This window comes from Carex rostrata, chromosome 23 (assembly GCF_964058835.1).
Source record: "Carex rostrata chromosome 23, lpCarRost1.2, whole genome shotgun sequence".
In the NCBI taxonomy this organism is placed as follows: Eukaryota; Viridiplantae; Streptophyta; class Magnoliopsida; order Poales; family Cyperaceae; genus Carex; species Carex rostrata.
In genome coordinates this window covers 3,413,558-3,485,646 of record NC_135940.1, presented here as the reverse complement: position 1 = coordinate 3,485,646, position 72,089 = coordinate 3,413,558, and the positions used below count along the sequence as shown (strand labels likewise).

General features: G+C 32.9%; 4 protein-coding genes across 5 annotated transcripts; 2 read left to right on the top strand and 2 right to left on the bottom strand.

Annotated features, from left to right (window-relative positions):
* Nucleotides 1–20,322: 20,322 nt before the first annotated feature.
* LOC144575027 (omega-3 fatty acid desaturase, endoplasmic reticulum-like) lies at nucleotides 20,323–24,660 on the top strand. Its single transcript, XM_078325141.1, has 8 exons — nucleotides 20,323–20,908; nucleotides 21,189–21,278; nucleotides 21,439–21,505; nucleotides 22,682–22,774; nucleotides 23,148–23,333; nucleotides 23,425–23,502; nucleotides 23,682–23,819; nucleotides 24,219–24,660. Exons 1-8 carry the CDS (start codon nucleotides 20,484–20,486, stop codon nucleotides 24,405–24,407), a joined length of 1,266 nt encoding a protein of 421 aa, XP_078181267.1. The 5' UTR covers nucleotides 20,323–20,483; the 3' UTR covers nucleotides 24,408–24,660.
* A 7,312-nt stretch (nucleotides 24,661–31,972) lies between these two features.
* Nucleotides 31,973–37,139, bottom strand: LOC144575026 (glucose-1-phosphate adenylyltransferase large subunit 3, chloroplastic/amyloplastic-like). The gene is made up of 15 exons (XM_078325140.1): nucleotides 36,759–37,139; nucleotides 36,439–36,552; nucleotides 36,171–36,344; nucleotides 35,878–35,970; nucleotides 35,499–35,582; nucleotides 35,356–35,411; nucleotides 34,946–35,039; nucleotides 34,717–34,829; nucleotides 34,363–34,435; nucleotides 34,097–34,177; nucleotides 33,607–33,693; nucleotides 33,267–33,371; nucleotides 32,819–32,925; nucleotides 32,481–32,541; nucleotides 31,973–32,266 (listed from the first exon to the last, which is right to left on the bottom strand). The coding sequence occupies exons 1-15, from the start codon at nucleotides 36,942–36,944 to the stop codon at nucleotides 32,165–32,167; spliced, it is 1,530 nt and encodes a 509-aa protein (XP_078181266.1). The 5' UTR covers nucleotides 36,945–37,139; the 3' UTR covers nucleotides 31,973–32,164.
* An 8,266-nt stretch (nucleotides 37,140–45,405) lies between these two features.
* Nucleotides 45,406–47,557, bottom strand: LOC144574940 (jasmonate-induced oxygenase 1-like). Of its 2 annotated transcripts, none has more exons than XM_078325044.1 (3): nucleotides 47,040–47,557; nucleotides 46,349–46,679; nucleotides 45,406–45,848 (listed from the first exon to the last, which is right to left on the bottom strand). In XM_078325044.1, the coding sequence occupies exons 1-3, from the start codon at nucleotides 47,543–47,545 to the stop codon at nucleotides 45,603–45,605; spliced, it is 1,083 nt and encodes a 360-aa protein (XP_078181170.1). In that variant the 5' UTR covers nucleotides 47,546–47,557; the 3' UTR covers nucleotides 45,406–45,602. The 2 variants fall into 2 exon arrangements, with proteins under 2 accessions (XP_078181170.1, XP_078181171.1); XM_078325045.1 differs by having other exon boundaries at nucleotides 45,406–45,824.
* Nucleotides 47,558–57,221: 9,664 nt separating this feature from the next.
* Nucleotides 57,222–58,985, top strand: LOC144575190 (serine/threonine-protein phosphatase 7 long form homolog). Its single transcript, XM_078325306.1, has 5 exons — nucleotides 57,222–57,326; nucleotides 57,413–57,614; nucleotides 57,716–57,956; nucleotides 58,051–58,540; nucleotides 58,980–58,985. The coding sequence occupies exons 1-5, from the start codon at nucleotides 57,222–57,224 to the stop codon at nucleotides 58,983–58,985; spliced, it is 1,044 nt and encodes a 347-aa protein (XP_078181432.1).
* Nucleotides 58,986–72,089: the final 13,104 nt, after the last annotated feature.

The following is a 72,089-nucleotide window of genomic DNA, read 5'->3' as shown; positions in this document are numbered from 1 at the left end:
TGGAATAAAGGAATAGTGAGGAAAAGTGGAATTTAGAATAGGCTTCAATTTTTCACTATTCCGGTCATGTTCGGTTAATGGTAGAAGAGTGAAAGAACATTGGTAAACAAGCTAAATCTCTCTCTTGAAAAAAGCTAATTCCTCCATTCCACCCTTCCCATGGAATAGGGAATTGGTTTATAGAAGGATAGAGGAGGGACCAAAATGCAAAAAACAGAGGTTTGAAAATAAAAGTTCAAACCCAATTCCACTATTCTTAATTCCCCAATTCCACTCACTTCCTCTCTTGTTCGGCGGGAATAGAACCTCTTTTCCACTATATTCCTCTATTCCACTCTTGGCGAACGGGTCCCTTGTGGATTACATGTCTCTTAGACAAAGATTAAGAAATGCTTTTGGAATTGTATTTGACAGCAATGCCACTTAAAGGTATGAGATTTGATATTATTTTATCTGACATGGTGCATACAGTACTTCTTTAGCATTATCTACTATATATGGTCATATGATTATTATAAATAAATTGGGATGTGGTGAAAATAATGGATGCTATTGGCAATGTATAAAAAAGATATATGCTTTATGTTACGTATATTGAATGATAAATATATGCAGTAAAACTGTAAAATTGTTGCCCCTCCGGATCGGCGGCCATTTTTATTAATATCCCTAAAAAAAATCAAAATTTTAAAAATGCCCTTGTTCCCCATTTTTTTTTTAAAATGCCCTGACCGCCTGGGCCCAGGGCGGCCCAAAATTCCCCATGGGGCGGCCCATAGCACAAGTGAGGCGCCAGCCCCTAGGGTGCCTCATGTGTGTGTGTGTGTGTTTTTTTTTTTTTTTTTTTAGAGAAATCTTAGTATTTTGATTTGAATAATTTTGTGAAAAAAGTTTAGGGTTTATGTATATGTGTATGTGTATGTCAAAAAATAAAATATTATGTGTATGGCTACCGGAAGCATTTCGGCCGAGGTGCTTCCGGAGTTATATTTTAGTGTGTATCAAACAACAAATCTAAACCGTTAGATGTTCAATCTATTATAAAATATGCTTGGAGACCAAATTTTACATTTTTTGGAATTTTTTTACTATTTATTAAGATGGTTTGAAAATCGCTGTTTTTATTAAAATTCTGCACCATTAAAGCTTATATTCAACATAATGCGCGCCAATGTAATACAGCAGTCCCATAGTAAAAATACTACAGTCAGAAATATATTACAATAAACAAAAAAGTTCACACAAGCAAAATAGCAAGTTTATCTGCCCCTACCACGACGTCTCAATAAACCTAACAAACGACTAGTTGTACTGGTATGAGCTGGAGGTGCGGCATTACTTGTAGAGGCTTGGCAACTAGATGATTGGCTCGGAGAATGGGGGGTTGTGTTCTACCAGTTGCTTCAGCAACAACTCTAGCATTTTCTCTTTCGTTGTGCGCGTTTATGACATCTGAAAATAAGAATACAATTCAGTTAGTAATATAATAAAATCATAAATGAATTTCGTACAATGCTACATACCTGTCGTGCGCCTGTCAGAAACAGAACGGCGAGCCCGATTTCCCGACGGTCGCCTACCACCCATCTCGTCCATGGTCATTACAATACGCTTGTGTCTCCTCCTCCCCTTTCTTATCCATCCTTCTGAAGGGAGTATTCTATCACCGACATATGCAGGTCACTCGTGCTGATCGGGATAAGAATGGAAAGATCCACCCCAAGTGGAAGCAAGGTAATCGGTACGGTACATGTCAGCAACATAGTGATCCTCGCAGTAGTTCCTCACTCGGCATACCGCCATCACGTGACTGCAGGGTATGTGACTTAGTTGGGGTCCCTGGCATGTACAGGTTACCGCCCTGGCATCTCCGAATTTAACCACGTACTTGCAAGCCCTCTTGACAAACGCCATAGTCCCATCTGGTTTACGGCTAGTAGGAACGTACTCATTTGGATTTTTCACTTCAAATTATGTTCCATCATTACCCATCGGGATAACGGTCATAGTTGCACCTTTGTCCCTGTGTCGTCTTAGTTTCTCCTCCACCTTTGTTGAAAATGACCGGTTCATCCTTATTAATTCTGCGGCCTTAGCACGCCGTTCCTGAAACCAGGCATTTAACTTGTAGAATGTGTCCTCTACAATTGCAGCCACAGGCAACATCCGGCTCTGCTTGAATACTGCATTCAGCGACTCGGACCCGTTGGTTGTCATAATTCCCCAACGCCAACCTCCATCACGGGATTGATATATTTTCTCGTATGCTGGATTTTCGTTGACATCTCGGGGATTATTTTTGCCCACCTTCATTAGGTAGAGATTTGCCTTTGGCATGTACTACACAAAAAATAAGGAAATAAAATAATGTAAGTAAACAATTGTACTGAAAAAATCGTTCTCTTAAAATACAATAATATATGTAAACAATTGAAATACATGTACCTTTGCAAAACTGCTAGTCATCTCTACCACCCTTCTCGGCTTTTTCTTTCTGCAATTCCATCTAAATGTTCGTTGAACCCACTCGTCGCCCCCGGTTGCCTTGGAAAGGTTCTCCGCAACGTGTTGCATACACAACCTGTGCACACACTGGCCAGTACGTGTTGACCAACCGTAATCTTCACGATCAAAAATATATTTTATTCCTTTGTGCTGGTCTGATATCACGCAGAAAAACTTCCCTTCCCCAATCACCCGTCTTCTTAAAAACTGCATAAAGAATCCCCAGTTCTCGCCGTCCTCTTTATGAACAATTGCAAACGCCAAAGGCAATAGCTGGTTCTCAGCATCATATGCGCATGCTATCAGTAGTCTCCCCTCGTAATGGCCAGACATGAAGCATGCATCAATGCTGATAACGGGTCTGATGTATGGCACAGCCTGGATACAAGCACCGAAAGCCCATGCTATGCCCTTGAATTGTTGAGCTCCCTCTATTAGCACTCCGTCTTTATCAAAAAAAGGGTCATGCCATCGCTCATATACGGTGCCGACATTTGTACTTGCCATGGCCTGGAGCAATGGTGCCAGATAGCCATACGAATCCTTCCAACTACCGAATATCCTGCAGATAGCAAGTTCACGACCTCTCCACAGCCTGTTGTATTTTGGGATTACATATTTGTATTTGTGTCTGACGGTCATAGCCACCGCCTTGATGCTCATCGATGGATCCAACTTAATGTCCTCCTCAATTGCATCGGCAATTAGTGATGTCGTCAACTGCGCATGGTCTGTCCTTGTGGACGCAGACTTGCATGTATGAGGTGGTTCACACTTCTTAATCATCCATGCTTCCCCTGAACCCGCAGGGGTTGCAAAAAGGCGGAACTCGCAGCGCGGGTGAGTTTTACACAACACAACTAACCTTGTTCGGTCCCTTTTGTGTATTATACATTCCCAGTTGTCGTGAACATGAGTCTCATTTATTTTCTTTACAAGTTCGTCTATGTTGGTATAAACTTGCCCTGCGGCAAGTTCTTTATTGTATTCAACACGAGGACCGAAGAAACTAATGTCTGCCTCTTCGAAAGCTGTGGTGTCGTTGAATGTAGTGACCGGATGCTTACTTCCCTGACCTGTAATCGGGAATTTTTCTGCCCTGGATAAACCTGGTATATTTGCATCACCATCTGATAAGTCATCAGCTTCCCAAACCCCTTGGTATTCGTCCCCCGTTTCCATTTCCCTTTCTGGTATGGCATCAATAGCATCAACATCAATATCAATATCATTTCGATTAACGGGTACCGGTCCTGACTCTGGCATAGTTGGAAATCTAGGGATTATGGGTGTCTGTCTGGGTGGTGGTGGCAACTCTTCAGTATTTTCTGGGGAGTTGTGGTACCCCTGGTTGTCATAACCGGGGCTGTGGTACCTCTGGCTGTCATAAGGGGACTGCTGGTGATATCCCTGGTTGTCATAAGGGGATTGCTGGTGGTACTCCTGGTGGTCATAAGGGGAGTGCTGGTGGTACCCTTGGTTGTCATAAGGGGAGTGCTGGTGGTACCCTTGGTTGTCATAACCCGAATTGTCATAATCTGAAGGTCCGGCCCTCGTTCGGGGAACCCTTTTCGAATATATGTCCATTACCGGGACCCCACAAGCTACAAATTGAGTATACACAACTCTCCACAAATTGGCATCTGTTATTGGAAACTTAACAAAGTAAGGTCTACCCCCCCCCCCCCCCCCCCCCGCGTGAGTTGTCAATCCGTGTAGCCAATTCTATTTCATACCTGTTGGGGTTTACAGATGTCTTTTCGTATATTAGCTGCTTCAGTACCTCAAATGTGGTATTTTCATTAATCTCGAAGCCAAATGCGACTTCTTTCGTGTAATGCACGCCATCTTCATCCCTTTCTAGCTTGCCGCCGACATACAGTGCAACTAACATCTCTTCTTTAACAAACTACATTTAAAAAAAAAATTACAAGTATTACATGACATAATAATGGGTACAGTAATAAATGACTAACTGAAAAATAATTAAAAAAATTACAATTTTGCTACAGTACGATACAGTAATTACAACAGTCAGATACAGTAAATGTACAGTGCGCTACAGTAAATGTACGGTACGCTACAGTAAATGTACAGTACACTACAGTAATTACAACAGTCAAAATTAACTACAGTAATGACTAATTATCAACAGTAATGACTAATTATTATAATTAAAAAACATACCTATTCACTCAGTTTCTCGCCTCGAGCGAAATTTTCAAATCGGGAAGTGACAGAGGTAGAAAACGAAGGGTTTAAATCAGATTAAATATGGGGCGCCCGGCTGTGTGGCGCCTCACTTGGCTTATGGGCCGCCCCAGGGGTTGGCGCCTCACATGGTTTTTGGGCTGCCCTGGGCCCAGGCGGTCAGGGCATTTTTTAAAAAAAATGAGGGACAGAGTTATTTTTAAAATTTCTATTTTTTTTAGGGATATTAATAAAAATGGCCGCCGGATCGGAGGTGTGACAGAAGCATCCTTAAAAGAAAGAAATGAAATATATAAGAAACCCCACCAATAAAAAAGAGAGATTGATATAAATCCATTTGCAAAACATTGTTTTTGTTTATTTGTTGCATGTTTCGGAGGAACGATTCTTGATCATTGACTCATGACCGATTAGCATCGCGTAACTCAAAAATTTTGAATTACTTCACAAAGAATTCGGATTGTGCAACTCAAATTAGGCCGCATTTTAATTCGGACGGTCTGGATTTTACATAAAAAAATATGAATCACAGTAATAAAATAAATTTTTTTTTTTTTTGGCTTTTACGGCACGGTAATAAAACAACAAAAAGTGGATAAATAAGTTAACAGATCTCCGTGCAGACAGAAGGTCAGACAAGATTTACTTTGGATCGCAAATCCCAACCCACCTTTTACTGACATTAATTAATATCTCTGAATAATTAAATGTGTGCTCAACGTTTCATGTTGTCCATTGCAATTGAAAATTGGGACATCTATTATTATTTTTCGTTTGTCAAGATGGTCTTAAATATCAATGGCATTCTCGAGTTATGATATATACGAGAAGAAGAAATAGATCTCTTTCTCTGTTATCACACCCTCTCATAGTGGGACTAACCCAAAAATAAGATCCGGACCGAATATCGTTTTCTTTTAGGACCTGTTCGGCCGACAAATGGGAATGAGCACAGGCACGGGAATTGAACTGAAAACACTGTTTCTGTGAGAAAAAAAAAATTCAGTTTTTTTTTTCCCACGTGAACAGTGAATCGGCCGAACACACCCTTATTCTTTCCTTTCTTCTCTATTTTTCAAACCAATAGATTGGACATCAATTGCTCATTTTTATTTTCTCACTCACGTGGCTTCTTATCTATCCACACCATCCGTAAAGATTTTCTATAGAAGAGCTTATGTGGTGTTTGGTTGTGAACTAAAGTTAATGAGGTCTAACTTGGTTATTCAAACTTAGGCCGGCCTAAATTATTTATATTTAGTTGATATTCAAAGTTATACTTTAAGTTATTTCTTATCTAGTAAGAATTTGATGGTGCTCATAACATGATTTGATATTACAATTTTTTTTTGTCTTACTAATTTTGTAATATTAATAATAAAATTGTTCTTCATATATTTTTTGATTGAAAGAAATTATACAAGAAAATAAGTTTTATATAAATTAATTATTTATCTTAGAGATGCACATTGCATTTAGCGAATCTTGTTCATTCAACTTATATGTATCGGTGTGTTAAAAATATATTGGGTTGCTAAATAGTTCATTTATGGTACATTTTCATAAAAAGATATTTAATTTTTTTTTTTAATTTAGGAAGTTATGCTCTTTTTAAATTTTTTCGTTGATTCTATAATTGATGAGGTTATAAATTTCTTTATGCTTAAATGGAAACAAAATTAATTGCTTACTTTATATTTCTTCAAAAGTAATTGAAAATAATAAAAACAATGAAAAGTTAAGTCACACATTCAAATAAAATTTAAGTCATCTGGAGGAATGAATTAGTTTAGGCCATAATTAATAATTAAATATCGGTTTATTCTATCTTAGTCGGACTAGCTTAAAGTTCTTATTTTACTGTTTAGTTCATAATCAAACCTCATCTTAATGCTTATTGTATCAGAACCTTTAAAAAAATGCTTATTGGATCAGTCCCATTTGTATTTTTAATGTAGCTTGGATTAAGGTAAATTACATATATATGTTGTGATTTAGATATTTAGTAGTAGTTTATGTCTGAACAGATTATTAAAATCTCATTTGATAATTAAGTTACGGACCGGGTATCCTTCTCTTTAATTTTTTTTTTTTATTTCTTTCTCTCTTCTTCGCTTCTTCATTTCGAAGTTCATGATACCTTCATTTTATTTTATTTTTTATTTTTTAATTTATTTATTTTTTAATTAATATTTGTATCTTAAAGTTCATATGATTCATTATTTGATAATTATTCGTTTTGTATTTGTATTCGAATCCATATTTGTAAATTATCCGCTCTTTATCTGTTTAATGCATATTTAATTTTAAATTTTGATATTCATTTACTTTCCGTATTTGTATTTGTATCCGCATGTTAAAAGACGGAAACTAATTTAGTATCAGCATTATCCGCTTCGAATTCACCCCGTTTATACTCTTATTTTTCAATTTATAGTCTGATTACATACTATGCATAAAGAGTCTGATTAAAGTGAATTAAAAGTGAATTAATATATCTATACAAATTAACAACCCTGTACATTCAATGACTAATCTATATACTCAACGACAATTGTAAATATTAAAATGAGGAGGGTTCCAATGCCTCATTTTTTCATACCTCATTATACCTTATATTTTATATTTTTGTTTTCAAAGTTCAAATTGTCGATCCGAACCGTTCAACAAAATATTTATACTAAAATATGCATGGAGATGAAATTTTATATTTTTTGGAATTTGTTTGCTATTTTTTAAGATAGGTACAAAATCACTGTTTTTGAACCGTTCAAAAAACAGTGATTTTCTACTCATCTTAAAAAATAGTAAAAAAATTTCAAAAATTATAAAATTTCATCCCTAACCATATTTTAGTATGGATATTATGTTGAACGGTTCGGATTGACAATTTAGACTTTGAATATGAAAAAAAACGAAGATATAAAATATGAGGTATGATGAGGTATAAAAAAAATGAGGCATTGGAACCCTCTATATCAACAACTAAAATTAAGGTGAACTGCAGAATTAAAAATGATATGACATTTTTTTAAGAAGACGTTATTAAAGTAGCTGTTGTGACAAAGAAAAAATCACCTCTGTAAAATTAATTAAAATAAGCTAAACTGATATTAAATAAATGTAAACATATATTACCTTCTTATTATTATTTTTTTACATGTCTCAGTCATGTACAGACATCCTAGAGCAATCAAATAAAGTCTCAGTATGACAGTATTATTATATATTATTAGAGTTTGTGAAATTGACATCATGGCATGACAGACAGCACACTGGGGACTTGGGGGTATATTAGAGGAATATTCCAGTTTTGGTAGTACTGGAGAGCAGTTGAAGTTGCAAAATCTTGTTTTGTGGTCCTGCGGTTGTTTTGTATGAGATATTAATTATTTTCTTTCCCCTGTTTTCAAATTTTGAGACATTTGCTGTCCTTGTGTCATGATTTTTTTTAAATACAATTTCTTTTAAATCTTTCAACTGAACAAGCTCGCTGTGCGGATTTTTTTAGAAAAATAACTTCCACCGATTCTAAAAATCGGTGGAGCAAAAAAATCAAAATCTACACCGATTCGAGGAATTGGTGAAGTAATTTTTCTAAAATATTAAAATATTGCATGTACACGCATCCCTGTAAAGTATATGCATTTCAATGATTTGAGCTTGTTGTTTCAAGCCAATTCAACAGATTTTGGAGCTGTGATTACCAATTCCTCTTGATGAGTTTTAACTCATGCTAGCTTTACTCTATGTAGTATATACTAGTGGGCATAAAAAGAGCATAAAGAATATTTATACGAGTGGGGATGCAGTATTTTGCAAAGTGCGGATCAATCTATGTTATGAATCCATATCTCTATTTTCAAAGTTCAAGCAGTCAATCCAAATCATTCAACATGATTTTCATTAATTGAATTTTTTTGAATTATTTTTAAATAGATAGAAAATCACTATTTCCGAATGATTCAAAATAATAGATCATATGATTTTCTATCTAAATAAAAAAAATCTATCTAAAAAGAGTAATTTTCTTTAAATATTTAAAATTTAATCTCTATGTATATATAAAACAATATTTTTTTAATATAAAGATTACATTAAATGATTTTTGATGAATTAATTGTTTGAACTTTATAAATAAAAATATTGATCCATAAGATTACTTTACGAGTGATGTGTCTAAAAATTTTAATTTTCCACTTAATGTTGTATGAAGTCAAGTGGCTGAATGTTCAAAAAATAAATGCATTAAAATTAATTTATAAACCTTCTAATTTTGACTACTTGACATTATACTAAATTAATTCTAAAATTTTAATTTTTTGTATGTAAACGCATCACTCATAAAATAGATCAATTTTAACAGTTTAGATTTATTATTTAAAAAATATGATAGACTTTAGAGTTAAATTCACATAAAAAATATTAATTTAAAAACATCATAGCTCTACTTGAAATTGAATATTATTTACAAATTATATTTTATTCTAATCACGAGTGCACCATGGTAATAAAAAATTAAAATTCAAACAAAGATAAAAGGAAGGCATGTGACAATTTTTTTAAATTCAGATTTTAATCTTGTAACAAAAGATAATATTTTTTTTCGTGTAGATTTGAAATTTAAATAATTTCTTTAATGTATTAAATTATTTAGTGACTTAATTCTAAACATATTTATATAAAAAAAAAAGGTTTTAGTTTTCGAAACATCCCACGATTCAATGAAACTGGTTCCTATCAATCATTATTAGAAAGTAAATTCTCATATGAGGCCACGTGTGTACGAATGCAGTCAGTATCAATAATTAAAGTCTTGCACTGGACGGTACAGTTCTTCCAAATTATAGTTAGAAGGATAAATAGTTATTGGTTTTCCAACTTATTTAGTATCAAGTCAAGCGGTGAAAATGTGTGAGTTTTTAAGTTAATTTTAGTGCATTTATTTTTTCAATATTTTTACTGCTTGACTTGATACAAAATAAGTTCGAAAATATAAAAAATTTGCATGTAAATGCATCACTCATAAAGTAATTGGTTTGAACAGTTTGGATTAGTTGTTTGAAGTTGATTCGATAGGTTTTGGAGTTGGTGTTATATATGCTAAAATAACACGGATATTATATTAGCCAAACTTCTTTATAAGTCATAACTACCGACATTTTTATTTATATCCATTTTTAATATATTTTACCACAAGGTTTTGAATTTTTGTTTTAAAATACTCAAATCGAAAAGAATTCTTGAGGTTTGAGATTTTTTTTTTTTTGCACAAAAATCCCATTACACTACATCTCTTTGAAATTTGAAAAAATAATAATAAGTATCGTGTAAAGGACATATATTGAACAATCATAGATAATTTTAATTATCTTTGAATAATAAATGAAACTGTATTCCATTAAAAAAAACAAACACACACAATAAATAGTAAATGTATTTTAAAATAATTATATGGATAATTCTTGAATAATCTCTTAGGTTTTTGAAAAAAAACTAAATTCGGTGGTTGTATGTCTACTGTTGATAGAAAACTTAAACTGGATTTTTGAAGCACTAAACGACGTTTTTTTACAATTCTGATTCTGTCAGATGACCAAGGGGATAAAATTGGGATCTGTCTCGTTCCTCCCTTTTCGAATTGTGTTTATACACGCAAATCCGACTTTCCTAGCCAAAGTTATGTTAGTTTGTAATAATCTAGAAGTCAATAATACGATAATTTATCATAAAGCTTTGTTCATGAATTGGATGATTAATATCATTTTGTTGTCTTGAGTATTATTGAATTTATGGATCATTTCGAGTTCATGACTGAAATTGTGAAACTCCATAATATAGATGATATATACTCTTAATCTTAAAAGGTCACTAACCAAGGTAATTAGCAGGAACACTAATTACCGCTATAAGGTTAGTATGTGGATTAAAAGATGGTTAAGTTTTACAAACCACCTGACACGAGATGTCATTTTAATCACATAGATACATGTTCTAGAAACATGGTATTTGACAGACCCCGAATGAAACATTAAATAGAATTGTGTTCGTGTCATTTATGTTTTCATTCAGTGTCACGTTCTAAAGTATGAGGTATTCATCTTTCCCACTAAGAAATGTATATGTGTGATTGTTATCAAACGCTGTCGGTAAAATGCAGTTATAACGGTAGCTCTTCGGTATACATGGCTTAGCTGAGGTAGTGATGGTTTACCAAGAATACTATTTGTCCCTCGTATCTCTATACGAGCTATAGCATCACTGGGCCCCTTGATAGAGTAAGATTATCAGCGCGCGGTATTATTACAAGAGTAATTATATTTGATAATCTGCTCAAGATCAAGAAAAGATTCAGTTAGCAAGGATGACACACATCTACCTTGAAACTAATCTGATAGCTATGAGACAGAAGAACAGACACAAGTAAATTGTTTACTGGATCGTGATATTGTACAGTACAGCATCATCTGTGTAATTGGATGGTCATGATGTGTTGCCAGATGCCGCTCATGATTATAGAAGTTAAAATGGTTTTAACTCTGTTTACCAACATAACACAGATCCTATTGGGTCACACCATATAGGAGTTAATCGGAGAATCTTATTTTGATTGATTATAAATTGGTTATGATCAATGATAAGATGGTTATAATTAATTATACGTGTTATAATTAAATTATAAATGTTATGTAAAAATAACAAGCAAAAACATTGGTTAATTTATAAACGTGTGTGACACGTTGTATAAAAGTTAACCGGTTAATTTATAAATGTGCAGGACACATTGTATAAATTATCGAAACAAAAACCGCAAGAAAAATATATATAATTATTCAGAATAATTATACGAATATTATTTGTGTTCGGGCCGAGGGCATTCGGATCTTTTCAGATTCGACCTTATCCGCATGACACGTCATCGATCCTATCCAGATGACATGTCATCGATACCGAAACAAATAACCGAAAGAAAAATATATATATAATTGTTCAGAATAATTATACGAATATTATTTGTGTTCGGGCCGAGGGCATTCGGGTCTTTTCAGATTCGACCTTATCTGCATGACACGTCATTGATCCTATCCAGATGACATGTCATCAATCCTATCCACAAGGGCAAAATGGTCATTTCACACCTATGCCACCTTGCATGTGTAGAAGCATGGAGAAGAATGTGGAAGGGTGTGGAAGGGGTATTTTGGTCATTTCACATATAAAAGGATGAGGTGTCAATGGCATATCTTGTAAATAGGCCGAACTTGGAGGGCATTTTGGTCTTTTGCAACCGAATCTAAACACTATAAATAGGGGTGGAGGGGTAGAGAGAGAGATATATATTCACATATATACATATGCACATTCACATGTATCTTTTCGTGCAGAAACGAATCGGTATTTTCTCTCTTTCTCGGTTTCTCTCCCAAATAGTGTTTCGGTTGAGAAAAGAAAGTTATACGTAGTTGACGTATAATCTTGCGGGTTGTTGTGGAGAATATTTACGGGATCGATGAATAGTATTTTACCGAATTTCGCGGTATGTCAGTTTTGCATATTGATGAAACTGAGCAACCGAAAATTCGTGTTTACGGGTTTTCGTCTTATTCCCGTGAATAGTGTTTTTGCATAATTCCGCGGTTTACGGTATTTATGGCAGAAGAAATAAACCGCTCTCCGGTTAGTCCTGGTGGATAACCGATAGAGGTATCACACGTGTGATACTCCGAGTCGACTCCTTCCCTGGTGAGGCTCTACTCGCTCGGTCTGCATTCCAACTGTGATTTGGAAACAAGGTATAAATATGTTATATTAATCTATTTAATTTGTAAGTAGATTAAAGTTTTAGAAATCAATCATGGAGTAGATCTGTAAAAAAGATTAAAAGGGTCCTTGCAATGAAAGACTTCAGAAGGAACTCTGCTTTGGTCTTTCCGGCATATCCCTTTTAATTCACGGCTTGAGTTAGAAGTAAAAATTTTTTGTTTTACGTTCTTTCCGCAGCTTAAGCCTAAAAGGGTTTTGGTTACCGCGAAACCCTAAAAGTGGTATCCGAAAACCCTACAAGTTAAGGCTATTTAAAGTTTTTTTTAAAACAATGCTTCCGTGCAAAAACACCGACAACGCACCGATGCTTTATGCCCGTCTTAACGACGGTAGAAGTGCATCGATGTTTCATTGCCAAAACATTGATGACGCACCCATGGTCTCTAAACGGTCATAACTTTATTATTGCAAAAACACCGATAATGCACCGATGCTTTATGCCCGGCTTAACGACGACAAAAGTGCATCGATGTTTCATTGTCAGAACATCGATGATGCACCCATTCTTTCTAAACGACTTTAACTTTATTATTGTCAAAACATTGATGACGCACCCATACAAATTGGCCATAACCAGTATTAGTTTTTTTCAAAAGCCTCAGAGATTATTCAAGAATTACCCATATAATTATTTTAAAACGCATTTATTATTTATTGTGTGTTTGCTTATTTTTTTTAATGCATTACAGTTTCATTTATTATTCAAAAATCATTAAAATTATAGATAACCAGTAAAGTGGAATTACATAAAGGACTGAATTTAGAAGAGTTACTCTTCCACCTAGTGATAAAAGTGAACCTTTCCAGGATTGTAATATTTTTTCTATTTTACTAATTAAGGGGTTCCAATCTGCAGTACTTAGGGTTTTCCAATGTAATAGGACACCAAGATAAGTAATGGTAAGGAGGTAATGCTACATCCTAATTGATTAGCTAAGGAGGAAGCAGAGTTGTAGATATATTTAGTGGAACCATTGAGCTTTTATCAAAGTTTATTTTTAAATCTGAGACTTCCTCAAACCCTAATAGCAAGAATTTTAGATTTTCAATCATCTTGGGATCAACTTCTAAAAACAATAAGGTATCATCTGCAAAATGCAAATCTAGAATTTTTGAGGGATTTGGAAATTGTCCTAATCCTTTAATCCTACCCATGAGTTGAGTATTAGAAAGTAGTTTATGAAAGGCATATGCAACTAGGTCAAAAATAAAAGGTGACATAGGGTCACCTTGTCTTAGGCCTCTTTTACAAGCAAAGTATGTTCCCGTTTCACTATTAAAGGAAACACAAGTCCTACCTCCTTTTAGGATATCACTAATCCATTATTTAAATAAAATACCAAACCCTCTAGCTTGGAGTTTTTCTAAAAGAAAATATCAATTAACCTTGTCAAAAGCCTTCTCAAAGTCTAATTTGAGAATGATACATTTTTGTTTTGTAATTCTAATTTGATGTAGAAGTTCATGGGCTGTGATTATATTATCACATATTAGTCTGCCTTTGATGTAGGCTTACTGTGAATCATCTATAAGAGGATCTATCACTTTGGAGAGTCTATTAGCTAATAGTTTTGTGATTAACTTAAAACTACAACTAATTAGACTAATAGGTCTAAAATTTTTAATTGTAAGGCAATCCTCTTTCTTGGAGATGAGGCATATGGATGCTAAATTAAGTTTTGATATATCTAAGGTTCTATTATAGAAGGACCGCTTATTCCATCCAAATCTATGTTGGGGATAACGGAAAACAAATATTGCACGCCATGCACAGTTGTACACACTATTTTTCGGTATAGTTAGGGGTGTCAATGGGTGCGATACGGGTAGGGTGAAACTATTTTCATACCCATACCTACTAAGAATTGACATTTCCCATACCTGTTAAGAATTTGTTTTACTCTACCCTACCCTTACCCGTTAAAATTAGCGGATAACGAAATGGTAGTGCATGAATAACGAATAATACGAATATAATAGTTTTATTATTTTTACAAATGAACTATCAAAATTTATCTTGTCATATGCAATCACAATTACTAATATATAAAATTTAATTACAAATATACAATCAATTCTAAATAATAATTTTTTATGAAGTAAAACAAATCAAAATCACAAATAACTCTTATAACAAATTCAATTCGTAACTAAATAACAAAACATTCAAATAAAAAAATAACATGTTTAGCATAATATTATTCTTACAATAACATACATACATTTTCTCATGATGTAATTTATTTTATATAATTACCTATTACTCAACGAATACAAAATAACATTTATCTGTATTCATATAAGTGATTAAGTTGAATGCACAAATTTGATTAAAAAGTTGCACCGTGTTAAACAAAAGATCAATTAACATAAATCCAGTCAATATTTCCAACTTAATCACTTAATATTACATATTTGGAGTTTGTGTTCCATGACAGATGACGCGTACATCGCCTTCCGATCTTATAAACAGGTTCGTTTAAATTTGTGACAGCATATTTTCAAACCGATTTTTATTTAACACGTTTGTCTTTTTTCTTTTCGGTGCAGGCTTCTATTACTTGTGATATTTTTTCTTTTGTTAAACAATTACTTATAAAATGAGAAAACTCAAAAAGTTTGAAATATAATAAATGTGCAAAATATAAAGGAGAAGGAAGAAGGCCCACGTGGCATTCTGGCAACGCAGCCCCATGCATGGTTGGAGTTCGTATCCTCTGAGGTATTGCAGAGGAGTATCCTCACTTTACGGTTTGAGATTCGGGTCATCATAGATGGCCGTATTATTGGACTTTGAGATTCGTGCCAAGTTAAAAAGAATGGTCCAAATCTAGTAATTGTAAAAGATTCACTTATCAGGTATTGGACATGGTTGTCCACCCCATTTCCCACTTTGCTTGTAACCTTATTAATCACATCTCTCTCTCTCTCTCTCTAAGCATTTCAAAAACAAAAAGAGAGAGAAATAAAGGAAAATGACGAAGAAATCCAAATAAAAGATAACATGAAAGAAAATTGAAAAAAAAGACACTTTGATATTGATTATTGTTTGATATATGTGTAAGTTTGAATTGTCGATAGTAATTTGATTTGAAATTTTGAATATCTCACTGTCACGTAAATAGACTTCTCTATAATTTGTATTTTCAATTTGTATAGTTAAACAGGATGTGTGAATTAAATATTAGTTTATAATGTATATATATTTAACGGAATAGTAGATCTCTGAGTTGAAATTTGAATTGTCAAATAATGAAATTGGATGTTATAGGATTTTAACTGTGTGAATAACGTGTAATTTATTTTAAGGATAATCTAAAATTAAGTTATATTACTAATGTCATAGTGAAGAAATGGAAACAAGGGACCATTTTCTATGGGACTACAACTTTGCATTAAGATTCTAGAGAGGGTTGTGTGCACAATTTAATATCAGGATGAGGGATGCCCGGGAGGTTCGCAACATGTGGCTAGGCTTACAGCATCTTTCTGGCCGAATGAGGAGATAACAACGAGTAGTCTAGGCGGCAGGAGCATGAATAATCTAGAAAGAAAGGGATAGAAGACTCTTTTCGGAATAAACCAGTGGATATTTTAATAAATGAAACATCAATTATCATCATGCAGTGATTGTGTAATATTCAAAGAAGAGCGAAGGAGTAAGGGTATAAGCCAGGTAGGTGCATACATAACACAACTGACGGTTTTATCTACGGTTTAAAAATTTGAACGAGCTCTTCTTTTTCCGTTTAACTATTTTTTTTTTGTGAATAATTATTGTACATAAACTTTTTTTTATCAATATATTTTATTAGGCAAATATTTGTGAGTTGCGAATAGTACGTATACTATTGTGTCTCCGATTTTTTTATTTATATCCAAAAACTAAATCAAATTACAAAAAATAACCGAAGTATCGTTGAATTTCGATTTCTACCCAATCCGGTTATCCAATAACCAGATTTGGGATAAATGTCCGGTTATCCAACAACCGAACTCAAGAAATATAACCGGTTATTGGATAACCGGAAAGTTTTTTTAATTTGATTTATTAGAAAGACTACAACAAATAACTCGGATTAATATTTTTCAGGCCGGATTTTTCGCGGCTGTAAGAAAAATTAATATATTTCTTTATGTGCTATTGGAAAAAAATAAAAATACTTAGATTCTGAGTTATTGATTCCGGTTCAAAAGTCACTTCTAGGTAATCTAGAAAATATTGTGATCTATCTAATAAATTTAATTAATAAAAAGTTGTTTCTATTTTGATAATTCTTTTTGAAAAACAATTATTAAATAAATTAAAGTTTTTATTTTTTTCAAAAATAGAAACAACTTTTTATTAATTAAATTTACTAGATGGATCACAATATTTTCTAGATTACCTAGAAGTGACTTTTGAACCGGAATCAATAACTCAGAATCTAAGCATTTTTATTTTTTTCCACTAGCACATAAAGAAATATATTAATTTTTCTTACAGCCGCGAAAAATCCGGCCTGAAAAATATTAATCCGGGTTATTTGTTGCAGTCTTTCTAATAAATCAAATTATATTGTATTTCATCTATTTTTAAAGAAATATAATCAACATTTCTAATATTTTAATATAAAAAATAAAAAAAATTCGAAATTTCTGGTTTTCAAAAAAAAAAAAAAAAAAAAAAAACTTACTTTCCGGTTAGTGATTAACCGGGTTTTCTTTAAAAAAAAAAAAAAAAAAAAAAAAACATAACTTTCCGGTTATCCAATAACCGGTTATATTTCTTGAGTTCGGTTGTTGGATAACCGGACATTTATCCCAAATCCGGTTATTGGATAACCGGATTGGGTAGAAATCAAAATTCAACGATACTTCGGTTATTTTTTGTAATTTGATTTAATTTTTAGATATAAATAAAAAAATCGGATTGTGTCTTGTATGTGACCGACAACTGTCAAATATATATATCGTGTTGTACAGACACGTGTAATGGATTACAACTTATAAGTGAACAACTAGAGGTTTGCTAAACCCCTAACGGGTTGAGCCCGTTTTGCCCGACCCGTACCCGTTGCCCGGGTACAGACGGGTAGACGGGTAGACGGGTAATAAACGGACCGGACACCCCTATTTTGAAAAAAACCCATTGTACCCGTACCCGTCTACCCGCCAACCCGTACCCGCCTACCCGTACCCCTATACCCGCCTACCCGTACCCGTCTACCCGTACCCGTTACAAAATTTGAATTTCAAAATTTTTTTGGCGGCACCCCTATAGAATTCAGATCCAGTGCAATACCTGACTTAGTAGAATGAGATCTGAGGCATCAATTTTAATTTGGCATGAATCTCAAAACGGACCCCTATATCTAAACTCCATCCATCCATGTCCTTTAACTTGGCACGAATCTCAAAGCATAAAAATTCAGAAAAAAACAGAAAAGAAAAAAAAAAAAAAAAAAACCCGCCCGTACCCGGGGTACCCGTACCCGTCAACCCGCAACGGGTACGGGTAATAAACGGGTAGGGTAGAGGTTTTGGGAAAACTACCCGTCTACCCGTTGCGGGTTGTACCCGTACCCGTCCTACCCGTCTACCCGCCCTACCCGTTACCCCTAACGGGTTACCCGGAACGGGTCACGGGTAACCCGTTAGCAAACCACTATGAACAACATATCATGCAATACTAAAAGAATGAATTAAAGCCAAACCCAATACTTCTGGAAAAACGATATGTGATGGCACATTTGAAATTATATATATATATACATCGTTACAATGTACAGACATAATACTAGTAATTAATTATAAAAACTATTTTTTCTTTTATAAAATTGCCCTTAGGCTTCATTAATTATCATCACAGTACATAGCATATACAACATATCATGATCACCACATCTTACTGAGCAAAATACATCTTACAACTTGGTAAATTAAATTTACCCCACAAAAAGGTGATGATCTGTAGAAAGCATATAAAATAACCTAACATCAGAAAGGCTGCCTAATCCAGCAAGATACGTGCACAGCACGTGAGTCCCCTGGTGGGGAAGAATTAAGTTTAAATAGCTTGTCTGGTTTAGAATTAAGTTCATGGTTTCTATTATAGTTAGTTTCTATCTCATACCTGATTAGTTAATGAATTTAAATTTAATTAGTTAATAGATTAAACAACTGTTAAATAGATACACATAAAACCCTAATCATCAAATTGTATAAATAGATACAAATAGTTAATGTATTAAAGGCAAGAATTAAGTTCAAATAGGTTAAAAATTGTTTGATGATAGACTAAGCAACTGTCAAATAGATACACATAAAAGTTAGGTGAAAAGTAATTCTATGTTGATTTCTAATAATGTAACCACGGTATATATTTATTGAAATTTTGTTATGATTTCCTTGGCAAATTTCCATTCTTATATTAAGCACGTAGATGTCCTGATTCGTCAACAGTTATGGTTAAAATATGAAATTTCAGATTAAATATCAACCCTCCAATTAAATAGTTTGCCTTCATTTGATTCTATAATTTTTTCATGTCTTTTTACGTGTAGAAATATAAATTTATTTAGATACGTACTCATCACAAGTTTATTTAATCTGTCTTCATTTGGTCCTAATTTATTTCTCTTTTTAAATATAATTTAAAGAATTTTTAGATTGATTGGTTAAGTCTTTATTTATTTTCATTTTTAATATCATATAATGAATATTATTTGTTATTTAATAATTTTATTAACATAAACATGACTATATTCTCCATCGAAGATACACAAATGCATATAAATCACAGGGAGAGCTATAATATGTTATAATATAACAACAACAAATAATACAACTTATTTTAATGATTTTTTTTCTTGTAATTGCTTTAAGCAACATAACAAAAAGTAAATCAATATGTACATCTAAAAATAAAGCTTTTAGATATGTCATTTAATAATGGGCTTTAAATTTATATGAGAATATGTTGGTCTATTATTTTATTATTGAATTTTTTTTATTGATCAATTTTTTTTTATAAAAATTTATTATTTTGTATGAAAATTTATTTTTGCTCTCTTATAATATATTCACATTGCAAGAACTAACATTTGGTCTAACGGTAAAGACACGATGACCATGAGTTCAATACTCAGATAAGGAAAATATTTTATTATAATAATAAAAGTATGAAATTTGAAAGTCAAATTGTCATCTTTCTTTAAAAAAATATATTTATATATGAGGAGGGATCAAGTTACAACAATTTTTGAGTTACAACAAGTTACAACAAGCATTTTCTACATTTTCAAAGTCCAAATCGTCGATCCAAACCGTTAGATGTGATCTCTACTATAAAATGTGCTTGGAGACCAAATTTTACATTTTTTAGAATTTTTTTACTATTTATTAAGATGAGTACAAAAACTAGTCAAATTCAAACCATTGAATTTTGTACTCATCTTAATAAATAGTAAAAAAATTCCAAAAAATGTAAAATTTGGTCTCCAAGCACATTTTATTGTAGAGATCACATCTAACGGTTTGGATCGACAATTTGGACTTTGAAAAATGTAGAAAATACTGGTTGTAACTTGATCCCTCATCTTTATATATATTCATATTACAATGTACGTACATGACAATAATAATTTTCTTATGATTGGAAAAAAAACTACAAAAAAGATCGGATATCGATGTAGAACAAATAAAAATATTTTGTCCAATGACCCTATAAATTTCGCCATTTAGCAGGACGGCCAGCTTATTAATTATCTAGCTTATAATAGCGCACATCATTAAATTATTATTCATCTTTGCATTTAATTTTTATCTAAACATAGATTCCCCGAGGATATTTCTTATGTTGTGAGAATTGTTTCAGTCCTCTCAATATATATATACCCTGGCAACCCAATACCATCCATTATCTTTCAATATATCTCTCACAAAAAAAAACCTAGAGAGATATGGAGAAAGAGAGAGAAAGAGATGGAGAGAAGGGTGCCATGACCAAGTTATGGACTCCCTTGTCAAGGGCTAAGGCACCATTTTTTCATTTCAGACAATGGCTTTGGGGCAGCTCAGCGCCGCAAAAGAAACACAACCACAGCCGTCACGGCGAGTCGTATCGAAAGGAGTTGGAGGAGAAGGCGAAATTCGACGCAGGCTCACCGCCTCCATTTAAAATCGGTGAGATACGCGCGGCCATACCACAGCATTGTTGGGTCAAGTCTCCATGGCGATCGATGAGTTACGTGCTCCGAGATTTCGTCGTCATTGCGGCTCTCGCGGCAATCGCACTGCGTTTCGACAATTCACTCTTTGTGTGGCCGTTTTACTGGTTTGCACAAGGCACCATGTTCTGGGCTCTCTTTGTTCTTGGCCATGATTGGTAATAAATTTAACTCCTAAAAAAATACAATTAATGAATTATTTAAGTTGTCATGCCCTTCAATTTTTCTACTATTAGATATATATATATTTGGGACTAATTGAGGCGATATATATGGGACATGAGATTGGTAATTAACCCATAAAATTGTACAATGAATTCACCTAGCTAGCTATGTGTATTAATTAAGCTCTCATGCTATTTCTTCAATTTTTTCTACACCACTAGAAATAATTAAATATCTCACATGAGATTTTTGAATTTTTGTACATATATGCAGTGGCCATGGGAGCTTCTCAGACAATGCAACCTTAAATAATTTTGTGGGCCACATGCTACACAGTGCTATCTTGGTGCCATATCATGGGTGGTGTGTATTACATCCTTCTAATTTTCATACATTTTAATTTTTTTAATTTTTTTTTGGGTTTCATGAATAAATTATTTTACTAGTTTTCTGTTAGATTTCATACATGTTGATTAACTAATTAATTAACAAACTATTTTGCTAAATTTGTGTTTAATTATAGGAGAATAAGTCATAGGACCCACCATCAAAATCATGGTCATGTGGAGAGAGATGAATCATGGCATCCGGTTAGACATCTTTTTGGGAATTATTTTCTATTTATATGTACTTTGCATATCTATGTATACTTTTTTGTCATTTTTCATGTGAATTATTCTATAACACCAACTAAAGTTAACCAAAGTCAAATAAACTTGAATTCAAAGAGAAGAATCTAATTTTACAGTTGTCAATTAATCTCTTTTTAAAGAAAAGCATTTTCCCACATATAGGTAAATTTTAGTACTTCTTATTATCAAATTTTAATATATACATATAAAGGACAAATCATATCAAATTTTGTGGTAACAAAACACTTTACTGGAAAAAAAAGTATCAAAAGAAAAAGCATTTGCCAAATATAGGTAAATTTTAGTACAAGATACAAACCGCATCAAAATTTAATAGCTACATATAATGGTCAAAGCATATCACACGGAAGTTCGAATAAAAAAATATATATATATATCACACAGAAGTATCTTTTGCAATTCAAAGAATCATATCTTTTATTTTAGTATAATTCTCAGCCATAGATCTGATAACCCTACTAGGCTACTAACATAAAGGGTAAAAAAAAGATTCTCTGAGCACAAATTACAAGAAAATAAATTCAAGTTAATATAGCAGTACAGTAGATATTTTTGGATCTCTGACAAATCACATGGAGTTCGATTTCATTCACGTGCAGCGCAGGCATTGATTCTCTTCAATTAAATTGTTTACAAAAAGTAATGGGAGGCATTATTATTAGTATTACTATATTTTGCTGTTGTTTTTTGTGAGTAATATGTTTGCTAAAATTAATATTTTCAGTTCATTTAGAATGAGACCAAGAATTTATTAAAATACAGAAATCAATTCTAGTGCTTTCAATTTTTAGCTCTTCATTTTATATAAGGTCTATAATTTTACACTAATGCTTTGATTGTGATGGAGAAAAGATGAACAGTGCAGATTTGAATCCTAGACTTTATTAATATCAGAAAATGGAACCTTTTTAAGTTTTAACAATGGTGTCTAAAGCTTGGGTCATCAAACTTTTCTGATTTGCAATTTAGATATATTATTAATGGGATAACAAATTAGAGCCTGTTACCATTATCCATTGGGCCTTGGGCCTTGGGCCATGAATTTGATTAATTCATGTGCAATTGAATTTGATTAATTGGTTTTCTTTTTTCTCTTACTATTTATTTGAACAGTTAACAGAGAAGACATATAAGAGTTTGGAGGATAAAACAAAGAGGCTACGGTTCACCTTTCCTTACCCTCTCTTTGCATATCCTATTTATCTGGTTAGTAAAATAATTTTAATCCAGAAACCCACAAAAACATTTTTATTCCCTATTTTTTTTTAATTTAATCAAGGATAGAGTGATGCTTCCATTTACATTAAGTTGGTCATTGGATTTTTTTTTTATAGAAGAAAATTAAATTCATCCTTGAATTTCTCTGAAATAATCCTTGAATTTCTCTCAAGGTGTCTCATTTAGTTTCTCTTTTTACATGTTCTTTTCAAAATTGAAGAAGTTATTAAAAACTAAATTAACTTTTGTAAAAAGTTCCAAGGACCAAAACGAAGATTTCACCAAGTAAAATGAGACACCTTGAGAGTAGTTTACAATTGATTGTGATTATGTGGTTTTGAATCCTGGTGTAATTTTGTAGTGGAATAGGAGCCCCGGAAAGAGTGGGTCCCACTTCAATCCAAGCAGTAATTTGTTTGGTCCAAATGAGAAGACAGAGGTTCTGACCTCAACCATTTGTTGGTCCATCATGGTAGCATTGCTTCTCGGTCTATCATGGACCGTAGGCCTCATTCCTGTGCTAAAGCTCTATGGTGTTCCCAACCTTGTAAGCACCAATATTCATTAATTTTTTTTTTTTGTTTACTATATGCCTAATTTTTTGTTTTGGTAAATCATCATTATATTTTAACATGTAGGTATTTATCATGTGGATTGATCTTGTGACCTACTTACATCATCACGGTCAACCTAATCTTCCTTGGTATCGTGGCAAGGTGAAACCTCTATTATTATTTCTTAATAAATCATAAATATTTTCAATCTTCTAATTTTTAATATATAAAAGTATAGTTTTCAGAATATTTTACATTTTTTAATATTTTGAAAAATAATCATTTTGTAAAGGAGATGAGGTGTATTAATTAATCAAATCTGTTGATTAATTATGGTGTAGGAATGGAGCTATCTAAGAGGGGGGCTAACCACGGTGGACCGGGACTATGGATGGATAAACAACATACACCATGACATTGGGACCCATGTCGTTCACCACCTCTTCCCTCAAATCCCCCATTATCACTTGGTTGAGGCTGTAAGTTTTTTTTTTCATAAAACCTCCCCAAATTTTCAATATTTCAAACCTAATATAGCATATGTATATAACAAATTTACTTTACAACCGTGAGCACCAATTAGATATTTATCAATATTAAAAAAAGGTAAAATCACATTTTTTTTTTTTAATTGAGAAGTATGTAAAATTAATGGTTCCGTATCTTTTCGGCACGTGATTAATGACCCAATGATTTCCAAATTGCATGAAATTTGATACACGATCTATTAAATTACATATAACATATTTACATTTTTGACCTTTTTTATTTTGATAATCATTTTGTCAGTTGACTTGATTGTCAATAGATTCCTTCCCTTAAAACATAGCCTTCAAAAGTAGAAACCCTAACAAATGTTCCATTGTTGAATTTGTCAGACAAGAGCAGCAAAACCAGTGCTTGGCAAATACTACAGAGAACCAGAGAAATCAGGCCCATTACCAGTACACCTATTTGGGATTTTTATGAGGAGTTTAAGAGTTGATCACTTTGTTAGTGATGTGGGAGAAGTTGTTTATTACCAATCTGACCCTGAAGTAACAAAAAAATGCAACCACCAAGGTTGAAATTCTAGTTAAACAAGATTGCCGACGAAATGCGTGGCATTTTAGCTCGCAATAAATGGTTGTAGTTGAAAATTGAAATTATTAAACAGGATAGGTTAAGTACTATATGCAAAGGGCTTTTTGTTAGAGCATGAATTAATTAATCCATGATTAGTTGGCTGCATATTGCAGATGGTCTTTTGTTGGTTTTGTAATTGAATAATTTAATCATTCTCCTATTATGGCAAGTTTTGCTAAATTACCATTTTATACATTCTCTTTTTTTTTGAAAACCGGATAGTAGCTATCAGGTAAAAAAATACAACCTAGTACCGGTACTGTACCTCCAAACGTACCAGTACCCGTACCGCCCTCAAAATTAAAACTGCCAACAAAAAAACAAAAAATTCAGAATAGCATCCCTAAACACACCTAATATTATATCTACCATATCTTGTATTGCTATTCTGGCCCACTCCATCCACCGTCAGCTCCAAAGGGAAAAATGCAGAAATTGCAAAAACCCCCCTAGAAACATCTAAAATTCATCAAACATATTTCAACCAAAATTTGTAGATATAATTGCTTCCTTTGAGTCAACAGTGCTTCGTCCACATCTGCACAGCATGCATGGCTTGATTTGCCAGTACTCTTGGGTCGACCTTGTCGTCATCAAAAATAAATCTGTTTCGATTCCTCCATATATGCCAGCATCTTGCAAAGAAGAAAGAACCCCACGTTTTGTAGGATACTCGGTTTCTGCATACTCTGCGTGAATTAGTGAGTGTATTATGAATCGTATCTCCACTATCCATAATTCTGAAACCGGCTTTGACAGAAAATATATGCCAGAATATCATTGCTTCATTACATTGCAAAAACAGATGTAGAGCCGTCTCCATGGCATCTGTTTGACAAAGTGCACATCTGAGATCACATTGAAATCCCCTTCTAGACATTTTCTCATGAGTCAATAGTTTGTCATGAATGCAAAGGAAAGCAAATACTCTCACTGTTGGGGGTATTTTGAGTTTCCAAACAAATCGGAACTGGCATGGTGACCTCCCTTCTGTAATCATCATATCATAGAATGATTTTGCAGAATACTCATGAGTACTATTCCAACGCCATAGAATCATGTCTTCTGCTTCACCATTTAGGATACTGCTATCTTGTAATCCTTGTTGAACGGCCATATGCAAAGACCATTTTCGGTTAGCTGGTACTGGATTGCCGCTTTCTTCCATGATTGAAGAAGACCATGAATCAAACCAGTATGAAATTTGGACCCCTGTACCAATTACCCAATGTGTACTCCTATCAAATAATGGCCTGATTTTGAGTAACTGCATCCAAAAGAAGGAACCATCTCGCATCCAAACTCTGTGTTTCTGTTGGATTGGTGTGATTGATCTGAGAGCTGTTGCTGTTTCAGACCAAAGTGAATTATGGCACCGGTACAGTCTCCACCACCACCGCATCAATAGAGATATATTCCGAATTGTCAAATTGGAGACCCCCATGCCTCCCATCTCCTTGGGTATGCATACCTCAGTCCATTTGAGTAAAGAAAACCCCTTTTTAGTCTCCGATTGACCCCATAAAAATTTTCGTCTGATTTTATCTAATCTATTAATCACCCATTTTGGTAATAGAAAGGATGACATAAAATAGATTGGTATAGAGCTTAATACTGAGTTTATTAATTGGAGCCGGCCTCCCCTTGAGATGAGCCGACCTTTCCATCCTTCAAATTTGGATTCCACTTTGTCAATTAGAGGCATATACAGTTCCTTGTTTGGCTTTTTAATGGTAAGTGGTAATCCCAAATAATTAATCGGAAATTGTGATTGAGCACAGCCCAATATAGCTGAAATGACAGGTATTCTGTCTTGCTCAATATTTATAGGTATCCAGGAGCTCTTTTCAAAATTAATGTCCAAACCAAAAATTGTCGTGAAGAGTCGCAATATAATCTTGAGAGAGATAACATAGGTATTATCTGCATTGGAGATGAATACCGTGTCATCCGCATATTGATGAATTATGACCGCCTTTCTCAATTTTGAAGAAATTTGAACACCACTCACTTTATTTATAACCTCTACCATTTTCTGCAACACATCTACTGCAATATCGAAAAGCATGGGGGATAAAGGATCTCCCTGCCTTAAACCCTTTTTGTGAGTGAAAAAATCAGAGACTTCACCATTCATGACAACACGAGACGATGCTGTGCTGAGTAGGGAATGTATCCACTTTATCCATCTTGCCGGGAATCCCCGAGCCGTCATGATATCTTTCAGAAAGGTCCAATTAACTGAATCGAATGCTTTAGAAAAATCTATTTTAATGAAGCAAGCAGATTTTCTAGAATTTGAGATGTGGTGGAGCATTTCTCTAGTGGCATTGAAATTTTCCGTGATTTGACGACCCTGAATGAAAGCCGTTTGGCTTGAGGATATCAAATCTGGTAAAACTGTTCTCAATCTGTTAGCTAAAAGCTTAGAGATCAGCTTAGGGATTACGTTCATGACGCTAATAGGTCGATAATCCCCCACTTGCTCAGATACCTCCTTTTTAGGAATCATAATGATGTTTGCCTTATTAACCTCTTCCATATTAAGTGAATGGTTATAAAAATCAGTAACAATAGTTATGAGTTCTTCTTTTACCAATTGCCAATGAGATTGAAGAAATTCATTGGGTATCCCATCTGGACCCGATGCCTTATTCTTGGCTAATTGGTTGACTGCACTCTCTATTTCCTGCAGACCCGATAAGGCCATGTTATGCGGGTATAGCTTGTCAGGAGCAAACCGCATGACCGAGTTTTCTCTTCCCAGGAGACTTTCCATTTGGGATTTGAAAGCATCTCGGATAAGGCCCTCATCAGTGATGATAGTCTCCTGTATTTTGAGAAAAGAAACCTTATTTCGCCTATGTCTTGCAGATGCAACCGCGTGAAAATATCGAGTATTCTTATCTCCAGATTTCAACCATTTACATCGAGACCTGTGTTGCCATCTTCCTTCTATAATTCCTGCCAACCATTTTATACATTCTCAGTCTGTTCTATTTGTCATTGCTTTTAGTAGGAATGAGATTCATTGCATAACCTAAAGTTATTAATATAAGGTATAACTATTAATCATATATGAAATGATTTATTGAAATTACTGACGGATGGGTTGATTGGACCCTTGACAGTGGATTTGTATATAGACTTGAAATCATTTATGAAAAAAATTAGAATAAAAATACAAACACCTTCGGTGCTATTTTAAGAGCAACTATTAGATTGTTGAGTACAAGAGAGAAAATTTTCTCTCTTGGTACCCAATCTATTATTGTACGAGGAAATTATTAAACGGTATTGAAAGAGAATGAAAGAATGACTTGATTTATTGTCTTTTTTTTTTTTCTTTTTTTTTCTATGGGCTGTTATTTAGAAAGTTAAATACTCAACGTATAGACATCAAGATTGCTCCAATTTATTTATGAGTGATGCTTCTATGGACCAAGGACCTATTTGTAAAATGAATACCTTTTTTATTTTCAAAGTTTAAAAAGTCGATCCGAACCGTTCATCTTGTTCTCCATATTAATATGTGCTTGGAGACCAAATTTTACATTTTTCTGAATTTTTTTACTATTTATTAAGATGGGTACAAAATTCAATGGTCTGAATTTTGTACCCATCTTAATAAATAGTAAAAAAATTCAGAAAAATGTAAAATTTGGTCTCCAAGCACATATTAATATGGAGAACAAGATGAACGGTTCGGATCGACTTTTTGAACTTTGAAAATAAAAAGGGTATTCATTTTACAAATAGGTCCTTGGTCCATAGAAGCCTTTGCCTTTATTATATTTATGCTATAAGATTTTAATAAAATTCATTATATGAGGCTAGAATTTGATATCAAAATTTTATAGATATAAATCATATTTTTCACATATTTTTTTTTCACTATTTGCAACAAAATTCATTTAATTTATTCTTTCTTTAAAGTTATATTATTTTTTGCTCAATTTATGTTTGATTATTCGTTTGCACAATTTAACAAAAGATACATTATGTTTTTTTATTATATAATTGATTCATATGCTCGAAACAAAACAAAAAAGAGGAAACAAATTAAAATTTTGCAAACGAAAAATCATACATTAATTAAAAATAAATTAAAATGTAACTTCAAATAAAGAATAAATTGAATGAATTTTGTTGCAAATTGTGAATAATTGTCTATGTTAAAAAATACAACTTTATGTCTAAAATGTAGATGTAAATTTCGAGCTGCACATGATGAATTTTTTCATCCTAGCGATACATTTTCATCTTGAACTTTAGTAATCGCCATCAATACTTTGATTTTTTTTTTTTTTCTTTTTTGCTTCCACAAAACAAAATATAATTTTTTTTGTTAATGTCAAAGGTACTTTATAACATCCATACTTTACTCTTTTTTTAAACGATGTGCTGATAACATATTAATTAAGGATAAATTTGATATATAAACATAAAAAAACTTGGAAATTGAGCATTCAATTCTCAAAATAACAGTGTGACAAAAAGTAAAAAAAGGCATTAAGCCAAGTCATTCTTTCATTCTTTTTCAAATAAAATTTAATAATTTTCTTGTACATATTTGATACAAGCTTAGTTAAGTTCTTATGATAATTAAAAGATTCTAAAATAAGTAAATTTAGTATGAAGATAGAAAATTTCTCTCTGCACTTAATAATAAATTGTTTAAATTGTTGCTCTCAAATTATAACATCTCCCATTTTGAAATCATTTATCCAATTTCAAAATTAAAACATATACGTTTTGTTTCTTGTTTGAGTTACAGTCGTTCCAGTTCCAGATTTGGATAATAATTAACTTTTTTTATTTTAACAAATCGAGTTCGATTAGTACTTGGGATTTATCAAACATAGGGGGTGTCAATGATACCCTTTATTTAGCCATTTACCCGACCCGTACCGTATTTGATAAGGCGGGTATGGGTAAGTATTTTTTTCGTTAGCTTATTGGGTATGGGTATGGATAATGATTTTTTTTTTGTTAGCTAAACGGGTAAGAGTACAAGTAAAGACTATTTTGTACCCGTTACCCTATAGAGTAATTATATAAAATATAATAATATGATAATGTTTGAGTAATAATTAGTGAGTACTTTAGTTATTGAGTGTATTGTTTTTGTTGTAAGAAAAATATTAAACATATTATTTTTATTTGTATGTCTTGTTCTTTAATTATATAATTAAATTTGTCGGAAGATATATTTTTGTTTTTGAATTCCCTTTTTTTTTTATAAAAAATACAATTTTGTTGAAATTGATTGCACATTTATTTTTATTTTTATTTTTTACTAGTAATATTATTGGATATATGAGAAATAAATGAGTTTTGATGTTCTATTTGTAAAATATAATAAAACTAATTATTATAGTAGTATTTTTCGTTATTCACCCACTACCGTTTCATTATCTGATAATTTTAATGGATAAGGACAGGATATGAATAAGATTATTCTTAGTGGGTATGAGTATGAAAATGCTTCCATCATATATGTATCATACTCATTTTAACACTCCTAATCAAACATGTATATATGAGTTTCCATATTATACTTCCAATCTGTCAGTCTTTCCTATTCTAAATTTCTATTTTATTTTTCCTTTTGATCGATTCCAACATTGAAAAAATGTGAATATTTATCACTCTTCATTATCGGTAAAACAAGAAATCTTTACCTTTAGATCATGTTAATCAAATAGGTTACAATAAAATATATCATGTTAATCAAATATGTAAAGATAGTTCAAATACTTTCATTTTTTGTCTCTCTATTGTATATGTCTCTATTTTTAAACTTTAGTAACTCAAAATTTAAAACATAAATGTTAAAACTAAAACTGTTAGATATGATCTTATTTTATCTATACACATGTAAAATATTGTGAAATTTCAACTTTGTTTTCTTTGTTGTCAAGAGCTTATAAAAATACACTGATGTGGATAATTTATGAACAATGATTTTTTTAACTGATTGATTTATATAAAATCAAAATTCAAAAGTAATAATTTGTATGTACATATTTTGACTTACGTTTAAGTTTTACATTTTAAATTAATAAAGTTTTAAAAATAAAGACATAACTGAGACACAAAAAATAGAGATATTTAAACTCGCTTTATTATAAACTAGTTTACAGCCAGAGAAGTGGCATGAAAATTGAAAACTAAAAAATCAATTCTATCTATAGTTGTAACAAATGTATTCGGATAACGGCGTAGTTCATTAATTAGGGTAAATATTATGGTATTGTAAAATTAATTTTTATTTTTTGTAGAAAAAAATCTATATAATTGATCTTCTATGTATATTTGAGTCTCATAGTTCAAAAGTCTGACGTATAAGAGATTTAGTTATGGCTCACGTAAACAGCGAGTTGAACATACAAAATTAGAGAAAGGAGAGAAAAACATTGTGTGGTGCGCACAAAATAAAAAAAAATAAAATACTGAATTTGAAACTGGTATTTTTTCTCATATCCAAAAGTTTGGATTGTTTCTACAAATTGTCTGTGGGCTGTGGCCAATGTATCTTTGGTTTTGGATCTGAATTTAATACTCAAGTCTAGTCGTCTCTTTTTGTCGTTTCCGAAAGATTTGTTCTTTGTCAGTTCCATGATGTCGGACAATTAATGTACCATGTGAGAAATAAGTAAAACCTTTGCATGTAAATGCACAGTAATATAAATTACTGTTTTATTCATGTGTTTTTATTTCAGTATTTTTTTAGGTAAAGTTAGAGATTAAGTTATTCAACTGTTTAATATCTTTATTATTATAACAAATGAAACTCATGACTTTTTAAGTAGAAAATAATGTACACTTGTTACTGGATAAAAAAAAAACCAAATCTCATATTTTTACGTAGAAATCATGTACACTTTTTACGTAGAAATCAGCTTTTACTGCATCTAAAAGCTGTTGACGGTGAAGCCAAATCTCATATTTGGTTTTGGCCCGCAATTCATTTTGCACGGAAATAATTTGCGAAGAGACCAAAAAAAAAGCGGAAACAGAGAGCTTCCAAAAGCAGAAAGCCTAACATGTTTTTCTTTTTCTTTTAAATTGTTAAATTTGTCAGACAGAGCAGCAAAACCAGTGCTTGACAAATACTACAGAGAACCAGAGAAATCAGGCCCTTTACCAGTTCACCTATTTGGTATTTTAATGAGTTTAAACTCTTCTTCTATCTCGCTTGGTATGTTCAAAGCAGGATCAATTTTCTCCATAACTCACTCCACCCCAGTCAGTTGATTTAGTGATGTTGGAGAAGTTGTTTATTACCAATCTGACCCTGAATTAACCGAAAAATACAACACGGTGATTGAAATTCTAGTTAAACAAGATTGACTACAAAATGATACAAAATTCTAGTTAAACAAAAATTGAATAATTTTTTTAAGGATTAACTATTAATCATATATGAAATTATTTATTAAAAACAGGTGTAATTCCCCTCAATAATTTAAGTACCCATCTGAAGAGAAGATCCAAATTGCAATTTGCAAAAAATGTCGGTAATGCGTTTTCCTTGCATGATTTATTCTCAACTTACAGAAATTTATGAAGATGTCCTTATTTACATATTACAGTAATGCTAGCATTTGTTTTTCATATCGATTTCTCGGAATTAATGGACATAAATATATATATTTATAACAGAGAAATGAAATTAATAAAACTATATATCTACTCAAATAACAAGCCCATCTACGATCGTCGAGTTTTTTAGTATGATTGTAATTCCCGATCGAATGTAGAACCCTTCAGTTGATCTATCTGCCTCTTGTACACCCTGAAAAATAAATAGAAAACAAATTAAATCACACATTTTATATCTTATCAACGACATTTTTCTTTACTGAGATAGATTTTTTTTTTTAACAAAAAAATTTCTCTCTTTCGGTCATGTCTAATTAGTACAATGTGCAATAAAACAGAGGCCATTTGCATCAAACAGAGGTGATATAAGAATCATGAAATTAAAAGGATAAGCAATGGATACATACATCTGCATTGGCGATTGTCACATTTTTCCCTATCCTTGCATTTTTGTCTATGATGCAATTCCTGTAATGAGAAAAAAGTTTAACCAAATTGTATGATTTGGTTTATTCAGCATTTTTACGGATTATATATGTAATATGAAGTAGAGATCTTGATAAAACATACCAGAGAAAAATTATCAAAATATTAAAACAGATAAACTAAGAGTCCCAAAAGATATATATTTTATCTGCATTTTCACCATTTTATGAAAATTTTCTTTATGTATGTGAAATATTTTCACTGTTGAATTATTAATAATTATAACATATATTTAAATTTATATATTAAAATATTTAACCTTAAATTTGTGTTCTCTCCAATTCCAACAGGAACCCGCCCTTCGGCTAGCATAGCCGCTCTTTCATCATCGGTTTCATAGAAATCTGCACCCAACATTACTACGTCCTGTATCGATTTCACCATAAAACAAAGTCTTATAACATCATTTTCTTACATAAACTAACATATCGATTTTATAGTTGAATTGGTAACAGAAAATTAAGTCTAATATTGAGCTATCAATTGCTGTTTCAAAAAAGTCACAAACCAACCAACACAAGCAACTAATACCAAAAATTTAGGACAAATTTGAGAATAAAAAATGTCAAAGAAGATATGACTGGTTGCGGCTAAACTGACAAGGTAATATATATATGATCATATTAGTAATTAATCAAATTGAGTTTGTGTTGAAATTGCCACTTAAAATGTCAAAGAAGATATGACTGTATCAAATAAATACTAACCTTCAAACTGACATTGGCACCTATTCGAGACCGAACTCCGACAACACTATGCTCTAAGGAGCAATTATCGAGGAAACATCCATGCGATAAAATCGAGTCCAAAACCTAAAATTACAGTGAACAGTTTATTATCATTAGTTTTATTAGTTTGAATGGTTATAAACATGAGTACCGGTACTTAAAAGGGATATATAACCAGTGTGCGCATTTTCAGAAAATTATGTCAGAGGGGAATACCGTTTTTTATTGTTTTTTTGAGGAAAAAAATGCTTTTCAATTTGGATATTGTACTGTTTTATAGGGTAAAAATCTAAATAATTTACAAAAGAATGTATTCTACCTTGCTATTGTTAACCATCGACGGCGGTAAGAGTCTTCTGGATGTGTACATTGGTTTATGCTCATCATAGAAGCTGAACTTTGGTGGCTAAAAGTTCATTAAAAAAAATAAATAAATATATAATAATTAAATATTGTATGATGCAAGGTTAATATTTCTCCCCAAGAGTAGTTGTACAAGCTTAATTTGTTTGGTAATTTTGCTACCCTGATAATTTTGAAAAGCAGTACCTAATTATGGTCAAAACTGGTACCAACAAATACAAGTATAAAGATCAATGAGTAGCAGCTCAGGTTTTGTACCATACCTACCAGTACCAATTGTCTACTTCTAAACCTGCTTATAACCGTTTGGACATGCGTTTCACTAATTCTTCTTTTGTTTGTGAGCGTACAAAAGCGCAAATGAATTGCTTTCAGGTGTAGGTTTTTCTTAAATGTAATCCAAAAACGGGTTAAACAATATGAACTGGTAAGTAGGGAACACACACCTGGTCTGTAAGTGCCAAATTTGCTTCGAAGAAAGATTTAATAGTACCAATGTCTTCCCAGTAATCATTAAAAAGGAATGCCTACAAAGATATGGTAAAATTAATTAACTTATGTTATGGTTTTAACCTGATTATAGTTCTTGATAGGGTAAATTTAATGTAAGAGAAAAAAAAAGTATATACGTCTCTTATTAACTTCTGCATTATTGTTTGAATGATGGAAAAGACCTTGATTTCTCTAAAAAAAATATTAAAATGGAACAGACCTTGCAAACGTATTCCTTTGCGGATGCGGGTATTATTTCCGATCCAAAATCGTTAGCAGTAGGAAACCGCCACCTGACCTAGCAAATTAATGTAGATCATTTGAGTACCAGTTTGACAATCATTCAAATTTATTTTCTTCTTTGGATTTCAGTTATAAAATGTACCCAATTCAATAAAAGATTAATTGATTCACAAAAGGTTTACATTAAGGTGAGACTTGATATTGGGCTATATTTGAGCTTCATTGACCAGGAAAGACAGTAACTGATCAGATCAACAATTGTAAACCGATACATACCGATGTTCCAATCATTGACAAAAAAAAAAAGAGGCAAATGCAAAGAATGATGTACCTGAGAAGGTTCAACAAGATATCTTTTTTGAACACATAAACCCCCATTGAAGCAATATACGGTTTCTTTTCTGCTGCTTCTCTTGAGAGCCCCAAAACAGTAGTATCAACTTGCTTTGGAAACAAAATAAAATAAAGTATTGTAAACACATTTACAAAATGATTAAAACTGTAAACAGAAATGGAAAGCAAGCAGACGGGTTAATTTCTATTTGAATATATTCTGTTACCATAGCCTTCAAATCATTTCCTTTGGGTTTCTCACTGAAGGAAATTACTCTTCCTTTGTTATCGATCTTCATCAATCCAAAATCCGAAGCGCGGCTGTCAAGCAAAGAATCAGTAATTACAAGTGTTGAGTTTTTAGAGAATAAGAATAATTTCCTTATTGCTTTTGTTATATTCTTACAGTTTCAATTCTCCTCTATTTATATATACTACTCCTTATTACCGTTATTGGGTTGCCTAAATTACAAAGATACGAATTTAGGCTAATTATAGAATGACTAACGGCTACTAATTATTAATCTTCCTAAGATAGCTCCAACAGTTATTTTACAAAAATCTTCTATATTCTCAACAACAAGTTGACCAACAAATTTCAACAAAATAAAATATTGCAGATAAATTTTCTAATTACCTGTCATCCATAGGTAAACATGAAATTGTAATATCTGCGCCACTTTGTCGATGATTCTGCATGAAATAAAAAAAGAAAATCAGCATGATTTTAAACTTTGTTTAGAAAGAAAATTGTTGGATGTTTGTAAATATTTAGTTAACCTGAACAAAGTCCATGTAGTCCATTCGATAAAGATGATCTCCAGATAAGATCAATACATCCTCTATGTCCTTTGCTTTTGCATCCTGCACATTTATGTAATCAGGTAAGTATTTCGATAATATTCTAGAATTTTTTGGCTCTTTGTTGGCAATTAAATCACAATTTATCATGCTCATTATGTAAAATTGGATCAGACCGATATTCAATAGAATCTTAGGGGCTAAGAACTGATTGCACTAATTATATGCAGAAACCAGTAACTTTTAAGTACCAATAACAATATTGCAAAGTTGCAATATTCCTTAATGACACAATTAAGGAATCACCATATGATACTTAAAAAAATACAATACAACAATTAAGGTAAGATATAAGCACCTCAAAGAGCCAGTGAAATTGACGAACGGCATCGGCTGTGCCTTGAAACCACCTCTTTCCCTGCTCTCCTGATGTCTGAGTTGCTGCTAATACCTGTAGCAGATAACATCAATTAATTAAGTGATTTAAAATAAATAAACAACAATTTTGCAGTTTGTCCCAACTGAGATTTTGGTTACGCACAGAGCATACCAGAGTATATGGTGCCGAAATCCGAGAGTGGATTATTGTTGGTACAACCTTACAAGTAACATGTAAAATTAAAAAGAGAGAAAAATGAAATGGATGCGCACCTCGATAAAGCCGTTAGCAAATCCTACGCCATTGCTGAAGTTGTAGGAACGGGAGAGATGTCGATTCAGAGAGGCCGAGTTGAACTGGGTTAGGACGTACACTTTATTAATACCACTATTGATGCAATTGCTCATTGGCACATCGATAAGCCGGTATGCCCCACCTATCGGTACCTATCACATAAGGAAAACAATATGACATAACATTGCCTGCATGATACATTGGTACGTATTTGTATACATCATAGCGGTGTAAAAAACAACTTACTGCGGGTTTAGCTCTTCTCTTGGTAAGAGGAAACAAACGGGTTCCAGCTCCACCGCCTAGTATAACCGCCACAACCGTCCGCGGGTTCCTCCGATCCAAGTCTATATCTTCAAACTACACACAAACAAGCAACTATCAATCAAGCATCTATCGATCGTACATACAAGTGTCGTCATTACAAAAATAAGCATAGTATGTGATTCGGTGAAGACATTTGTTCTTTGCTGATGACACTAAACACATATACCAGCACACTAACTTATACAAATTGTAAAATTCAGAAAAAATAAATTGTAAACCAAAGGAAAAAAAATATATACCTTGACCTCTCCAGTAACTTCACCAGTGGCGATCGACATTCTAATGTTGCGAAATTTTCTACTCATCAGTGGTGCTACGATGACCTTGCCATGTGGCAAATCCATGCGCTTGCCCATAAGCTCGCATTCTCTGAGTACCCCACCTGCCAGTGGCGGCGCTACTCCGTTGTTCATCCATACCGCCATCTTTTCTCTTTGTTTATGTTAGAGTTTGTGAGGTGGAGAGAGAGAGAGAGAGAGAGAGAGAGATGATCAAGGAAAGAGAAGAGAGCTCGTGAAAATTAGGTTCTTTACAGAGTGCCAGCTGGCAATGATTTGTGGATGCTCCTTCTCCAACTGGATAAGTCTCAGACTAAATCTGTGAAGGATGCTCCTTTAATTGATTCTGTGTATAATTGTATGTATATATAGGTTGTCAATGGGATATTCCGATTCAAATTGGAATCATTTGGATTTTTTAAAATGTGCATCCGATAGTTAATGAATCCGGAACGAATTAGAAAGATCCATCTTATGATCCGAATCCGAAATCCACTTAAAATTCCATAAAACGTTAAACGAATATGTATCTATTAAATCATAATTAGTCATATAAGTTGATTTAATTAAAAATTTAAAATAATAATTTTAGTTTGTATATTTATAATATAAAATTGTTATATTTAATTGTATTATATATATCTTATTAATTAGATATTTTAACTTAAATAATTCAATATGGTTCGAAATATGCTCCAATATTAATCTATATTTGGATTATGAATTATTACATTTCGATATGAAATTGTATTTATATTTATGAAATTTTAATAAATTCATATTTTAATTGTACTAGAATTCGAATCCGACCCGTTTATAAACTTGTGAACATATGATATGAAAAGGACAACAGAGCGCTGGGCTTTGTGTTTGTCGGATTCCGATTGTATTCGGATTCGGACATGAGCAACCCGGATCCGCAGGCCTGAAGAGAAGAATAGACGGCCCAAAAATGTTACCGAAAGAAGGAACTGCGGCGGGTTGTTTCAAGTGGGCCAACTGCGAGAAAAAGGAATGATTTTCATAACTAGTTTTCCCGGAAAAATACTCCCAACATTTCCGGGAAAATAAAATCCCGTCATCTCTTTCTCCCGTCCTTCTCCAGCGGTACAGCACTTGATAGAATGAGCTCCCAGCCGAGCGTTTGGAATTCAGATCTATTTGGATTATGGAGTTCGCTTTAAAGATCGTGTCAAACTAAAACAAACGGTTCAGATCTCATTCTTCCCTATGCAGTACCGGAGTGGATCTAACCCCTCTAATTATCTCTTCGTAATTTTCCAGAATATTTGATTCCCAATAATTCAAGTATGCAACTATTCGATTAGATCGTCTCCTTTTCTCTGTCTCACCTCCGCAATCGAAGACGAGGCGATGCGACGCTGTGACAGCATTCTTAGGTTAGTTTGAGTGCCTTCCAATTCCTTTGATTTATCAATTTCTTCATTGATTTATAGTTCAATTTCTTATTTCCACACTAATACTATCAATATTTGACCTATAGAGAAAAAGATCGTCCTTCGTTGCCTAGATTTTATACTGCATCAATTGCTTCTTAATTAGTTCTTTGTTGTTTATTAAGGAAAGATAATCACTAGGAGCGCATTGTAATTACAATTTCAATCTTTGCTATACATGCCTCGTCGCATGTTAATTACTGTGAAAAATATTTTATATATATAAAAAGCTTGCCTACGGTACAATAATACAAACAATTGTGTGTGAGGGGGTGGGAAGCGTATCCTCTGCGGAGCTTTTAGTCTGGTCCGTTCGTTTCGGATCGGACAGACCCGATTAAAAGCTCCGCAAATTTTGAGAATTTTTTTTTTTTTTTCAATTCTGTTCCGTCCGATCCGAAACGAACGGACCAGATTAAAAGCTCCGCACGGAAAAACTCCGCAGATGATACGCTTCCTGATTGGTATGAGATTTTTCTCCGAGCCCGGTGAAGAAAGAATTTTTAGGCAAATTCAATGGAATGCATTGTGCCACTGTTGGTTTTGTGTTGATTTCTATGTGCTTTGTAATTTGTTAATATTATGTGGGACCCACTTTCATGAAAAAACATATTAATTTTGGGATTAAAGGCCGGATTACAACTCTATTTATTTCGAAATTATCTTATAGAAAGAAGAAACTGCATCACCTATAGCACTCTTGATGCAAGCTATTGTGATTTGGATTGTTACATCATAAGTTACATGTATAAATATGATTGTACTTAATCATTGAAACCACTATATATTAACTCGCTAGATAGTCTAACTTTCCATAAGAATGCTACATAAGGGTCAGTTTCGGATAAGGACAAACTGGAATCTCCACTTCCGTCGATATATTCTATATACTGCATTGAATGTAACTAATGCATTGGTTAAAATAAATAAAGGAAACAAAATCATTTTAAATTGGAATCAATTACTTTCCATAAATACTTCTACCATATTTTCATTCACTGCAATACACGTGATAATGCAATGGTCATATCTATTGCTAGGTACTCAAATTCATTAAATGATTAAAAAGTTCAATGTGTGTTTACATGTTATTTCTCTGTTTCATCTTCTATAAAACATATACAATTGAATATAATATATTGGGTATCTAACTTGAGAGATTACAACTCACTAGATTTGCTACTGATATCATCATATCCACAAATATTAAGTTATTACATTCACAAATTTGCAGGAATTCGGTTTACTTGATAGTTAACTATTGGAGGTATAATCTGATATCTTGCCTGATGCCCAATATTAACTACAATATTAGGAATCCATATCTCTTGAGTTAACTCAAATTTTGAGTTCAGATCTGGACTGTCTGATCTGCTTTAGCATGAATATTAAAGGGTCCCGTGCATTCCAACTCGGGCCGGGTTGGCCCGGATTCTGATCAGATGGTTGGGATCTAAACTCAAAATTTGAGTTACTTCGTAGGATCCGGACTCCAATATTAGGATCTATAGCTGTTTAACGTAAGAAATAGTGTTCTTGGCGGCTATTTCTTTTACAGGAAAACCCAACAAGATTTTCTTTTCGACTTGGCAAATTGAATAACTATTTTTTCAGATATTAAAAACCAGTAACATTACAAAAACCCATTAGTCATTTGAATGAATGTAATTTATAGTCATGGAGTTGATAGATAAGACCATCCTACATATAATATTACAGGAAAAAAAAATATTGCAGGGATGCTGATTGTCCAAATTGTGAATGTTACATTCAGGTTTGTAAACAAACTTCTTTTGGAAACAGTTCAGATTACACAAAGATAATTAATTACCTTTGAATTGTAGAAGTTTCTAGATTGAATAGTGGTAAATTGCTTGAGAGAAAATCTACTATTTATTATATTTTATTATTTAATCTTTGTGTTGATCAATTTTTCATTTTTATCTGCAGTGCTGGTGAGCTAATCATAATTGGTAACTGATAATTTGTTCTCTATATATCAAATTTTTTTCATATCTTTTTGTAATTTTATTGTTCTTCCATCATCGAATATCTAGTGTAAGAAAACTGATATTTATAGTATGGTATTTTTTTCGGAACAACATGGCTTAATCAAATTCTACCACTTTAGACACACTGTATTGAGAGGCTAACCCAGGGGTAAAGATATTATCAGAGCAGTTTTTTCTTCATGCAGCCCATGAATCATATACAGCACAATTTTGGCTTTATTGTCTGTGCACTGCATTAAGCAAAAACTGCTCTGTCAATATATTTATTCCTAACCCAGAGAGGTGAAGTACAATTTTACCATTATTTTGAACTACAAGCATATTTTTGTAATTTTTTCAGAAAAAAAAAACATAGTGAAAAAGCAGATTTTTTTTTTAAAATTTGGTTCTGGATGGAGGTAAGTGCCATCCCCTGACCTCATGAATTCAGATCCAACGTGGTACCGTGCCGTGTAGAATGAGATCCGAGTCATCTGTTTTTATTCTCGCACGAATCTCAAAGCAAACCTATTCCAAATAAGCTCTGAATTGATTTTGGCTTGGCTGGAAGTATTTCCCACTAGTATTTGTATCTTATACGTTCGTATCATCCATTAATTTAAAGAGTTGGGTAAATCCAGGTTTGTCAAAGGACCTTCCACATGAGTTTCTGGATCAGTGACCGGCTGAGATGTGGTCCCTGGATGCGGTCAGCAAGCATACACCAAGAGTGGTCTGGTTATTGCTTCATGGTAAATGCCCCCAGAGGTAAAGTCCAGTCGCATTGTTGCAAACAGATTTCTAGTTTGGATGAAATAATTTGAGACAAAATAGAAAAAAAAAACAAGTGCGACTTCCAAGTTTTGTTGAGAGAGTAGTATAACCAACTGATGTTGTATGTCATAATGTCCCTATATTGGAGAAGATATGATCAGACTTTCGATAAAATTTCTACCAAAAACAAGGGATCACTTCGATCATTGCTAAATGCTAATGCAACTTTTTGCATCTGACTATTGAAAGTCGGTTTCTTGGTTGATCAATGATTGTTGCAAGTATCATCAAATATCAATGGCTATGCCTTGAATGAATATTGGATTTGTATTTGTTTATTTTTTGTCTCAAACATTGTTTCATCATAAATATTAATCTTTTGCAACCTCTTGTTACTTTAACATCGAGAGAATCCTTGTTTAATTACTTATTTCTCTACTTTAAATAGTTAAAACAATAGTTTGTTGTTTGGTTTTGAATATCCATTTATATTGACAAATTAAAGAGTTGAATTATTGTGGAAAAAGAAGCGCATGAGTTATTATTAAGCATATGGAGTGGATAGTGTGTTATCATTATTATTTTTTCATTTTTGTGTACAGATTCTCACTGATAAGTGGGACCAGTTGTGATGTGTTTGGACCCGTCATATTTGCTTGAAAATTTTGTTGATTGGGATATATATATATATTCATCGGTAAAGATTTTAACAGAGCACTTTGGCTTCATGCAGCATACGAACCATATGCAGTGTTGTTTTGATTTTATAGTCCAGGTGCTGCAGGAAGTCAAAACTGCTCTGTTAAAATCTTCATAACCCTTTTCATCAGGTAAGATATGAGTTTACTTCTTTGCCCTTCTGATTGTAGTTGTATTGCACCAAATATGACCTTCTATACTGAAATCCACTGCAAAAATTTAACCATTGTAGATAGTAATCGAAATTGAATAAAAGATTTTTAAGTAATTTGCTTTACCTTTTTATTTTGTGTTTTTGTTGCAGTATGTGTATTGCTTATATGTTTTTGGTTTAGATTAAATAAGGGCCAAGCCTTTATTTTTTATGTATTAAAAGAAGTACAAAATGTTACAAAAGGAGGAAAAAAAAAGATAGAAATGAAAAACAGCTCGAAAGGTACGTATTAGCTGAATAGCAAAACATTAGTAAAAGATAATAAGAGAGAAATTAATGAACTCTTTTAAATAGCTATGCATGAACTTTATCAACCAGTTGCTTGGAAAAGATCTTTATTTATTTATTATTATTTATAAAAGTGGTACGTACCGTTACCAACTGTTCCATTTAAGCGAAACCAGTTTTCAAATATTACATATAACTATATAAATATTTTTTGAAATAGTTTTTAAGATAGTATTAAAAATATATTAATAATTATATTTATATGTTTTCTCACTAAATGACACTCATACCAGTATCACACACAGTACTGGTAAGTTAATGCATCCAACTACAACATCAACTATTTTAGTTACAAAACTGTAATCAATCTGCATTTAAAGATCAGAGGGCAGTTCAATTTCCTGAATTGGAGAATTGCTCCAATTCAAAAAGGTCATCTTCTGACTAAAAAATGGTACGCTGAGTTTCATTTTTTTTTTTTTTTTTTTTTTTTTGCAACCGTAATAGTAATTTGTTGTTTTCAAAACATCATACAAAACTATGACAGTAAACTATGCGTTGCGTCAGATTTTTTTTTTTTATATTGATAATCTGTGAGGGGCTGTTCGGCAACGTAGATTAAGCATGCGAGGCTTAAGGTTTTAATTTCTACTAAGGAGCTTGTGTTCGGTGAAACAATGGATTAAGAATACAAGATTAAAATGAATAAAAAATACTTTTTAGTATCATACGTGTACGAAAGACTAAATTGTCCATTACATTATTTGTTGTCATATAATAAAGATTTATATAGTTAATTGCAATATACTGGATTTTGATTGTAATTAACAATTTAGTTATAGCAAACCGTATGCTGTTGTATTTAATTAAAACAATTTGTTAAAAAAATTAAGAATAAATTCATCTCTAGCATTTAAGAAAAAAAAAACATATTTCTTTTCGAGTTTAGAAATTCTTCAAATTAGATAGTTCTATTTCTTCACCATCTCTTCCTTTGTTTATCTACCAAAAGTGTTTATTTTTGTAAAGGTTGTGTAGACTAATTAAGTTAGTAGTGAAGGTTGTTTTCTAGAAATAGTTGAGAGATTCATACTCTCCTTTGTAAGATGGAGGCCAGTATGAAACCTCAATCGGATACAAGCAGCACAAGAGATCTTCAAGTTTGAAGTTCACACCATTAGAAAAGCAAAATGAAGAGATGCAAGCACAGTGAAAAAAATAAAGACAAATTAAATAAAAAAGTACTCCATGAATGAGATCTCAATAGAAAGAGCATTTCATCCTCAAGATTTCTATGCCCTCGGTTTTGCGAGTTTATTGAAGATTCAACGATGATTTGAGCTACAAAAATGAGATTTTTTTTCCTTCTGTATCTGATTGTGTGCACCCAAGAGGAGGAAGAAAGATAGAGGTGCTTAAGGAGCACACTTTACAAGGGTACTATAGACCGTGAAAATGAGTTAGGTCCTATTCAGCACGCCAATCAGAATGGGTGTGAGCATAGGAAAAGTGAAAATTTGAACTGTTTTTTACTGTTTCTGTGGAAAAAAAAAATGAACTGAATTTTTTTTTTCCACGGGAACAGTAATGCTGCCGAATAGGGAAGAAACCTCTAAGGGCCTGTTCGGAGGAATCACTATTCACGTTGGACAAAAAAAATCCTGTTCAATTAAATTTTTTTTTCCCACGAGAACAGTGTTTTTCAATTCAATTCCCGTGTCCAAGCCCATTCCCATTTGTCGGCCGAACAAGCCCTAAAGGAGGCAAATTGGCTAAGAAAGGTCCACCCCTTAAGAATTTTTGCTAAGGAGGTGTTTTAATCTCATTTAAGAAACTCTGCTTGTTCGACTGGATTAAAAGTCCTTAGACTCTCAAGGAAGCTTAAGCCTGTCTGCCGAACAGGTACTATAGATTATGTTTTTTTGTCAAAATGGTATTTAATTATGTTCTTTTAAGAAAAGAGATGTTCTATTCCGAATTTCCGATCACTTCAATTCGAAACTAAAAGTACCGAAAGGTTCTTAAAATGTATTTAAAACGTGTATATTCAACGTTGTTCTTATTTTGTTCAACTAAAAAAGACGGCGATTTTGACAATCAATTTTTGGCATTAAAAAAAAACACATGTAAATATTTAATCCTTAAAAAATGGGGAAATTTCATGTATCCCCCTCAAAAACTTCAATATTACGTATTTCCTCCTCAAAAGTTTATAATATCATATTTGTCCTTCAAAATTAGTAAAACTCACATATTTACCCATTTCATCAATAAAATATATTAATATATCTAAAAGTAATTAAATAATAATATTTCAGATTTTAAAATTTAATTCTGCCCGTTATACCCTTCCTGTCTTTCTGTTTTTTTTATCTCCACCTTTGAGTCGGTTTCACAATCTGAAGGATTTGAACCTACCACATCAGGTTTTGGAGATCCTTGTTCTACCGAGCTGAACTAAGAGCCCTTTCAAAATAAGAGATTTGTTTGCAAGCTAGTGATGATCAAAGGTAAGATTCTTACCAAGACAATTTAAAATTCCATAAGCTTGCTACATCGTTTCATTCGCTGGGTGAGGTTTTTTAGCATGTGTAGCGCACCAGAATAATTACGAAATTACAAGCTGAATTGAAACTAGTGAGTAGAGCTAATTAAACACTTGAGGAAAGAGAACGTTATTACAACCAATTTCAATAAAGTCATATGTAATATTGAAGTTTTTGAGGAGATGCATGAAATTCCCCCTTAAAAAATAAGCAATTGTACATAATTAAGGGAATATTAAGGGTCGTACTGCAAAAGTACTGAATTAATTCTGAGGTGCATGAAATGCTTGCTTCTATGATTGTATGTTAAAAATGAAACATTGACGTTCTCTAATATGAGCACGCGTTCCGGATCTAGTAGTACATGCACGATAGCAACCTTCCGGTCTAGTAGAACATATACATAATTTGAAGCATGATCAAACTTAATTATCAGTTTCATTATGGCACTTCACAGATACCATACATCACGTAATGCAGATTATATATATGTGATATGATTCGCATATCACGTCATGACGTGTGTCTTCCTCTGATGAAAAATGACACGTCACATAAATTGATGTAGCTATATATTTTAACATTTTTTTTTTTAAATTTAGTTCGATGTCTAATCGGAGCCATTCAAACTACATCAAAATTCACTCATAGACGGATTAAACAAATTTTAAAACATATTGAATAAATCCGACCAAAACCAAATTTGAACTGATTTCCATGTATACGAACATCCCGATTCCGTGCATGTATGAAACTTTATCTTAGAACTTCCACACGATAAATCTCTACAGTATTTGTGAAACAATTTATTCTCTACAAACTGTAAGCACTTTATTTCCTCCAGCTCAATTTTTTAAGCACAGAAATTAATTAATTAGCATTTGACACCACACTAATTAAGCAGCCTTAAGCGACTCAACTTGCAACTTGCCAAGGGGACCTCTTGTGCGCACATACACCCGATATTCGTCGAAAGTGATCGGATTGTAGAGCGGCTGAGAGAGAGGGTCCACCAGCTCCGGTGCTGATCCAATCATCATGTCACCTCTCGGGTTGCAAAACAATGCGAAGGAGAATCGCTCTGATTGTGCATTTGCCACCACGCGATGCTCCACGCTCTTGTAAATAGCATTACTAATCACCTTAATTTAAAAGAAAAAAATGATTACTAATTAATCATATTAATTAGTTGAATATAGAAATGCATCCTGGCTTCATTTATTTCCATGATATATATATAACTAATTATTCTATAAATTAAGTATATGACATGCATGACAACTATGCTTGTTAATAACATCTTTTTCTATGTTGCATTCAAATAATATTGTCAAGCACTTGATGAATTATCTAAGTATATCTAGCATTTGTTTCTTCTAAGATAAAAGTTATATGCACTATATCTAGCATTTATTGAATTCAAATGTTGTCAAGCAGATAATGATGATGTATATCCTCAATTGAATGTCACATTAATTCTCATTGATGCATTTTTTTATTTTTGGAACTATATATGATTACATTTCCCGCAATTTGTAGTACTATCTTCTAATATTAGCAATCAGAATACAGTATTAGTACTATATACAAGAAAATAAACAAAAGAAAAAAAAAATAACGATTATAAGAAATAAAAGCTTACTTGAATTTGGTCACCAATATTGACTATAAATGCACCATTTATGGGCTTGATATCCACCCATGAATCACCTATCTTCACTTGGCAACCCTTTACATGTTCATCTGCTAAAAGTACAGTTATAACCCCGGGATCAGAGTGTGGTGACAGACCAAGGGTTAACTCGGGTTGAGGGCATTTTGGGTAATAGTTAACTCGAAGAGTCCCGGCAATGTCATCTCCGCCAAAGGCCTTTAACATATAACTCTCATCCAAACTTAAGCTTTTGGATATTGCTTTGATTAACACCTTACAAAGCTTCATTACCTCTTCACCATACTTCTCAGTGATTTCCCTGCAAATATGTATATTTATTAGGTAAACTTGGTTATTTAACTTTATGAAATATATATCGTTGGTTGCTTTTTAATTGTAGTTGCGCGCGATATGCACCCTTTGCACAGAGCTTGAGACTATTATATATGAAAACTTAACATCATGTGAATAATGTGTGTAGAGATGATTATGCATGTATTACATATATACTTAAAATTTAATATTCAAATAAGAAATGCTACAGTACTCTTTTTATTGTATAAATTTATGGAGGGCAACTTACTTTAACTGATGCACGTTAGATATATATAAATATTTCTTTAAAATGCTATATCGATGAGATGATTTAATTTTATATTCTATATTTAAATTAATTTACCTTAAATTTGGAGGCAATTTAGGCCACATATCAAGGTTCTTTGTCGACTCTGGCAACAAGTACAAGAAGAAATAATCGCCCCAATCTAAGATCGCCTCTTTGTCAACCCCGACACGACTACCGTATCCCTCATACGTCGTAGGATTATTTGCATATATCTTCTTCGCATCGATTGGCGAATAGAAGAACTCCCTCCACACATCTTTCATCTTTTGAACTAGATCAGGTGTCACGCCATGGTGCACTACTTGAAAGAATCCCCATTCTTTGCAAGCGTGTGATATCGCATGTGTGACTTCGTCGGTGTTATCGGAACCCCCAATGAGGGGACTGATGTCGATCACGGGTATGCAGAGATCGATATCAACTTTGGTTTCCAATGATTCGAGTGAAGGACGCTTGGTAGGAGGTTTAATGTATTTTGCGGGGATTTCAGTAATGCCGCTATTTGATATCGATTGAACCGGTACGACAGACTCCGGCCATCCATTTAGCGAATAACTCATTGGGAACTTCTGTTAGAAAGAAGGTGGGATTTGCAGCTAGGGTTTTGTTACAAAGGTGTTGTAGATGTTGTGTTTATGTGTTTCTCTTGAAGGTTGTTGCATTTTTATAGAAGAATGTAGCCGCCTCTCTCTAAGGTTCCATTGTTCTCCATTTTGGAAAACACTGGAGTAGTATTTGCATAATAATCTGTTTACTTTATGGGTAACTTTTTCATGAATCAAGATATGTCCAAATTTTCTAATATCTTAGTAGAGCTGACAAATGATATCAAAATTGTAAGGAGATATACTTAAAATATGTCCTTAGATGAAAAAAATATTTTCATAAAATTCCAAGATAAAGAGAGACTGATATATCTTTCCTATACTCCTCTATTTTTTTATATTTGACTCTTGATTTGCATCTCCAAAGAAACATCCCAACATGAAATTTCCTTTTTAATCTAATGTTTTTATGTGTTAAAAGTTTTGCACAAAAAAAACTTTAATTTATGAACATGTACTTAGATTTATTGAAAATATTATCTTCTGAAATTGGGTATAGAGAAAAAGATTCGCTATAGAAAAAACTTTCCTTGTATAAGACTTGCCGAATCTTAACATTCAATAGAAACATTGTGCTAGGAATATATAGTTGGGAAATTTTACAAATTGCTCTATTTTTCAAAATTTTCAAACAAAATACCCTTCCTCTAAAATAATTAACAAAATGCCCTTTGGAGCCCTCATTTCGCATTCTCTCCCCCTCTCTATCCCTACCTCTTATTTACTCTCAACAAGTTTGACACATACTTATCTCTTATTAGACTTTAATGAGTGCATTCAAGATTTAAAAAAATATATAATCCAAACAACAATTTTTTTGTAGATATGCAACAAATTTTTCAATTAGATAATATATATATCGAACACATTTTTTTTTCTTAAAGTATTTATACTCATGAGTATCATGATAAAATTATTTACACGATTATACAGTACGTTATTAGAAAGATAAACTCTTAAATTTATATTTTACTTGTTGAGGAATAGGATCATATGTTTATTATTTTTTTAAAAGGCTCATTATAATAATCATATTTTGAAGAATTTAAATTATTCGATTAGTGATGAACATATATGTATTAATTTGATGTATTGTGATTCAAGTTTACAAAAACGATTCTGTCATGAATGCAAGAATTAAACACTAATATATATTCTCATTTCTATCTACTAATTGGACATCATCAGTACCGGAGATAATTGTCATTTTGATCTAAGTAATGTCTTATATTGTATGTCACATTTTGTACTTCTTATTTACATCTCAAAAATATTTATATTTTTTTAAGTAAAGCTTTCACTATTTTTTTATTGAATATAAGAAAGTTTAATTAAATGAAACAATGTCAAATAAATAAAATACCAATTTAAGAGTTTATATTTCTAATAATGTACTATATAATTGTGTAAATAATTTCATCGTGATACAAATTAGTATAAATACTTAAAAAAATGTATTAAATACATATGTTATATTACTGAAAAATTTGTTGCATATCTACAAAAAAAAGTTTTATTTGAATTACATATTCTTTACAAAATATTATGCACTCATTAAAATCTAGTGAGAGATAATGATGTGTCAAACATGATGAGAGTAAATAAGAGGTAGGGATAGAGAAGGGGAGAGAGGGGAAAGTGAGGGCCCCACAAGGACATTTTGTTAATTATTTTAGAGGAGTATTTTGTTTGAAAATTTTAGAAGGTAGGGCAATTTGTAAAATTTCTCATATATAGTTTGTTAACTTTCAATTAAGGGGGTGTTATTTTGAGAGTATTAGTTGATTATTTTTATCTCTTTATATTTAATTTGTCCTTATTTTTTATTTTCATATCTTGTATAATAAATACACAACAAAAAGGAAACAACGAAATTAATTACAGCGATATATATTTCTCAAAAGGAAACAACTTTATGAAAATATTTTATAATGCAAAAACACAATACACAATAAGAATTTAACAATATGTTCTTTTTTGTGTATGTTTGTTTATATTAAACTTTTTAGAAGTTATATTGAAAATTTGTTCGATAGAATCATGAATTCATGATGCATGTATTACTAAATCTTATTTTAAATTTTAAATATGATATACTTGAGTGAGAATAGTTGTCAATATATTTTCTTTGGTGAGAAATGAAAGCTCATAATTAAGCTAGTTCTATATACATTCAAATCATCAAATTCTTCTAAATTAAAATTTTGAAATATCTAAGTTATCCCTAGTTTTCTTATTCATGTTTTTTTTTTTTTTTCAATTCTTCTACCGTTTGAAGCATATAAGATCACCAAGTATTCATTATAAAATATCAGCAAATAGCCATCAAACAAAGAAAAAAATCTATCTTTGCACTTTCTTTTTTAGATATGTTGTTTATTCCATTGGCAATATATTTTATTGATCTTTCTTAATTACTTAGATATGTTATGCATTCATTGTAATAAGATAACAATAAAAATTGAGAACAAATTGGATATAAAGAAATAAAAGTTTCTCGTTAACTCTCAATAATCAAAATCTGACTCTCAAAATAGCACCTCCATTTAATTAATACAATTTACTTCTTGAAATGAGGCAGATGTCTTCATTTAAAAAAGAAAAGAACAAAAAGAATAGACAATACATAGTCGTGTAACATGCCACATGAGACATGCTGTCTCATTTGCATGTAAATAATAAGTATTTATTTGCCTTATACTAGTAAAGTTAACATGTGTTATGTTTATTAAGAAAGTTTAGTGAGTATAATTTTAAATTTTATTGAACCTTAAAAAAAAATATTTGATTGATTTCAAATGACGAATTCAAACTATTGACATCGATCTACTTTATGAGTGATGTGTATATATAGAAAGGTTTGTATTTTTTTTTAATTTATTTAGTACAAAGTCAAGTAATCAAAAGATTATGAAAAATAAATACATTAAAATAACTTAAGAACTTTTATTTTTTACCGCTTGATTTTGTATTAAATATATTTTAAAATTTTGCGTAAACACGCATCATTCATGATGTGATGTAGATTGATTTTAGTAGTCTGAATTCGTCATTTAAAACAAATATAATAAATTTTAAAATTCTGCTCATAAATCATCTCCATCAGCGTAGGACATGTATAAACCGTGTTGGAAATGATTTAGGGAAATGCGACACGTGGGAGATAAATAATGTTTGGACTTTATAATATTTAGCACATGAGATTCTAATTAAGTGATTAGTAATTCTTTATTTTGGCACACATAAGCATGAGCATGGTTCGAGATGACAATCAGCCGAAATTTTTAAATATACCATATCCAAAAAAAAAAAAAACAAATAATCACATTTTATGAAAAATTCGAATTTTAATACGACTGCATTCCTAGATGAGGACCTCTTTTCTGGAGGCCGCATCTACTTTTTTTTTTCTTTTTTCTTCTCCTGCGGCAGCAGTTCAATTGAAACTAGTCGAAATGTTTGACCAATTGATACCACAGTTCAATTTTTTTAAAAAAATTTGACCTTTCGGCTAGGGGATGCGGTCAGGATATTTTTCGAATTTTCAGGATTTCGTAGTTATTTGGTTTTTTTTTTTTTTTGGAATATGATATTTTTAAAAATTTCGGGACATGTCGGATCAGGTTTGTTCAGGTCAAGTCAGTTTGATTTTGAAAAGAAATATTGGTTTAATTTACAGATATGGATCATCAAATTTCAGATTATTTTTTAGTCTCGGATCGGATCGTCGGTTTGGATTTTAGGATTGGCATGTATTGCGTTCAGGTCGGTTTTTATTTGTATCAATTCAGGTTTGATCGGTTTTTTGTTCGTCTATTTTTATATTATTTTGGAGTTTCGGGTTAATCAAGTAAGGTCTAATTCATATCATCTAATGACTATTCGGGTCAAATTAAATTGTTAAAGTTACCTTTTTAGGGTTGAATTGTTGGAGTTACTTGAAACTAAAAAAAAATCGTACATTGTTAGAATTGAGGTCATGTTTTCGGATCGTTTGAATTCACATCATGTTAAATTTGAATAGTTTATCTTTTCAAAAGAAAATTTTGACGGATCAAGTTCGCAATGTATTGCTTCACATTTCTCTGCTCATTTATTTAGCGATGTTTTGATCGAATGTATAATATTTATTGAAATTTGATAATGTATTCTCTTTCTTCTTTTTGTGTGACTGAGCTCGTTTTTCATATTATACTTGTCAAATATTGAATTTACGACCTCTTAATATCATTCTAACGAGTCTGGTTAGTATAACATTAGTGGCATTTCAGTCTATATAACACTAACTCTAAAACATATCGAATCGACTTCAAACAGTGAATCCAAACCGTTCAAACCGATCTACTTCATTAGTTGTGCGTTTACATGTAAAATTTTTAACCTTTTGAATTTATTTTGTGTCAAGTCAGGCAGTCAAATGTGTGAGTTTTTAAGTTAATTTTAATACATTCATTTTTCAACATTTTTACAGCTTGATTGGATACTAAAATAATTCGAAAATATTAAAAAAAAAATAAAAAAAACATGTAAAAGCATCACTCATGAAATAAATTGGTTTGAACAGTTTGAATCAGCCATTTGAAGTCTATTCAATCAATTTTGAAGTTAATATTATGTGACACCGATGTCATACTAGTCAGACTCTATTATAACAAGTTACCACTTAATTCTAACTATTTAGAAACCGTTGATTAATTACTAAAAATTCCTTAGTTGATGTTAAGAATTTTGATATGATATCTAAAAGAATATTAGCATGAGACATTGATTATTGGTATATTTTGGACCTTTTGGGGTGTCTATAACTTTATATTCTCTCTTTTTTCATAGACAACAAGATAAGGTTTGTTTGAATCAAATTAATTATACCATCTGATCGGTTATCACTAACCCTCCAGTATATAAACACTGTACATCTCCAGTCCATTGTTTGACAGCCAAATTCAGTTCAGGGAAACTTGGATCAAGCCAGAACTGGAGAGATGCAGCATATTTCTTTTAAGCACAATGAAGTCAAACAGGAGCATAGGTACTCAAATTCTCCTCAGCAAAAAAGGTTTTTCAAATTGAACTTGAGTGCAAATAGAATAGCCATCAGTTGAATTTTTACATTATTTATTCTCAAAAAAGGGTTATTTTGCATTGGTCCATCTATTGTCATTTCACATTTATCAGTCTGCATCCAAGCAACAAGCAAAAAAAAAAAAATATTTAATTTATCTAGTGAATAAGTCAGTACTTGTCATGTATTTGAAATTTGACTAACGAACTTTTTATATATATTTAAAATTAGAAGATTTCATCTTTATTAAAAAAAAAATTACAAGTGCCAAGCAATATACTCTGTGGTATATCATGGGCTGAATTAAGGATCAAGTAAAAGTGTAAAACTAAAAGTATTGTTATCCAGTCAATTTAATTGTGGTGCTGATACATAAGATACTTGAGCATTAATTTACTCAAATACATTTTCTTATAATTTACCCAAATACATTTTCTTATAATTTTTTTTTTCAATATATTTAATTTCCTTTAATTAAAAAAAAATGTTATAATTTTGTGCAGAGAAAGTCATATAGATTTTTTTTCTTTAATTATTTTATGTTGTTATTTCCCTTATTTGTAATAAAAAAATTTGAAAACTTTGCCCTTGTGTTTACCCATAAAATTGGTGTTTAAAAAATTGTATATAATATAGTTTCAAAAAAAAAAAAAATTACATACGAATTGCTATACATCAGGGGCGGACCCACCTTGAATCAGAGGGGGGCAACTGCCCCCCTCTGGATTTTGAAATTCAGTAGAAAAATACGGATTTGGTACCACTTTGCCCCTCCGTGGAAATTCTTTTGCCCCTCTTGAAACTAAAAAATCTCACCAGACCAGTTCAAAAGCATTGCTAATGAAAAATTGTGTTGTTTTTATATAAATTTTATAGAAATTTACAGGTCTGGACCAACTTTGTTGTTTTTTAATATGTAAAATGATATTATTTTGTTGTTTTTATTATGTAAGAGTATGTTATTTATATTGTTTTTTTATCTAGCATCCGATAGTTAATGGATTTGAACCATGTAAGTTATTTGAATCCGATTCCTGCCTCTCCCTGGCAGAAATTCTGCGTCTGTCCCTGCTATAGATAAAGGAATTGTTATGACTAATTAAAGATTGAGTCATCTAGTTTCTTTTGGGAATTAATTATAGCCTTCTCAACCAATGTAAATATTGTTCTTTCTCTTGCATGCATGCATGCATGCATGAAATATATAGAATAATCTGTCATCAATCATTCAATCAAATTCAAATATAACTTAATTTGATACCTGATACGGTGATACCTCTTGAAAGTTGAGATTCTTTGTCCCTCTTGCTCTTGAATATATTAGAGATGCAAATACAATTCATCATGTGAAGAAAGTCTAACCTATTAGATGAATTATAGAATCAGGGGCAAATGCTCATGGTTTTATTTTAATCAGGTCTTCATGTATTAATTATAATGAAAAAAAAATTATCCATAGAAATTAATAAAATAAAAGACAGGAAAATAAAAAGAGTGGTCACCGTGTAATATTAGTAATTCAAAGTTTTGGATCGGATTTGTGAAGAGCTTGGAAATTAAGCACAGAAAGTCTTCTTCTTTTTTCATCGTTGGCATTGGATCCGATCCAATCTCGTTTTTGTTTTACTTTAACGCACACCTCTTTAAAGAAAAAGAGATGACACCAAACTATTTTAAAATCCATAGAAAACAAAAGAGATTTTACGTAGCTTCCAAGCTCTTTACAAATCTGATATGGAGATGTTGAATTAAAATAAAATAAAAAATTAGATCAGGACTATTTTACTATCAATATTACATTACGCCCACTCTTTATATTTCCCTCTTTTATTTTATTAATTTAGATGAATAAACAAACTTCTATTCTAATTCAAGGATAGAAGTGGAAGATGTCTATCTATATTGACGAGGGATCCAATACTTCATTTTTTTCATACCTCATATTTTATATCTTCGTTTTTAAAGTTCAAACTGTTGATCCGAACCTCTTAATATGATATTTATACTAAAATATGCCTGGAGATGAAATTTTATAATTTTTGAATTTTTTTTACTATTTTTTAAGATATGTACAAAATCGCTATTTTTGGATTGTTAAAAAAACAGTGATTTTCTACACACATCTTAAAAAATAGTAAAAATTTTCAAAAATTATAAAATTTCATCACCAACCATATTTTAGTATGGATATTATGTTGAACAGTTCGGATCGATAATTTAGATTTTGAAAATGAAAATATAAAATATGAGGAATGAAAGGTACGAGGCATTGGAACCTCATCTATATTTTATATATGTTGCAATAAAAATAAACGTGAGTTGATCTTTTAAAGATTTATATGATAAAATATATGAGTTGTTTAGAATAAGAGCGGAGTCAGTCTTTTAGTCAAGTCAAGAGTGGACAAAAAATATTTTTGGGTTATCCAAATTTTAGAAAAATGTATCACTCGTCACTCATCATCTACGGTCGCTAATCGTTTGTCATCACCATAACATGTCTTTTCTTTTTTTTTTCTTTTTTTACGGTTATTTAGTGGTGATTTTAGTGCAAATTAAATCTCAATTTGCAAGACTCGGTGACGAATATGGAGCGATTTTTCATTCTTTTTGGTATTGATTTTTTGAATTTTAGTATAGACAAACTTCTAACCAGACTTAAGGCCCAATCTAGATGTAGACAATTTATAGAACCTAGACAAATGATTTTTTTTTTTTTTTTAGGGTAAGGCGGAAATTTGCTATCTTACGGATTTTTATTGATAAGAAAAATATTTACATTGGCTCAAGTGAGCCTCAATCTCTATAATAAATATTTACAAGCTCAGAATAATTATTTTCCAATTCCACAAACTGCGACGCTGTCCTACGTTGGTATGCTAAAAAAGCGACAGTGCATCTCCCACTGCCAAGCCTCGAACGCCATCTCAAATGAGAGAATTGTTATTGTTTTCGCCTTCTGTGTGAATATGCGTCAAATGATGTTTTTCAAAATCAAAGATACACATCTGCCGATTTTTTTTATTTATATCCAAAAATTAAATTGAATTTTAAAAATTAACCGAACCGGCTGTTAAATTTTAAAACTACCCAAACCGGTTCACGGTTAACCGGACCAAATTTCCGGTTAACCGTTAACCGGACCAGTACAAAGGATCCGGTTAACTGTTTAGCGGAAAGACGGAGACGGGTTCGGTTAACTGTGAACCAGACAGGGTTGGTTCGGTTAGCCATTTACTGGACAAGATTGGTTCGGTTACCCATTTAGCGGAAAGACAGGTCCGGTTAACTGTGTACCGGACGGACCTTTTTTTTTAACGCGTGGGGGTCATGCAGACCGGGGTGTCGACACGTGGCTAACCGAACACTGTACACCCGTGGAGCTGCTGAAATTGTGTTCGAATTTGAGTGAGAGTTTGCCATTTCCATTTTGTGCATGTGTGCGGGAAGAAGAGAAGAGAAGAGGAAGCTTTCAGAGAGTAATCAGGTTTTTTTTTTTTTTTTTAAATATTAAAATAGTTTATGATATTAATTAGAATACTTTAGAATATTGATTAGATTGTTTAGAATCATGGAATATTGTTTGGATTGTTTAGAATTATTTGGAATATTGTTTGGATTGTTTAGATTGTTTAGAATTATTTGAAATATTGTTTAGATTGTTTGGAATTATTTGGAATATTGTTTAAGATTATTTGAAATATTGTTTAAGATTGTTTGGAATATTCTTTGGAATATTGAAAGATTGTTTAGAATTTTTTTGGAATATTATTTGGAATATTGTTTTGATTATTTTGAAATGGTTTAGTTCCGTTTAGAAAAATTTAAAATAGTTGCCTGAATAATTTAGAAAGTTGCAAAATAGTGTAGAATAATTTAGAAAAGTTCCAAAATAGTGTAGAATAATTTAGGAAGTTCCAAAATAGTGTAGATTAATTTAGAAAATTTTAAAGTGGTGCCCGAATAATTTAGAAACTTCCAAAATAGTGTAGAATAATTTAGAAAAGTTCCAAAATAGTTTAGAGTAATTTGTAAAATACCAAAATGGTGAAAAATAAATTAGAAAGTTCCAAAATAGAGTAATTTGTAAAATTCCAAAATGGTGAAAAATAATTTAGAAAGTTCAAAATAGTTTAGAATAATTTAGAAAAGTTCCAAAATGGTTTAGAGTAATTTGTAAAATTTCAAAATGGTGAAAAATAATTTAGAAACTTTCAAAATAGTGTAGAATATTTTAGAAAAATTTCAAAATGGTTTAGAGTAATTAGTAATTTGTAAAATTTCAAAATGGTGAAAAATTATTTAGGAAGTTGTAAAATAGTGTAGAATAATTTAGAAAATTTTAAAATGGTGCCCGAATAATTTAGAAAGTTTCAAAATAGTCGATAATAATTTAGAAAAGTTCAAAAACGGTCTAGAATAATTTAGAAAATTTTAAAATAGTGTAAAATAGTTTAGAAAATTTAGGTAATATAAATTGGTTTAGAAATAATTAGAAACATCCAAAACGGTTTAGATTAGTTTAAAATTTTTGAAAATAATGAATTAACTTTGAATTAATTTTGTAGCATGGCCGACGAAATCAATGATGAAGTACCTATGGCGCGGGATACTTTTAGTGATCTGTTGTGGATACTGCATAGCAGTCATAGGGTGTGTCATGCTTCTGAGGAGGTAAGCAATTACTTATTTCTTTTTTTCTGACTTGTTCAGAAATATCATCTTGTTTTAATTTCTAATTTTTATTTTCGGTAATGTAGAAAAAGGAGGTTATAAACGTGAAACACTACCGTTGCATGACCACGTACCACGTTGCATACGCGCCATTCTTGATTCGATTGGGTTTATACCAGATCGCAGTCATGCCTCACAAAAAAATCGATGCGGCGCTGATACACGGACTTGTGGAGCGGTGGCGTCCCGAGACACACACCTATCATCTTCCCTTCGGAAAGATGACAGGTATTAACTTCGAAACTATTTCAAATAAATCTGTTCTTTGTGATAATTTACTGACAATTCAAATGAAGAAATTTATATTTTTTTTATTTGATAAATTACAGTTACTTTGGAGGACGTGAGCTGTTTATGGGGTTTGCCCATTACGGGAGTCCCAATGACGGGGAGTACAGACGGGAGGAATGCAAAAGGCAGGCTCTTCGAATTGTTAGGAATCAAAGAGCATGAGCAGAGTGATCTTTTGAAAAAACGGGGGTCTGAGAGAAATGAAAGAAGCATGGAGTTGACTTTCCTGAAATCTAAGTTTCGTGAACGATTTGAGAAGCTACCGGTAGATCGCAACGAGTAGACGCTGAAGTGGTAAGTATATATATATATATCAATTTATTCGTTCTTTAGCCTATCAATAATGTACTCACCTTGTCTTGAATTTTGCTAGGTTTGTCCTTGCATATATCTTGGACCTGATGTCGTCCAGTTTGTACCCAGACAGTGGCGGGGACGGGATACCGTTGTGGTATCTCAATCTAATTGTGGATTTGGACACGCCGGTACAGTACAATTGGGGTGGAGCAGTTCTTGCATATCTGTATCGGCATCTATGTGTCTCTACCGAGCCCGGGAGAGGATCTATGCATGGTCCAGTGATGCTTCTGCAGCACTGGTCGTGGACCCGCTTTCCAGTTCTCCGGCCTGAGCCTCAAACTAAAAACTGGGAACCTACCTGGGGCGCTCCAACGCTTGATACATGCGCATCTTTTGCGTACAAATGGTGTTGTCCGCACAAATACGTGTCATCCTCCCACTTCAAGACCCAGGGTGCACGTATCCCGCGGGGCCAGTTTCAGAGTTTGACGGAGGATCATGTGAATTGGGAGCAGTACGGGAGGGTCTACAGCAAGTTTCCGACAGTGACCCAGCAAGGAAGGGTATGTTTCAATCTATTTATTTATTTAGTTATATGTTACCATATTTATAAATTATAACTCACATTCTTGATAAATTTATCAGCCCTACTACTTGTATCGCGGTCCACTGATATTTTATTGGATCATTGAGCTTTGTTCCATCGGTCAAAAAACCATTTATTCAACTTATAAAATGTGTCCTCCACGACCGCTGCAACCGGTAATCGCCGACTAATTTTGAACACGGCGTTCAGTGACTCTGACCCATTTGTTGTCATTATCCCCCATCGGTGGCCTCCGTCCTCTGCTTGATACAACTTCTCTGGACATGGAAGCTCGTCTTCATCATTAGGGTTCCTCTTACCCACCTTGTTAAGGTAGTCGATAGCCTTCGGACAACCAATTTCAAAGTCTTGTAACATCTCCTGCAACCTCCTAGGTTTGCATTTGTTCACTACAGCTATGAACCTATCGCTAACCTCTCTCTTACGGCCCACGTGCTTGTAGAGATTTTCGGAAACATGTTGAGAGCAATACCGGTGCACACATTGATCGGTAGTCTCATCCCACCTGAGATTTGGATCCTGGAACACGGCTTTAATTCCCAAATGTCTATCCGATATGACACAAAAGAATCGATTATCTCCAATTACTTCCAGCCTCAACCATCTCATAAAAAAATCCCAGTTGTCAGCACTTTCTTTCTCCACAATTGCAAAAGCCACTGGAAGTAATTGGTTTTCGGCATCGTACATACATGCCATCAGCAGCCTACCTTGGTACCGTCCCGACATGAAATATGCATCGATACTAATCACTGGTCTGAGGAACGGTATCACTGCAATACAAGCTCCAAATGCCCATGCCGCTCCGTGGAAAAGCCTGTCAGTTTCTCCATCAATAGGGGTCGAGGTCACACAATACTTAGTTCCTGGATTGTTTCTTTTGATGGCTTGTAATAGTGGAGTAAGCAAGTTGTACGCGTTCTCCCAACTCCCAAACAGATTTGCAATAGCAAGCTCACGGCCTCTCCATAATTTATTGTACTTGGGGGTTACCTTATTATATTTCTGCATGACGATATCTCGGATATGATTTATAGGAGAGCACACATCCCTTCTAATAGTCTTATCAATTGCAAGGGCAATCATCTCTGCTGTCAGCTGACAATGATCAGTACGTGTTGCTGATACTCTACACGTATGAGGATATGCTTGTTTGGTAATAATCCAAGATTCTGAAAGACCGTTTTGCTTGGCGCATAACTTAAATTTACAAAAAAACATCTCTACACACCACCTCGTAACGTCTGGGTTCGCTTCTAAGAATCTTGCACTCACAGTTCTTATCGAGATGGAACTCATTGATTGCTATCCTTAGAGCCGTTTTTGACTCATAAACTACACCCTTAGCCAACGGATTATCGAATGTTTTTTTTGAGCTGCCGAAAAAATCGACATCCGCAGGCCGAAAACCGGATATGTCATTGAAACTATCAACCGGATGTGTCATATTTTCTCGACCAGTTATCGGGTACTGTGATTGACGGGATTGTGTTTGACGAGACTTTGATTGTGACTGGCTGAGCGGTTCAATATCATCGTCGAAACCCAATGACTCATCTGAGAGCATCTCATCTCCACTTTCCAAACTGTCAGAATCAATTGCATCCACAGGTACATGCGAATAATCACGTACCTGTCTACCGACCCGACTGGTACTGGGTCGGGGTCTAACTGGTAAATCCACAGAGTTTCGACTGGTACTGAGTCGGGGTATAACTAGTTGATCCACAGAGTTGCTACCGATACTGGATCGGTGTCTCATTGGTACATCCACAGAGTGCCGACCGGTACTGGGTCGGGATCTAACTGGTATTGGGTCAGGATCGAGGTTCAGGAATCTGACTGGTACATTTTGGTTCCAATTCTACATATAACTCCAGAATCGGTAACCTTTGTGAAAAAGACGACACAACTCCTAACATGAATTTGAACGATTGTTGGTCCATTACCGGTACTAATTGATAGTCACGTTGTCCATCGGTGGACATATTAAACCTGGCTTGAATTTCCAGATTTGCTTGACTAGCATTGTACCCAACAAATTTATAAATCTCATTCTGAAGATAATCAAAATTGTGGTTCACGGTTAGCGGTAATGAGTATTTAGCTCGGGTACTGTAAAAGACCCCGTCATCATTGTATTGGATTTCCCCTCCAATAAAAATTTTCGCACAAATGGTTGTCATTTTTAGTTTCAATTGGTCTGACAATTTAAAAAATAACAACATATAAGTAATTAAAACTTGTCTGGACCTCTAAAAATTATTCTATATCATTTTACATTTTTCTAAATTATTATAGACCATTTTGGATATTCCTAAATTATTCTACACCATTTTGGAATGTTCTAAAAAATTCTAAATTATTTCGACAATATTCTGAACAGTTTAAAATGAACTAATTAATTATATTATCAATTAAAATAAATAAAAAATACCTGAATCGAAGAGCCGATTGATCAGACAGTTAGAGCTCCGTAAGGATTCCTAAAACAATTCTAAATCATTCTAGAATTTTTTTGTCATATTCTAAACTATTTTGGAACCTTGGTAGCTACTACCAAGTTTTCAAAAAAATAGAATCCGTAATCTGTTTTGAATATTTTCTGAATTAAATAAAATTGATTATAAAAAAATAATAAACTACAATTTATAATAAATTAAATAATAAGTAACATTCTTTCTCCATTACTTTTGATTTATATTTTTTATAACAATAATAAACAATTTGTCAATTTATTTTATTTATAACAAGTTGGTCAAAAAAAAATTTAATTTAGCTAACATAATCCGAAAACACTTCAATATAGATCCCACTTGAAAGAAAATATCGAGTACAAAGCATTAGTAGTTTTAGCTTCGTAAAATTTCTCACAGATCATTGGTTAACGGTTAACCGGAAATTTGGTCCGGTTAACCGTGAACCGGTTTGGGTAGTTCCAAAATTTAACAGTCGGTTCGGTTAATTTTTAAAATTCAATTTAATTTTTTAATATAAATAAAAAAATCGGGACATCTGTCTATTCTTATATGACTGTGGCTCTAATATCTCATGACAAGACCTATGCTCACAGGAAGATTGACGAAATGGGCCATCATCTTAACAGAATTTGATATCACATATATGCCACAAAAAGCTATCAAAGGACAAGCCTTAGCCGATTTCTTGGCAGAATATCCCATACCAGATGATTCCCCTTTAGCATGAGAATTCCCGGGTGAAGAGGTGATGCATGTAGAAGAAGAAGACCGGGCGTTGGGAAATGTACTTCGACGGTGCATCCTCGATACGACCCACCACCGGCAAGCAAATTCCAAAGATTCGAGCCGGCATAGGCTTAGTATTTGTAACTCCAGAAAAAGGGATCATACGCCATTCCCTAGCTTTGACGCTCTTTGCCATACATCCGCGGGAACTAACTTGACATAGCTCAGGAGCTTTCATGGTATCACTCCTGATTTGGCCTGAATTTAACCTAGAAAGACCTTTTATTTTGATGTTAGTCTTACCGCCCTGAAGCCTATTTGGTTGGCAGCTGTTTCATCTTGATCTTTAACAGAAGGAAGGGATGCATCCACACTCTACAAAATACTATCCCCCCCACGCTCAATCGGGCAAACGATGAAATTGCGACAGGAAGAGGAAAGGTGCCCTCTATCGCCGCAGCGAAAACAGGTGGGTATACCTCGCTGAGTGAGAGAGCGGATAGAATCAAGTTTCACCGAGGTCTTGGAACGATTCGTTCTTTTTTTCCGTGCTCATTCAATTGTATCGTATGCGTTTGAGATGAGAGAGGTTGTCGAAAAAAGATGATCTCTAGAGATTTCTTCCCCATCTATATCCAATTCCAACGAGACGAGAATATATAGGAGCGAGTCGCTTCCGGCGTCGGCTTGTAGTTTCTGCAGTCGGCACACGTGCCCGCCATCATGCCTCATGGGTTCGTTCGGGACGAAGCCAAGCGAGACATACGATAGACGGAGGAAGGGTGCCTCTATTGTTATTTTTATTTTTGAAAAGCAATTAGTAAAACATCATGGGTGAGCATTCTCTAATAAATCATCAATAATAATGATGATGATAAAAAAAATAGTTGAATATGAAATATATTGTAATTGAAAATATACATACAAGCAGGAGCGGAGCTAGACTTTCAACTTTCAAGTAATGGGTATTAAACATGAATGACAGTTAGTCATATAAAATTTTCACACTGCGAATGAAATCAATATTACCATATTTACAACATTTTATCCTATGTTATATAAAAAATTGTATATAAGTACAGAAAAAATTAAAATAAATGAGAATCAATTTACCCTCATTTTTTAAATGCAGCTCCGTCTAACTATACATAATGTACTTCCCTGAAGACATCCTTTTGTTTGCTTTAAAAAAACAAGCATCTCCGTTCAAAATTACATATATGTGGTCACAGAAAATCGAACCCCAGATGCTTTGGAGCACGTGTGTTGTGAGAACATTTTCATTAAAAAATAAATAAATAAGGAGGCGCCGACGACAGCTCAGTTTGGCACAAGTCTCTTCATCTAAAAGTTCAAACAAGAAGTGACACCAGCACTAGATTCTGTTTCCCAGAAATTAATAACGTTTTTTTTTTCTACCGTAGAGTGAGTAAATTGCTCATAACTCGTGAGCAGCTCATAACTCGCTCACTAAATGCTCACTTGAACTCGCTCATTTATCCGCTCACTTAAATTCGCTCATTAACAACTCGCTCATTTATTAAATGAGTGAGCATGAGCATGCCTCAACTCGCTCATAACTCGCTCATTTAAAATTTGCCACATCTAAACCCGCCGCCACATTCAATCCCAAATATTCATAGTTTATACATTTATTTATTTTTTTAAACAGACGCCTTAAAACAGTGTGTTGTTGTTAGTTTATGTTTTTGGATTTATGTTGGATTTTTATTAGTGCTGCTTTAGTTTTTGTTGATCGTTGTTTGTTGATGCTATTGTTAGTTTATGTTGTTATTATTCTATTTTTGTAATACCGTTGATTTTTTTTGTTATTATTCTATTTAATTGAATTATGACAATTTATTAAATTTTAGTACTCATAACTCGTGAGCCGCTCATAACTCGCTCATTTATTCGCTCGCTTGAACTCGCTCATTTATTCGCTCGCTTGAACTCGCTCATTTATTAAATGAGCGAGCACGAGCATACCCTAACTCGCTCATTACTAAAGACCAAAAAAAAAAAATTAATAACGTTTTTCTTCTCAAAAAAAAAATTGATATAGTTATCAAATTTTTTTTACTATATAGTGTTAAAAATAATAATAATAATTGATCAAGTTATTACATTATTCCGTGTAATTATCATCTGATTAATGAGGAGAGTCATACATTTAGAGTAGACGAGGGCACTTGACCCTGGCTCAAAATAATTTAAAAAATATATTAATGTTTCTATGTTTCTTCAAAATAATATAAAATTATACTTATGATTAAATAAAATATAAAATTATATCTCACTCGAAAAAAAATTCAAAATATGTTTCTATTTCTATTTTTTTTTTTTGCAATTTAATCACTTTTTCTTCTGAAAAAAATAATCTAGTATTTTTGTACTATATAGTCTTAAAATCATAAAATAAAAAAAATGATCAAATTATTATTTTATTCTGTGCAATTAGAATGCATATCCGGAAGAACTCCGACGTACTTCCAACAATGCAATTATTATTCCTAGAAATGATCCAGTAATTAATGTAGAAAAAATCATTAAAAAGGAAAAAAAATAATCATTGTGATTTAACTCATCTAAGTTACTTTCTTAATTTAAATTGAACAATAAAAAAATCCATAAAAATATAATATAGCATAAAAAATTAGAGATGAAATGATGATGATCCACCTCATATTCAATGCTATTATAAATCATTAGAAAACACCCAAAAAAACATAAAAAAAACAAAACAAAACAAAACAAAAAAGGTTCTTTTAGGGGATATTTGAACATAAAATCGCATTGTTCTGGGCCTGGCCCACCTTAAATAACTTTTGAATCAAACATTTTGGGCTGCCATGAATTAATTTAGGTCCAATATGCTCTAAATCTGTTGGAAAAATTATAGCCCAATACATTGTGTGGGATAATCCACTTCATTTGATTCCACTGTTGGATATAAGAATCTGCTGCTATTCTTCTAATAATAGCATCTAATAATAGCAGCTTCGTGTTTTTCTTTATGTATCTATCTCTCTCTTCAAAAGAGAAGGAGATAGAAAGTGGAAAGAAAAGATAGAGAGATAAAGAGGAGAGAGATAGAGAGAAGAGTATGAGAAGGGTATGGAAAGAATAGCAGCGGATCTCGTTCCTCCACTGTTAAACCTATTCTTTCGTGATGAGAGGGTGAGATGTCGTAATACACTCAGGACGTAATTAGAATTTCAATATACAAAGGCTAAATAATATTTTTTTAATTATTTTAATAATAATAATTGGTTCAGAAATCTGATTATTAAAACTTAAAATTTCTATTTTAGAGTAAAAGAGTTTGCATTGTTTTTTTTTCACATTGATTTTTTAAAATATTTTTTTTTAAGAGAAATTATCTTGTTCTCCGTTTTTAGTCCCACAAAATTTTCCAAGCTCACTTTTCTTTTTTGAACGTCATAACTTTTCTCTTTTAAGAAATTCAATTTTTAATTTTCTTTTTCGCACACACTTGATATATTAGGTATAAAATATTGGGCCCTGATAATTGTCCCGCCTCTCATTCTCCCAATTTTATTTGTTTAATCCCGTTCACATTTCTCACGATCTACAAGAAATTTTGCGAATCTAAAACCACGAACGTCTTCTATGCAATTTTATCTTTCAAATGAGATCCATAATGACATACTTTCGAACTCGTCGTCACACAAGTATTTATACCTCGTCATCTAAGTATTTATACATAGTATTTTTCACATATAACACTGCTGACATTTAAAAATATTAATATCAAGTATTACAAGTATTTATACCTATGCACTGAAGTATTTATACTTATGTGGTCAACTATTTTTGTTAAAGAAACGTTGATGCAGGGACGATTGGAGAAGGTTGATGCAAAAATACTTACAAGTATAGGTATAAATACTTGTGTGACGATGAGCCCGAAAGTATGTCATCATGGATCTCATTTGAAAGATAAAATTGCGTAGAATACGTTCGTAGTCTTAGATTCGCAAAATTCCTCATAGATCGTGAGAAATGTGGACGACATTGAAAAAAAAAACTCACTTCTAAAAAACGTGTATGATTCTTCTTCCCATGTAGTTTGAGTGGTCCCCTCATATAGTCATATCAAGTTAGATATGCAAGTATTAATTTATTATCTTCCAAGTATTTATACCTATGAATTTAATTAAACTTGGAAGACCACAGTGTTTTGAATAAATTTAATTAAACTAGTTAGTTAAGTTAGTTTATGGAAGTTAAAATCTATTTAAGAGGTGGGGGGATGATGGGGAGATGTGGGATCCACGATTGGGGATAAATACTTACAAGTATAGGTATAAATACTTGTGTGACGATGAGCCCGAAAGTATGTCATCATGGATCTCATTTGAAAGATAAAATTGCATAGAATACGTCCGTTGTTTTCGATTCGCAAAATTCCTTATAGATCGTGAGAAATGTGGACGATATTGAAGAAAGGAAAAAAAAATCTACCTCTAAAATATGTTTAAGAGATGGGAGAATAATGGGGGGATTCATATAATTATTCTAAAATATTTTATATGCTGTATAACACACTTGCATCACAAATAAAAAAATTATTTTTTTCTCTCTCATCGCCTACTCATCTTTTGTACATTTTAAGAGGAGGATTTTTTTTCCTCCATTCAATCTCGCTCATATAACCAATGATTTGTGAGGAATTTTGCAAAGCTGAAACTACTAATGTTTAGTACTCGATTTTTTCTTTCAAGTGGGATCTATATTGAAGTGTTTTCGGATTCTATTCGCTCCATTATTTTTTTTTCTTGAAATGAAATATATAAAGACATAATATGCTAGAAAAGAAAATATTTGAAAACTTAAGTATTCAGACTTAAAAGCTTATGTATAAGACTTAAAAAGGAAATATGTATATATACCATAGTAAAGCTAGCGTGTGTTGCGCTCAAAATTTAGTGAGCAAAATTCCAAAAATCTATCAGATTGGTTTCAAATGACAAATCCAAACAATTAAAACCGTTCAATTTCACAATTGATGCATGTACAAGCAAAAAAAATATTATTTTTTTAATTCATTTAGTACAAAGTCAAACAGTCAAAAAAATGATGAAAAATGAATGCATAAAATAACTTATAAAAAAATATTTTTTACAGCTTGATTTTGTACTAAATGAATTCGAAACTTTTAAAATTTTGCATATACATACATCACTCGTGTATTAGATTGGTTTCAATGGTTTAGGTTCATCGTTTGAAGCCAATCTGAAATAATTTTGGAGTTGGATTCACCAAGCCCTCTTGGTGAGTGATGACTTGATATGAGTACACTACTTTTAATCTAAATTAATATACCTTTTAACTCTAATTTCTACTTACAATCGGATTATAAGCGCATAATCCCACCATGTAGTATAGATTGGGGTGTCAATCCATAGGGATAGTGTATTAGGTTATAACAATTAACTAGTTAGGTTGGTTGGTTTACAAGGGGTTTTTATTGGCAACTAATTGATAATTTGTTTTATACAGTGGTCTTTGTTAGATTTAATATGGAACCGCTAATCGAATGTAAGCGTTAAAACTAAATTATTAAATAAGGATTCTCTAGGGTTTGGGTTCACTATCTTTCTAACTACAATAATATATTTTTAGATGTCACTCTATCCTGCAAATGGCATTGTCACTGTCGTATGCGGCATAGATTGTCCCACAGAACAACCCCGCATACGGTACTGTCACTACCCGCATGCGTCCAGGGTATCTACTTATGTGTTTTGAAAGGTTTTCCGATCTTTCGATCAGCTTTTGGGCTATCAATTCAGAATATCCTATGTATGCAATTGTCTTCCTCACACGAACACAATTGATCATTTCATATTCTACCCCCACAATTAAAATATTCCAAAGACCTTACTTATTACTAAGTATCTCCTAATATAATATAAATCTCAATTTACGCTATCCTACCAAGGGAGTCCACTTGATTCTAACCCTAGGCTTTAAACTATGGCCAAGCCTTAGTAGCCGAAGTGCTAGTACTTACAATACTACCCTTCTCACACAAAGGTGTGATGACTACGCACCAAGGTAAGTTGAGAACGTTGGTGTATAGTAGACAGAACTATGTATGCAATGACTTAATATATAAAAAGCGAATCAAAGAATAAAAGTGTCACACCCCGCAGCCACGGGTCATAATAGTCTCCCGCCGTAAGCATACAACGCCGTGTATACTTACAAGGTTATTCAAATTATACTCAACAATTCAAAACCAAATAATATAAACCAAGTTTATATATACACAAATCAGAGTACACAGTCTGGTCAGATTATAATACAACGAAAGTATCTCATCCGGATACCACTGTAGGGTTTCGAGGAACGGTTCAAACCCATTTAATTAGCTTAAGCTGCGGAAAGAGTAAAACAAAAATTTTTACATCTAACTTAAGCTACGGATTAAATGAATCAAGAAGATTCGTTTAATCCTATTTACAGATCTACTCCATAATTGATTTCCTAAAGCATTAAATCTATTTACAAATTAAATAGATTAATATAACAATTTATACCTTGATTCCAAATCTTAGTTGGAATGCAGACCGAGCGAGTAGAGCCTCACCAGGGATGGAATCGACTCGCAGTATCACACGTGTGATACCTCTATTGGTTATCCACCAGGACTAACCGGAGAGCGATTTACTTCTTCTGCCAGAAATACCGTAAACCGCGGAATTCTGCAGAAACACTATTCACCGAAATAGGGACATATTAAATATATTTAAGACTCCAAGTTATTCAGTTTCACTTAAAAAGCAAAACACGAAATACCGCAGAGTTTGCAAAAATATATTTTTCCGAATCTCGTAATAACCGAAATCAGGGAAGAGAGAAAAACCGATTAACAAAGTAATCAGATTAACATGTGAATTAGCAAATTTTCTCTCTACCCTCACCCCTCTATTTATAGTGTTTTGAGGAGGTTCGCAAAAGACCAAAATACCCCTCAAAACAAATCTATTTACCAAAAGCCCTTGACACCTCATCCTTTAATATGTGAAAAGACCAAAATACCCCTTCCACACCCTTCCACACTCTTCTCCATGTTTCTACACCCCTAAGGTGTCATGCAAGGTGGCATAGGTGTGAAATGACCATTTTGCCCTTGGCCCATTAAGGCATGAATAGTAAAAGGCTTTGATTTTGGGCTTTGACTTTTGGCCTTTAATTTTAATTAAGGCTTTGATTATTTTGGGCTTTTAAACCCATAATTCAAATCCATAATTAACAATTAAAATTCCAAATCATATATATATAATTGTCATGTACAATTATATTTCTTTTCGATTATTGTTCGGTAACTTTTATACAACGTAACGTGTACGTTTATAAATTAACCGTTGTTTCTGCTTGTCATTCTAAATGACATTTATAATTTAATTATATCACGTATAATTAATTATAACCATCTTAATATTAATTATAATCAATTTATAATTAATCAGTAAGATTCTCCGAGTAGCTCCTATATGGTGTGACCCAATAGGATCTGTGTTATGTTGGTAAACAGAGTTAAAACTGTTTTAACTTCTGTTAGTCATGGGTGGCATCTGGCAACACATCATGACCATCCAATTACACAGATGATGCTGTACTGTACAATATCACGATCCAGTAAACAATTTACTTGTGTCAGTTCTTCTGCCTCATAGCTATCAGATCAGTTTCAAGGTAGCTGTGTGTCATCCTTGGTAACTGTATCTTTTCTTGATTTTGAGTAGATTATCAAATATAATTACTCTTGTAATTATACCGCATGCAGATAATCTAACTCTATCAAGGGGCCCAGTAATGCTATAGCTCGTATAGAGATACGAGGGACAAGTAGTATTCTTGGTAGACTATCACTTCCTCAGCTAAGTTATACATATGGGAATGCTATCGTTATGGCTGCTTTTTACGGACAGCGTTAGATAACACTCACTCATATATATTTCTTAGTGGGAACGATAAATACCTCATACTGTAGAACTTTGACACTGAATGAAAACATAAATGACACGAACACAATTCTATTTAATGTTTCATTCGGGGTCTGTCAAATACCATGTTCCTAGAACATGTATCTATGTGATTAAAATGACATCTCGTGTCAGGTGGTTTGTAAAACTTAACCATCTTTTAATCCACATACTAACCTTATAGCGGTAATTAGTGTTCCTGCTAATTACCTTGATCAGTGACCTTTTAAGAGTATATATTATCTATATTATGGAGTTTCACAATTTCAGTCATGAACTCGAAATGATCCACAAATGCAATAATACTCAAGGCAACAAAATGATATATAAATAAACATTCAATTCATGAACAAAGCTTTATGATTAATTTATCGTATTATTGACTTCTAGATTATTACAAACTAACAATCTCCCACTTAAGCTAGGAGCCAATCATCGTAGGCCCTAGTTACACAAATCTCTAGTATTCTAAAAATCTCGTAGATCTAAAGAAAAAACTCATAGCCAGTCTCCTATGTGTCTCAGACCCATAGAGGCAATATGCATCTGGTGCTTGGCTTGAGGAAGAGGTTTCGTGAGTGGATCAGCTGTGTTGCTGACTGTGTCAACTCTACATATCTTTACATCACCTCTATTTACGATCTCTCGTATCAGGTGAAAACGCCGTAGAACATGCTTGGATTTTGAGTGCGATCTCGGTTCTTTGGCCTGAGCTATAGCTCCATTGTTGTCACAGTAGAGGTCCACAGGGCCTTGAACACTGGGAACCACTCCAAGTTCGCTAAGGAACTTCTTGATCCAGAAACCCTCTTTAGCTGCCTCGGATGCAGCTATGTACTCTGCTTCGGTGGTTGAGTCTGCTGTAGTCTCTTGCTTTGAACTCTTCCAGCTCACAGCACCACCGTTGAGTATGAACACATACCCAGACTGTGATCTCGAGTCATCATGGTCAGTTTGGAAACTGGCGTCAGTGTAACCATTAATCACAAGCTCGGAATCACCACCGTAGACGAGAAACATATCCTTAGTTCTTCTCAAGTACTTAAGGATATTCTTTGCAGCAATCCAGTGCTCTTTGCCTGGATTAGCCTGATATCTACTCGTCACACTCAAAGCGTACGAGACATCAGGGCGAGTGCACAACATGGCGTACATGATAGAGCCAATAGCCGAAGCGTATGGTACTCTACTCATAATGCTTCGCTCATCAGTTGTCGAAGGACACTGAGTCTTGCTTAGCTGAACACTATGAGACATTGGCAGGAATCCTCTCTTAGAATCCTGCATGCTGAACCGATTCAGCACTTTGTCAATGTACGTGCTTTGACTTAAACCTATAAGTCTATTTGATCTATCTCGATAGATCTTTATGCCTAGTATATAGACAGCCTCGCCCAAGTCTTTCATTGAAAAGACTTTCTTCAACGAAGACTTGGCTTGTTGCAAAAGAGGAATATCATTTCCCATTAGTAGTATGTCATCTACATATAGGATAAGAAAAGCGATGGCACTCCCACTAGTCTTTCTGTATACACATGGTTCTTCTTCGCATCTGACGAAGTCAAGCTTTTTGACTTCTTCATCAAATCGAAGATTCCAACTCCGTGATGCTTGCTTCAGTCCATAAATGGATTTAAGAAGTTTGCACACCTTTCCAGCATTCTTTGAATCCTCAAAACCCTCAGGCTGTGTCATATACACATCCTCTTCTAAATTTCCATTTAAGAAGGCGGTTTTGACATCCATTTGCCATATTTCATAATCATGAAATGCGGCAATTGCTAGGAGTATCCGAATTGACTTAAACATAGCCACGGGCGAAAAAGTTTCATCATAATCTACACCGAGAATCTGTTTGAAACCTTTCGCTACTAGCCGTGCTTTGTATACAGTCATCTTACCATCCATGTCTGTTTTCATTTTGAAAACCCACTTGTTAGCTATGGGTTTTATCCCATCAGGTGGTACAACTAGGTTCCAGACCGTGTTGTCATACATGGACTGTATTTCGGATCTCATGGCCTCCAGCCATTTATCAGAGTCGGGCCTATCCATTACTTCCGCATAGGTCAAAGGATCTTCAGTGTCATAGGCTGAGATCTCGTGCAGTCCCAAGTACCTTTCAGGTGCATGGACTACTCTTGTTGACCTACGTAGTACTCGTTCTTCGGGCTGTTGAACTTGATCCACAACTGTCTGCGGATCCAGTTCTACTTCAACTTGCGTTGAAGTACTTGAGCTCGGGACTAGAACCTCATCCACAGCTACTTGTGGATTTGGA

What these genes read in the sequence shown, in the direction of transcription:
- LOC144575027 (XM_078325141.1), top strand. Translation starts at nt 20,484, where the DNA reads ATGGAGAAAGAGAGAGAAAGAGATGGAGAGAAGGGTGCCATGACCAAG. An exon ending in TTTGTTCTTGGCCATGATTG is followed by an intron (nt 20,909 to 21,188) that starts GTAATAAATTTA and finishes ACATATATGCAG; the next exon opens with TGGCCATGGGAGCTTCTCAG. An exon ending in TTGGTGCCATATCATGGGTG is followed by an intron (nt 21,279 to 21,438) that starts GTGTGTATTACA and finishes GTTTAATTATAG; the next exon opens with GAGAATAAGTCATAGGACCC.
- LOC144575026 (XM_078325140.1), bottom strand. Translation starts at nt 36,944, where the DNA reads ATGGCGGTATGGATGAACAACGGAGTAGCGCCGCCACTGGCAGGTGGG. An exon ending in CAAAGGAATACGTTTGCAAG is followed by an intron (nt 34,178 to 34,362) that starts GTCTGTTCCATT and finishes ATATCTTTGTAG; the next exon opens with GCATTCCTTTTTAATGATTA. An exon ending in GTGCCAATGTCAGTTTGAAG is followed by an intron (nt 32,926 to 33,266) that starts GTTAGTATTTAT and finishes AAATCGATACAG; the next exon opens with GACGTAGTAATGTTGGGTGC.
- LOC144574940 (XM_078325044.1), bottom strand. Translation starts at nt 47,545, where the DNA reads ATGAGTTATTCGCTAAATGGATGGCCGGAGTCTGTCGTACCGGTTCAA. An exon ending in AAATTGCCTCCAAATTTAAG is followed by an intron (nt 46,680 to 47,039) that starts GTAAATTAATTT and finishes ACATATTTGCAG; the next exon opens with GGAAATCACTGAGAAGTATG. An exon ending in ATATTGGTGACCAAATTCAA is followed by an intron (nt 45,849 to 46,348) that starts GTAAGCTTTTAT and finishes TTTTAAATTAAG; the next exon opens with GTGATTAGTAATGCTATTTA.
- LOC144575190 (XM_078325306.1), top strand. Translation starts at nt 57,222, where the DNA reads ATGGCCGACGAAATCAATGATGAAGTACCTATGGCGCGGGATACTTTT. An exon ending in TGTGTCATGCTTCTGAGGAG is followed by an intron (nt 57,327 to 57,412) that starts GTAAGCAATTAC and finishes TCGGTAATGTAG; the next exon opens with AAAAAGGAGGTTATAAACGT. An exon ending in TCCCTTCGGAAAGATGACAG is followed by an intron (nt 57,615 to 57,715) that starts GTATTAACTTCG and finishes GATAAATTACAG; the next exon opens with TTACTTTGGAGGACGTGAGC.